Source organism: Panthera pardus, unplaced genomic scaffold, assembly GCF_024362965.1.
Source record: "Panthera pardus isolate Hobbes unplaced genomic scaffold, ASM2436296v1 HiC_scaffold_17, whole genome shotgun sequence".
Taxonomy (NCBI): Eukaryota; Metazoa; Chordata; class Mammalia; order Carnivora; family Felidae; genus Panthera; species Panthera pardus.
Window position 1 is genome coordinate 29,920,389 of NW_026526732.1, and position 72,089 is coordinate 29,992,477.

The following is a 72,089-nucleotide window of genomic DNA, read 5'->3' on the forward strand; positions in this document are numbered from 1 at the left end:
ATACTCTAAAACCATCAACGTGAGTGCTTAAAAAAAAAACCCAACCCCCCCCATCTCAACGTTAAAAATTTTAATAACCTGTCAAAAAGACAGTTTTGTAACTATAGGAGTAGGAGGCAGGAAATAGAAATCTTTTTCTTTTGTTGTAGTTTGGGGCTTAAGTATTGAAAGGAAACAGGCCCTTGTAGCTTTTCACAGCTGAGGAGGCCAAAGGGGGCATGGTTGTAAATCTGACATCTCTTCCGCCTGAAGGTGTCAGCTCAGAAACACTGCTGCCCATTGATCCCAGGGCAGAGCAGTGGTTTCTTGGGTTGTTGGAGGGGTTTTTTTGGCTGCCAGGATGACAGCAATGGAAAGCCTACAAATGACAACCGAACAATAGAAAAATTCCACCATGTTGTTATTAATCATTAAAAAGGAAAGCCTGTTCCCTGACACTCGTAGGAAAAACCAGCAGCCGGGAGTCAATCCTTTCGCTTTCCTCCCCTCTGACCAAACCCAGGAACCAAAGCAATCAGACAAGTGTAAGATGGATGTGAAGGGGGAGAAAGCCAGTCCAAAGGCCAGATCTTCCCATTTTCTCAGAAAAAGTATCTTTGTAACTAGGGAGGAGTACACCCCTAACAGATAGAGGCTAGTGGAGCAGAAGGTTCAATGGAGTGACCAATAAATAGTTTATTATTTGATGGTGGTGATTAATAACAACAAAGTGCCGATAAGTAACTCAATACTCAAACCCAATTCGGGAGATTTTATCAAGTGCTTTTTTTGAAGCTTGCGTGAAAATATGAACGATCATTTACCTGAATAGTCTTTCCTCGTGTGTATATGGAAAGTGGATGCTCTTGGGTATCCCCTGGCTTAAAATAAATAAGCAAATAAAGCAGTTTAGTTCACTTTCTCCTATTCTTTGCTTTGTTATTCCTATTCCAGAAACTTCCAGGGTCAATTCAAAGCTGCTCTATCCTCTGTATGAACAATGAAGAATGTGGCTACCTGCCAGCCTGGGCGCATTCATGACTGAAAGCATCACGTGTCTCCTGAGCATTAGCTATGCTTTATTATTAGTGTTAAGGACAGTAGGAACATGTGGGAGATGGAAACTAAATCCCAACTATTTTCACTTTTGAAATTTCTCTTCTAATCCTAATAGTGTACGTGCTCATTTTTGCTTGGTAACCCACTGTGTGCAAAAGGACACATCCTGCTTTCTTTTACTGAACATTAGTTACATAGCAAGTGTTTTCCTTGCTTTTTGTAGGGTACACTTTGTTTCAAATGGCTGCATTGTGCCATAATTTAATGAATGCCTTATTTTTTCTTCCTTCCTTTCTTCATTCCAATTTCTTAACTTCCTACCCACCTTCTTTCTTTCCTTTCTTATCATAAATCCTATGGCTTCTTATTTATTTTGGCTTTTCTTTTTTTTTTTTACCAAGTTATCCGATGTGGGATTACCGTCTCAAGGCAAACAATGCTTTTATTATTCTTTATATGTGATGCTAATTTGTTTTCCAAAATAGTTGCAGCCATTCACACTGTCAGCGAGGGTATAGGAGTACATCCAATCTCCTAAACCTTTTCTAACAGTGTGAGGGATGTCTGAATTGCCAAAAACATCCTTGTTGCTATTTTTACGTATATTTTTATTTTTAGCAAGGTTGCTAATTTTAAATTTTTGTTAACTATGTTTCCTGTTATTCAGCTAATTCATTTATCTACTGCATTTTTTAATGAATTCTTTAAAAAATAAAAAATTTGCTATATTTGGGGCACCTGGCTGGCTCAGTCAGTAGAGCATGCGACTCTTGATCTCAGGGTTATGAGTTTGGGCCCCATATTGGATGTGAAGACTGCTTAAAAAAAAAAAAAAAGAATTTGCTGTATTTATCATATTTGCTGTATACATCTTTTCACAGCCTTTGTATGACTTTCTACTTTAGTTGAAGAAGACTTTTTCTTTCTTTTTTTTTTCTTTTGCAGATGTAAATGTTTTCAAAGTCTCTTTACCTAAATCTGTTGACTTTTGGTTTTGTGAGTCAATCCTTTACTTCTAAGGTTAATAAAACAATCCAGAATTTAGATATTGGATATTCAATTCTTACTCTATAAAATAATTAGTTTTTTTAATTATATTATCTAGTGTGTGACACAGGTATAGATGGATTTTCTGCACCAATCTCTAACCACTAACCACTGTCCCTTTCCTTCCTGGTCATTTTATGAGACCTCCTTTGTGATAGATTAAGTTCTTATCACTATGAAGCTATCCCAACCCAGTGCTACATGATTATTGCTGGCTCTCCTTCCTATTCTTTTTCCTTTCCCGAATATTCCTTGATTTTTTTTTTTACTTATTCCTTCTTTGAAATAAAATTTAAAATGGTATTATCAGGTTTAAATACATCATGTTGGGATTTGACGGTATTTCTTTAAACCGGAGAAATTATTTCTTTTATCACTTGGGATAAGATGACATATGGTGACTGGGATATTTTAGCAACAGTTGTCTGGAGCCGAACTGGGTTACATGACTTTTTCTCAGAACAGCCTGCCAGCATAAATTATAGCCAAGGAAAGGATTCCAGATCCATATTTGGGGGAAATGTCAACAATCAGGTCCAAAGGGAGAGAGTTAGTCTTGAAAGACAGAAAGGATATTGAGACATCAAGAACCAGAGCGCCTGGGTGGCTCAATCAGTGGAGTCTGACTTTGGCTCAGGTCATGATCTCACGTTTCATGAGTTTGAGCCCTGAGTTGGGCTGTCTGCTGTCAGCACAGAGCCCACTTCAGATCCTCGGTGCCCCCCTCTCTCTGTCCCACCCCCACTCACTGTCTCTCTCTCTCTCTCTCAAATAAATAAACATTAAAAAAAGAAAAGAAAAGAAATCTAGAACCCAGGAAAGCAATAATAAAGCACAAAAGAAATCATTATATGGCCACTGATGTATAACCAAACTCTTGGTTTTCTATAAATGCATTGCATTTTCCTTTATGTTAGCAGGGTCATCTGTGTCTGGCCGTGCATTTTATAAACTAGAAAGAGGCTTTTATAACCCTGTGAAAACTATGTCAATGACATCCAAGCATCTGTCGGATTTGCATAGTGTCTGATGTGTTGTGCAGGAATCGGCCACAAATTGTCAGATTGCATCACAATTGCCTCATTACAGATTTTTGAATAAGCTGAGGAAACATTTACTTTGTGATATCCTGCAGTGTTTTGTTTTGGAAATGTGTATTCGTGGAATCAACTATAAGTCATAATATTTACCTTTAACTATTTTCCAACTTAAAAACATTTTTTAAATTTATTTTTTCTTTTAGAGAGAGAGCACAAGTGGGGGAAAGAGGCAGAGAGAGAGAGAGAGAGAGAGAGAGAGAGAATTTTAAGCAGACCCCATGCTCAGCATGGAGCCTGATGCAGGGCTTGATCTCATGGACCATGAGATCATGACCTGAGCTGAAATCAAGAGTCAGACAGTTAACCAACTGAGCCACCCAGGAATCCCTAAAATTGTTTTTAATCAGAAAGACCCGTGATTCTCTCTTAACTATAAACACCATTTTTCAGGAAATAAAATACTTCCAATAAGAAATTTCAGGTAGGGGTGCATGGGTGGCTCAGTGTGCTGAGCGTCCGACTTCAGCTCAGGTCATGATCTCACGGTTTGCGAGTTCAAGCCCTGTGTCAGACTCTGTGCTGATAGCTCACAGCCTCGAACCTTCTATGGATTCTGTGTCTCCCTCTCTCTTTACTGCTCCCCTGCTCACACTCTGTCTCTCTCTCAAAATAAACATTTAAAAAATTTAATAAAAATAAATTTAAAAAATAACAAATTTCAGGTAAAGTCTATTTTCTGAAATTTAGATGAAGATAACAGATAATAAGATGCCAGATCAGTTCCCCATAAATCTATCTTTATTCAGACATTGCTATGAGTTGAAATATATTTTGTTTACAAATGTTCTCTGAAATTTGAACAATAATAAATCAGAAAGGAAACATTATATGGCCATTGATGCATAACCAAACTCTTAGTTCTTCCTCCTGGTGGTTTTCTTGATTTCAGGTTGGGTCCTGATCTCGCAGTTCCTGGGTTCAGGCCCCACATCGGGTTCTGCCCTGACAGCGCTGAGCCTGCTTGGGATTCTCTCTCTCCCTCTCCCCCTCCCTCTCTGCCCTTCCCCAACTTGCTCTCTCTCTCTCTCTCTCAAAATAAATAACGTAAAAAAAAAAAAAAAAAAAAAAGCTGAATCTGCAGCTGTTGTTGGCCGGAGATGGAGAAAAAGCACCAGAAAGCTGAAGAGACCACCCAAAGTGTCGCGTTCCTACCTCCAGCTGTCAGGACCCCCACAAGGTGTGCAGGAGGTCCAAATGTGGGTTCTGATAGTTAAATTCAGTTCCTGTCATTTGCATCCAAACAACTCCCAACGAATATTGCTGAGACAGGAGCTTTCTCAAGCACTGAACACCCTCTCCATGGAAAACAGCACCGTTACTCAAAACTTTGTACTTAATTTCAGAGGTTCACATTCAGGGATCCTTTACGGTTTCTATGCTTATAATCTATTCATACACTTCTGATTGTATGAGGAGGACACGTTCACAGGCTACTACTCTTCCTGGCAAGAGTGTGGGCCTCGCTGAGGAATCTCTGGGTAATATTTGAGAAAAACAGTAGCTAGGACTTTTGTTTTGGACTTTTTCCACCAGATAAACACAGATACCAATATAGAAATCACAGCTGATCAAGTCAATAAATAAGGAAGTAAAAAAAAAATATGTGCCAAGCAGGGTACATACTCGGAGCTGTGCAAATGTCCGCATGGACAGAAAGTTCAGGAAAACAAGCAGACGGCACCGGGCAAGATGGTATCATTCAGCTTCCAACTTACCGTGAGAAACACCTAAGTGATGGTAGTATTTCCTTGACTGGGGAAAAATATTTATACTGTCGCAGGAGCAATAGAATCGTGACGTAGGTTCCACAACTCAGCTACCTGATTTTATGTATTTTTAGTCCTCTTCTGACTAAATGTGTGTCCAAATGAAAAAAAAAAAAAATTCTGTCCTGCACATACACTGTCCTCCCTACACACAGTACATTATGTCAAAAAGATGAAGTGGCCTAATCCCACCAGACCCATATTGGCAGCACTGTGTACAGAGCCCACATTTATTGCTTTAGTCCTAGATGTGTCCACTTTTCTCTGAGCCCTCTGACCCCCCCCCCCCCACACACACACACCATCGAGTTAGCACTGTGTGTGGGCGTCGGGCCAGCGTGAAGCAGGACCCGCTGAGAGGTGCTTATGGGACATGGCCTTCACATCCCTTCATCTCACAGCAAACACTCCAGAATGTTCTGGGACTGTGTTGCACCAGTTCCTTGCCCCTGGTAAACAAGCAGGAAGGCGGGGTTTCCGGTGTCAAGCAGGAGAGGGTGCCAGGAGGGAACAGAGGAGTTCTTCATGCCTGGCAGCATCCTTGCTCCAAGACGGCAGTAGCTTCCATGTTGTAGCTGTTTGTCCTTTGAGGAACTTTTGGGGGCCTAGGAAGCTTTACCTCCCCCTGACTGTGTTGTTATCTTTTGCTTTGTGAAAAGCTGTCTTTATGAAACGTAAACATATTTGCATATCCCTTGATTTTCTGAAAGAGAAGGAAAGAAAGAAAGAAAGAAAGAAAGAAAGAAAGAAGAAATAAGGAAAGAAGGAAGGATGGAAGGGAAGAAAGAAGGAAAGAGAAAGAAAAAAGAAAAGAAAGAAAGAGAAAGAAAAGAAACGAAGGAAGGAAGAAAAGGAAAGGAAAGAAGGAAGGAAAGGGAAGGAAGGAAGGAAGGAATAAAGGAAGGAAAGAAGGAAGGGAAGGAAGAAAAGGAAAGGAAGGAAGGAAAAGGAAGGAAGGAAGGAAGGAAGGAAGGAAGGAAGAGAAATAGCCCCTGCCTGGATATTTGTAATAGCCCCTGGTATTTGTCAGGATCTTTCTATTATTCCCATCATCTTCTCATTTTGACAGGCACATGATAAACTTGAATGCTGCTTCCATTTCAGTTAATGCCTTTATCTGAAACTCAATTTTGCCTGATGACAGTTTTCCTTCTAGCCAGTTCTCAAGAATAGATTGCTTATATTTCCTCCCTTCTTTAAAACGTCACACCTTTAAAACTGCATAGTCTTAATGCTGCTGTGTAACACACTACCACAAACATGGAAACTTCAAACAACTCCCATTTATTAGCTCACAGGTAGGCAGCCAGGAGTCCAGGAGGGCCTGACGGCATTCTCTGCTTAGGGCTCGGCAAGCCGAAGTCAAGTTGTCGGCTGGACTGAGCCCTTACCCGGAGAGTCTGGGGAAGAATCTGCTTTCAAGCTCACCTAAGCTGTAGGTAGAATTCAGATCCTTATAACTGGTTAGGACTGAGGTCCTCATTTCTTTGTTGGTTGTCAGATGGGGAAGATTCTCAGCTTCTAGAGGCTTCTCTCTGGTCCTTTTGTGAGCACCACCCCCCCCCCCCGGCATTTTCAAAGCCACCAATGGTCTGAATCCCTCTCACACTTTGAATCTCTCTGACTCCCTCTTCTGCTACTTTTTGGAGAAACTTCTCTGCTTTTAAAGGGTGTATGTACCCGGGTGAAGCCTGCAGTAGAATATTTATTAAGCCCGCTGACTTGGGACTTTACTTACATCTGGAAAATTCTTTCATGGCAGCACTTACATTAGTGATTGATTGAATACCCAGGGCACAGTAATCTTGGGGGTGGGGGCCATCTTTCGAGTTCTGCCTTTCACGACTACCAGGTTAGAAGCACTTGAGTCCCCTTCCGGGGGCCTTGGATTAATGTGGAAGCCTCCACATGTCACAGCCGATATGAGTATTTTTGCTAGGACAACTTCAACTTTTGGAATTATTTGCTGTTTATTGTTTGGATTTCATCTGCTATGCTTCCTCGTTGTCTTCCTTGAGTTGAGGTGGGGGCATGGGGATTCCTTCTACTTCTTTGCGAGGCTAAAACAGTCTTTAAAAAGCATATTTTGAGGGGCGCCCGTGTGGGCCAGTCAAGTGTCTGACTCTTGATTTTGGCTCAGGTCATGATCTGCTGCTTGTGAGTTCAAGCCCCACATCAGGCTCTGCGCTGATAGAGACTGGGATTCTTTTTCTTCCTCTCTCTGCCTCTCCCTTGCTCACACTCTCTTTCTCAAAATACATAAACTCTAGAAAAGCATGTTTTGAAATATACACAAAATCTAGTTACAATAGGAGAATATTTCAGAGTATATAATCCCCTATAATAATGGATTCAGTGTTCACCGATTCTTATGTGTGTTTACCAATGACACAGCATAGCTACTAAGCAATCAGAATGGACACCAACCATGAGGTACTTTATAACATGCTAACGGAGACACAAAAATGACTATAAAAGTAAGATGTGACGCACAAAAAAATCTTGTGAGGAAGATGAGCTATGTATGTAATGTAATGTTAAGACATTTATAGGTGTCAAAAGAGAGATAAAAATAGAATGCTTTGTGTGGTCAGAGGGGAGAAACCTGATTTCCAGCTAAGGAATCTGGAACATTCGATGGGAATACAGCTCAGGAGGTAAGCCTGTGGAGACCAACTATCCCAGGGCTTTCACACTTTCACCTAGAGAAAAGCCTTTTATCCAGATTCTGTTGGGGTGCCCTCTATACCCTGCATGTTAACGTGCGCAGAAACGGTAGAAAATGCTTTCGTGTTAATGGAGGCATAACTGTTTTCTGAGCTAGATCTATTTTTGATTAAAGATAAACCATGACATCAAGAGACTCAGAGACTAACCAACAGATTAACTATTGCTATTTTATCCTCTGTCCAAAATAAAATTATAAAATATTCAGATAGTATTGCATTTGTTTTCACAGCTCACAAGACCTCTTTGTTTCTGGCCTCTCACCTTTTAATGGGCATTCCTGAAACAGAGGATTTGGTCCACAACTACACATCTGCTTTAAAGGGGAAGATGTACTGACCCTTTTAGTAGCATCTTCCAGATTGCTTTGATAGACTGTTCTCAGACATGGCTACAATTATTCCTCTCCCTTTGCAATGTGACTTTGTAGCTCTTCCCATCAAGAGGCGGAGCCTATTTCCCTTCCCCTTGACTCTAGGCTGAGCTTGTAACTTGCTTTGACCAACAGAATGTGAAAGAGGTGACATCATGCCTGTTCTGAGCCCTGGTCTCCAGAGGCTGTGCCCACCTGCAGGCTCTTTTGGGACTCTGCTGAGCCACCATGTGAACAAGCCCAGCAGCCCGTGGGGCCAAATCCAGAAGCAGAGCTGGATTTCAGGTGTTTGAGGAAACCCAGCTGAGATCAGCAGAAGTGTAGGTTCACAAATAATTTACGGCTGTTACTTTAAGACACTGAGTTTTGTGTTGCTTTGTCGTATTATCCTAGTTCCATTTCTCTCTGAGGCAGGTTGGAAGGGCTGGTCCCACTCTGACCTTTGGTAGCAACATAAACAGTGACCTGGGACAAGAATTTCTCATAGGAATTTTGCAAGCATGACATATTTCATTTGTTTTGATAATGTGCAAATTATGTCTCTGTGGTGGGTACATACAGATTTTGTGTAATTTGCTTAAGAACTACAGGTAAAGGTCACAATATTTTTATTTCCATTTTTTTCCCCTCTAAGAGTGAAAAGTCTGAGTTTCAGGTGCTTCAGAAGAAAAATGGTGAGTTTAATTGAGAGTCTCCTGGACCTCCAACCTTTCAAAATGCTCCAGTGGTACTATTCCCATAACATTGGCCAAATTTGGGGCGGGGGGTGGAGGGGGCTTATCTGAAACATTGGGATAACATATTCTGTTTTAATTCTCATAGTTGGTTTCTTTTTATAAGTAGCATTTGCAGGGTACTTTATCCTTTACAGAGCAGTTAATTCTTTACAGAGCATTTGAACCTTGTAACTTTAAGATGTGTATATCCTCACCACCACCGCCACCCCTGGTCCATTTTATACTTGAGAAAACTAAGGCTCAAAGAGATTAAATAATCTGGTGTATGTTCCCATTATCATCTGACATCAAAACGCTTGCTTTTATCCATGGCTTAATAAATGATTAGTGGTTTGGAATTTGATAGCATGTTACATGTAAGGTATTCAAAGTGTTAATCCCTTCTTTCCTGTATGATATCTATGTCTTTAATTTGAAAAATATTGAGGATGGGATAATTAACTATCAATAAGTCATTTAATTAAAAAAAAAGTATACAAAGATCTACAGTCTTACTTGCAAGCTCAGGTTTCAAGCGTTTATAATCTACTACTAACCTCACTGCTCATGTTGTTGTATTCCTTTCCCCCATTTTATTTGTGAATATTGAAACAGCCAGGAAAGTTGAAAGAGTTTTAAAGTAATACCCATACACTTGCTGCCCAGATTCTATAGTTCACATCTTATAATACTTGCTCTATCATATCCATCTACCTATGCCTATCCATCCACAATCAATTCTTCTGTGTTCACTTTTAACAGGACAGTTTGGTAGCCCAGAGTAAAATGCTGTTAAGAATATTGCTTTGTGAGCAAAGTTTGTCACTTCACCTTGGCACCAGGGTCTACAGACAAAACCACTGATGATCTGAAAGTCAACTTCAAAGGAAGGATGCCAATAAAAGCACCAACTGCAATTAGTTTCAAAGTGACTCACACGGTCTGAATGGAGGCATTGCTTGCCTGCTGATAGGAAGGGTTGGCAAGAATGCAACTCCTGCCTGCTGGCCCAGAGAATGTTCCTTTACTGCAGCTCTAATTCTGAGTCATATTTTGAGCCTTCTTTCTTTATTTTTTTTTCCTCCTGAGACTTCCCTCTCAATAGTGATATAAACAAAAATAAAAGACATGGAAAGGAATCATGGAATCATGGGATATAGAAGGACAGGAGACCACCTTGTGCCTCTGCCAAAGAGCCCAGATGTCCAAGATGAAGGGTAAAGCCCCTTGAGCATAGAAAACTGAAAAATATGTGCAGTGATGGAAGGAAGAGACAAGGCAACTCCAAAGGAGTGATACAGCTAGATATTAGGAGTAAGAGAAGTCAATACGAGCTTTGGAGGACTGGAAAAGAGGCCCTGGAAATACTCTTCTATTGTTTTAAAACCATAATGTCCATGTAGGCCAATAACTGATTTTCTGTCCCCCGGGAACATAATACTTCATACCTTGTTCCACTCACTTGATACAAGTATTGAACCAAAGGGAAACATTCTTGCCAATGGATTGGGAATTTATGGTGTTGGGAACCCCACGAACTCCAATGTACACTGTTAGCTTTCGTAAATTGGGTGGGGGAAATTCTATGGCTGCTTGACTGGCTGCTGGGAGTTTCTCCAGTAAGTAAAACCCCAGTGACTCTTCCTCTCATTGCTAAAACCACAACCACTGTGTTTGGGGATCAGCAGATGTTTACACTATGTTACCACTTAACCAGAGAGCAGTAAAAGGGGAGAAATTAGAGGCGCGGAAAGAGGGAATTTTGGAGGAATTTAGGCAATTGTCTTGCTGTATGAAGAGCAAGGAAAAATTCTGCTCCACCCAAGTCTCTTATTGGCGTAGCACATTATTTTTTAAAAGTAAACTCTACCCCCCATGTGGGGCTCAAACTCACAACCCCGAAATCAAGAGCCAGGCGCACTGGTGTAGTCCATTATTCATGGATTTCGTTAAAAATGCAGCTTGAAAAATGCCGGACAGCTCCAAGTGTTACAGATTAACAGACAAAACAGTCATTGGATGCAGCGGATTTCATGGAGACTGTCTTACAAAGACTTTGTCTTACAAAGATTATTGAAGTAAGACTAAAGATGCATAAGCATTCCAATAACAAGACCATGACTACAGGGGCGATTGCTGCAATGCTGTCTACAATCCTCTATTCAAGTCGCTTCTTTCCATATTATGTTTACAACATCATCGGGGGACTGGATGAAGATGGGAAGGGAGCTGTGTACAGCTTTGACCCAGTAGGGTCCTACCAGAGGGACTCCTTCAAGGCTGGAGGCCTTGCTACAGCCCCTGTTTGACAACCAGGTTGGTTTTAAGAACACGCAGAATGTGGAGCATGTCCCACTGTCCTTGGACAGAGCCACGTGGCTTGTGAAAGATGTCTTCATTTCAGCGGCTGAGAGGGACATGTACACTGGGGACGCACTCAGAATCTACACTGCGACCAATGAGGGCACCAGGGAGGAGACTGTTCCCCTGAGGAAGGATTGATTTGTGTGCTGTTTTCATTCATAACTGGTTAATTTTGTATCTTGGAACTATTGGACTGATTTGTTTTACTAAATAAAACTTGAGGTAATTATTCTAAGCAAAAAAAAAAAAAAAAAGAAAGAAAGAAAGAAAGAAAAAAGAAAAGAAAAAAGGATTGTAGATGTAGGAAAGGATTAAAACATTAAGCCCAGGATGAAAACACTCGTGTCATCCTAACTGGTTATGGAGATGATATAAGGCTATAACCATTGTAGGAGAGGTGAACAAGGGGCTTGCAGGGAACCCATGTTGTGGGAAGCACTGTAGAACCAGAGTGGCTGGAGGAGAATAGCAACTGAGCCATTGGGATGGAAAACTACTTGGAGTAGTTGGGCCATCACAACTGCCATGATATTCCAGACAGATGTCTGGTCTTCCACGAGGCCCGAATCTAGATGCGCCCTTGGTGTTTGCAGCCTTCACAGCTCAAGTCACTGAAAATGGAGACCTGCCCTCATTCTGAGGTGTCCCAACATTCCAGAAGCTTCATGTGAGAGGAGAAGAATGAGCCACAAAATCTTCAATCACTCCTCCGTGTCCTTCCTGCTAGTGAACGTTAGGATCTTAGATATATTAGCAGCAATGTAATTTTTAGTTGATTAAATAAGCCTACGTTTATAAGCAGTGGTTTCTATGAACTGGATTATGTCCCCTCAAATTTCCTATATTGAAGCCCTAACCCCCAGTGTGACTGTATTTGGAGACAGGGGTTTTAGGAGGTAATGAAGGTTAAATGAGGTCATAAGGATGGGGTCCTAATCTGACAGAATTGGTGGCCTTATGAGAAGAGGCAGAGGTAGATGAATTTCTTGCCACCACAGAAAGGCCATGTAAGGACACAGTGAGAAGGTGGCCATTTACAGGCTAGGAAGAGAACATTCATTAGCTCCTGACCAAGGTGTCACCTTAATCTCAGACTTCTCATCTCCAGACTGAGAAAATAAATTTCTGTTAGGTTGTCTAGTCTGTGGTATTTTGTTATGGAAGCCCAAGCTGACTAATACAGGTGGTAATACGACCAAAGTAGGAACACAGTTCTGACTTCTGGTCAAACACACTTTTTGCTCTTCTATCTATCAACCAGCTTTCTTCTATTCTAATTCTTTCTCTATCTCTCTGTCTCTGTCTCTCTCTCCCTCTCTCCCCTCCCCTTCCCTGTCTCTCTCCGCCTTTTCCTTCACCCTTCTCTTTCTCTCCCTCCCTGCCTCCCTCTCTCTCTCCCCTCATCATCTATGTATTATCCAAAATGAGTATTCTATTCTTAGATTCCAGATAACCTAGTGATGATAAAATTTAGCAACATCGAATTTAAAAGGGGCTTCTCAGAGGATCAGGAACCATGAGAATAGGGGAATTCTATGTGCTGTAATAGTATTCTATGTTTTTCTTTTGTAATAGTTATATTTACCCTTGAAGCTGTTTTGTTGTGTTTTTTTTTTTTCAGGCATTTTTTCCCCACCTATTTCATTCATCGCACACCCACCTCCCCTCTGGTAACCATCAATTTGTTCTCTATATTTAAGAGTCTGTTTGTTTCATTTGTATCTTTTTTTTCTTTGTTCATTTGTTTTGTTTCTTAAATTCCACATATAAGTGAATAATACTATATATTGTATTTGTCTTTCTCTGACTGACTTATTTTGGTTAGCATTATACTCTCTAGATCCCTCCATGTTGTTGCAAATGGCAAGATTTCATTCTTTATATGGCTAAGTAATATTCCATTGTACATATAACAACATCTTTAGCCATTCGTCTGTCGATGGACACTCGAGTTGCTTCCACAATGTGGCTATTGTGAATAATACTGCAATAAACATAGGGCTGCAAATATCTTTTCAAATTACTGTTTTCATATTCTTTGTCATCCCTGAAGTGTTGTGTTTTTCCCTAGAACGTAAGTTCCATGAAGACAGAGGCTGCTTATCTCATTCACTACCGTATGGTTAGCTTCTAGCAAAAAGAAGTCACTAGGTTTCCCTTTTGCAACAATTCTCTCATTTCTGTTCAACAAACATTCATGAAAGCCTTACTCTGAGTGAGGCACTGTGCCCATGGAAGATACTAATAGAACAATGGTTCTCAAAGTGCAAATACTGAGCCAGTATCATCAACATCAACTGGGACCTTGTTAGAAATGCAAATTCTTGGGCCCTATCCCAGGCCTACAGAATCAGAAACTCTCGAGGTGAGCCCTTCCATCTGGGATTTCACAAGCTCTTCAGCTGACTGATGCAGACTTAAGTTTGCAGTAGTGGCTACGCCAATCATTTATTACAATTGCCCACATTCTTCTGTCTAGGTAGAAGGAGTCCATGACACCCAGCACTGAGATATTGTCAAAGCTCTTTGTAGCACAGGGATGCTCAAGCCTGACTGCTCATTAGAATTACCTGGGGCACATCCAAAATACCAAATGCTGGGCTCCTCCCCCAGAGTCTGCTTCAACTGGTTCGGTGTATGGCCTAGGCGTTAATGTTTTAAAAGCTCTCCAGGTGAATCGAGTGTGTAGCCAAGGTTGAGAACCATTGAGAGGGAGTTGGAAGTCTACAAAGGGAATGGGGAATGGAAAGTGAGAATGCTGAAGGAGGCTGAAGTCTTGGGCTGAGTCACAAGAAGCTGCCATATCTGTAGGTCAAAATCTGTCAAATGTTGCCAGTTGTATATGGTTTAACCTACTAGATGTTCTCAACTCCCAAACAAAAGCAGTCATGGCATGTAGCCAACAAAAGGGCCCAGGAAATGGAGAAATCAGAAATTCAATTAGTCTAACTAAAGCACAATCCATTATCTTCACCACTAGAAATAGAACTGCTATTGTGATTTTCGGTTACTTTTCCTCAAGGACTAGGGTCACAGACTTTTCCTGTAAAGGGCCTGGTAATAAATATTTTAGATTTTGCAGGCCATGTGGCCTCCCTTGCCACTGTTCAACTCTGCCATGGTAGTGGGAAATCAGCCACAATGTGCAAACGAAAAGGCGTGGCTATGTTCTTGTAGGTATTAAAACAGGCAGTGGGCCAGATTTGGCCAGGGGTCATAATTTGCCACCCCTGCTCTATGATATGGATTTTTAGTAAGAGTGCTAGAGAGTAGATTTAAGATTTTTGCATGATGATACAGCTGGTTAGCTGACTCTAGTAAAGTTATACAAATTAGCTATAAAACACACAGAGGGCTTCCCTATATCAAAAGGCTTTTAGGTGACACAACAGAGTATTGCTGAGTTCCTTGGAATAGAAGGACTCCCATTTAAGCAGCAGTTGGGAGGTTTGGGAACAGAGATGGGAGAAGCCCCAAACTGTAGAAATTTTTTTCTCTTCTTGTACAACTGGTGATTAGCCAATGTTATTGTACAGTTTGCTAAGGCTATCATATCAAAGTACCATACTGGGTGTCTTAACCAACAGCAATTTATTTTCTCATAATTTTGGAGGCTAGAAGCCTGAGATCCAGCTGTTGGCAGCATTTGTTTCTTTTAAGATGTCTGTCCTTGATTTGTAGATGGCCATCTTCTTCCTATGTCTTCACATGGTCACTCTGTGCGTCTGAGTCCTAATCTCCCTTTCTTAGAAGGATATAAGGACATCACAGTTATATATATGACCCCATTTTTACCTTATTACCCCCATTTTTACCTTATGCCCCCATTTATAGGTCCTTATTCCACATATAGTCACATTCTGAAGCGTTGAGGGTTAGGACTTCAACATATGCGTTAGGAGGAGACATAATCCAGACAGCAGTTATCAAGTACATTGCTTTCATGAACAATATACACTTGTCAAATAAATCCTCTAAAACCACTGTAGTTTCCCATGTGCAGCAGCTTAATGACTTCACTTACTTGGAGATGGGTAGAGCAGGAAGGAGTGTGTCCATAGCTGAGCTTATCCAAACTCATTTTATTTTTTTAAGCTTTTTAAAAATTTTATTTTAGAGACAGAGTGTGTGTAAGTTGGTAGAGGGGGTAATGGGAGAGAGAGAGCGAGAGAGGGAGAGAGCGAGAGGGAGAGAAAGAATCTTAAGCAGGCTCCACACTGAGTGTGGAGCCCAATGTGGGGCTTGATCCCACAATCCTGAGATCATGACAGGAGCTGAAATCAAGAGTCGGATGTTTAACCAACTGAGCCACCTGGGCACCCCATCCAAACTCACTTTATAGCTAAGCAAACACAGACCTAGAGAGATGAAGTGTTCGATCACTGTCACAGGTAGGTCATGAATAATGATGCAGGGATGCTAACTCATATTCTTTCATGGACTTTCCAAATATGTATTAAACACCTTCCACACATTGGATATTGGGTTAGAGACTGAAAGTAAAAGAACATTCCCACCCTGGAATGGTTTAGACATGCATCAACCCATGAGCCATGGTTAAGCATGTGGCTCTGATCTGCCTGGGAAAAGTGGTCAAAATTTGTGAAGGTTGAACCCCTGTGGGTTTCAGAAAAAATTCATAAGTAAAAAGTTACGGAGTCTTTTTTTTTTTTAAAGTAAACTCTATGTCCAACATGGTGCTTGAATTCATGACCCACAAGATCAAAAGTCACATGCTCCACTGACTGAAGCAGCCAAGTGCCCCTAAAACATTAGGGAGTCTTTTCAGATATTCTGATTTTAAGTTTCAAGCTCTTCCTTTATTTTATGGTGTCATCAAGTACAGGGCTCTATGGACTTAATACCAATTTTCAAAGAAAGAAAAATCAAACTATGTTAAAGACACACCTGATGTCAGAAATGTTAAAACATGAATAAAGACATTTAGTCTTAAAGAAATATGGCTAATAAAATAGGAAATCTGAAACAGACCATTCTCTTGGTATTTTTGGGGGGCATCCAAGACAATATTGCTCTGTGAGTAATTTGAAAATTACATATATCAGATTTGTAGAATTTTGAATTCTGCCTGGCATGGGAAGTGCTCAATAAATATTTGTAGAATACGTGAATAATTTAGGTTCTTGCCAAAAAAGTAATAGTACCTGGTCTTTTCTATTCTCTTTGACTTTTATATTTGTGCTCCTTACTTCCCCCTTCATTGTCATTTGGTACAATTTCCCGATGGAGTGGCATTAATTCATGTCCTCCATTCACTACGTTTAACCAGGATACATGTTTCTAATGTCTTCTCATTGGGGCAGATTTGCAACTGGGAAGGGGAATGGATTTGGTATGATCCACGTGAAGTCATGTGGCTACTGCCCAAGCCAACGTGTACCATCCCAGTGTGTGGCAGGCTATATACTTGGTCACTGCTTCACTGACTTGGAAACTAACCAAAGAAGGGAAGGTGAGGAGTCTGTCCATAATTAGGTATCTGGGACCACTAAATTATAGGTGGATGGATTTACATTCTTTAGCGAAGTGACTGAAAACCAACACCAGCTCTGTCCTTTACATCTGCCCCCAAACACAGTCAAGGATAACTTGTCAATTTACAAATTCATTTCAGAGGATGCTTTCCAGCAGGAAAACCTCACTATTCTGTCCTTAGGATTTCAATGTCTTTGAGCTACTGAAGCTTTCTTTGAATTTTATTTGTCTTTGATCTGAGAACCTCTGTGTGCTTTGTAACTATATACAAGATTAAACACTTCCTCCATTTAAATAGAAATTCCAAAGTAGAGAGGTGTAAAGTGACTTGAACAAGCATTTGGCAAGTTGATTAAAGACTGGTTTAGAACAAGGGACTTCTGGATGGGAATGGTATTTTTGTATTTTGTAAATGAACTAAACTTTTTGAGCTATTAATTCCGTTTTGATAGGTCATATGCAATAGAGCCATATGTTTAAAGAGATTTGGACATACTGTGAGTAAAATTATGCTTTGCCACATACTGTAAAACTTAAACAAAAGATGGATCTGACAGCCAAGTTCAGCCTTAATTACCAATATCTGTAATAGAATGATTCCCTGGATTTAAGAAACTCTATTTATAGTTATGGGCTTAATATTTTTCTAATATTCTATAGACCAATGTACATTTTAATGAAGAATTATGTGCTCCACAGGAATTGAAATCCATGGGGATTGTAATAAAGAAGGCACAGGGTTTGGGAGACTAAAAAAGTTTGTCCTAAGACAGGGTTTCTAGTGTGGTCCCCTCAGACCACCTGCATTAGAATTACCTGGAAGCTTGTGAAGATATTCCTAGGTCAACACCTGACTTATGAATCAGAATCCCCAAGAGTAAGGTCAAGAATCACACAAGTTCACAGTGTGTTTCTGATGCCCAAAAAAGTGTGAAAATCACTGGACTACATGAATGTATTCTAGATTACAGAGTAAAATACAATAACTATAAAGTAAGCCGAGAACACCTTCCAGAACAAATATTGTCAGGGTTCCTTATTGGGCAAGAATTACACCATATGTTAAAAATTCAATGGAAGATTTGGCTTTTGAAGATGACAAGGAAAATGACAATAATTTAGATAAATTATTGATTATTGGTTGAAAAGATACTGCTCTTAAAGGAAAAAAGTGTTTTATGTAAATTTTCCTGTACTAGTTTCTTTATATACTATAAAATGTGAAAATAGCCTTTATGAAAATAAAAAAAAAAAAGAAATTAGTCTTTGTTAACTTCAGAGCAAAAGGTATTTCTCAATAGGATTTTCTGGGATTAAAGCACATTCCTTTGAAATTAAGACACAGTAGGAAATGTACTATGTAAAACCCAACTGGCTGAGTATAAAATTTAGTCCCTGCAATCATTTGGCTCTGCTAAACTGAAGTTTCATTTTATCCTATCTGTAAAAAAGGGATTTGAACAGAATTATTTATGTAAGTCAGGTATAAATTAATCATCTTATTTCCCTGTCTAAAGCCACTCAACATGCAATGATTCCCTTTATCTCTAAGGACACAACTCAAACTCTTGTAGAGTGGTTATAGGCTTCTTTCTCTGGCCACATATCTTTCCTGGTCCCCCAGGTTTCCCTTTCATTTTTTCCTCACTCTGACCTCTCAGACATCACTATTTTTCCCTCTGCTAGGACCCTTCCCTCCCTCTCCCTTCTACCATGAGCACTTAATATGCATTGTGGCATTACTAACAATGTCATTACTGACAATGAAGAAATGTGGCACATTTAAGGTGGCATAATTTCAAGGTATAGAACTCAGGTCACTGTGAGCAATTGGGTGTAAGGAGGGGTGATAAGGTAAAGGGAGAAGTCAAGGATGACGCTCAAATTTTTAGCCTGAGGCATGCCTGGATGGCTTAGTCGGTTAAGCGTCCAACTCTTGATTTTGGCCCAGGTTATGATCTCACGGTTTGTGAGTTTGAGCCCCATGTTGGGCCTTGCAAGGTGGAGCCTGCTTGGGATTTTCTTTCTCTGTCCCTCCCCTGCTTGCATTCTCTCTTGCTGTCTCTCAAAAAAAAATAAACATTTAAAAACGTTCTTTTGGCTTGAGAAATGGAAGAAATGAGGGCTAATTACTACAAATGAGAATGATTTCAAATGAGAAAAATAGAAGAAATGAGTGATTATGAGCCTCATTTTGTTCATACTAAACTTAAGAAGTTTATATGGGGAGGATGTTATGGAATAGAATACAGGAATCTGGAATTCTGGAAGGGGGTCAGGGCTAAAGATAAAGATGATACTTAGAGCAACAGAGGTAACAAAGTCCCTTGGGAAGAATGATGGAGAGGAAGGAGGAAAGGACCACTTGGAGGCCAAGAGGAGGAAAGTATCAAACTGTGTTAAAAAGAAACGGGCTTGGGGCGCCTGGGTGGCTCAGTTGGTTAAGCATCCGACTTCGGCTCAGGTCATGATCTCACTGTTTGTGAGTTCGAGCCTTGCGTCCTCAGGCTCTGTACTGACAGCTCAGAGCCTGAAGCCTGCCTCACATTCTGTGTCTCCCTCTCTCTCTGCTCCTCCCCTGCTTGTGCTCTGTCTCTCTGTCTCTCTCTCAAAAATAAAAAATAAAATAAAAAAATAAAAAAAAGAAAAGAAACAATAGGCCTAAAATGAGTCACTTATGCTAAGCCCGATCAAGACTTAATAACCTAATTGCTGTTTCAACCTCTCCCAGGAGTGGAATTTTAAACCATTTAGTCTGGGATTTCTTGATCAACACCAGTAAGGTCATCTGCATTATCTGTCTGAGGAGACCTCCTGCCTCTCCCCCTGAGGGAAGATGACCTTGCCTGAAACGTTTGCTAATAACTTCTTTGTCTTGCAGCTGCCAGACACCCCCCCCCCCACCCCCGTACCCATTTCTGCCTATAGAAGCTTTCTACTTTCCACAACTCCTTGGAGCTCCCTTCTATTTGTTTGAATAAAGCCAATTAGGTTTTTAAGCTTACTCAGTTGACTTTTTGGTCTTTAGAGGAAACCAGTGAGGAAGGAGGGAAACCGGGAGAGTGGTACCCTAGAGCCAAGAAAGGAAAGTGGCTCAAGAAAGCGGGAGTGTCAATTCTGTAGAAGGCTGCCAATAGCTGAAGTAAAATGAGGCCTGTAAATGACCAAAGGCTTTGGAAACATGGAGGCCATCAGTGACACTGACAAGGGCAAACATGGTGGAATAGGGGCAAAGTTCATACCGTGTGGACCACTGGAGAAGACAACATGAGGAAGTGGTGCCCATGACCATAGAAGATCCCTGAAGTAGTTTTGCTGAGATGAAGAACAGATAAATGGGGCTGTATCATGGTGATATTACTGCTGGGAGATGTAGACCATGTTAATGTGATAAGAGTGATTCAGGAGAGAGGAAGACATTATGATATAGGAGAAAGATCCTATCTGCAGGATGAGGCCCTGGAGGGGACAAAGTAGAAGAATACAAGCTTGCAGAGGCCAAATGGAAGGGCTGGCCCCTGATTGCAGCTGGGAGTGCTCATCCATGTTAAGGCGGAAGGAAAGGACTTTGGCATGTGCTGGTCTGTGGACGGCTTTGATGTGGGGAGATGGGATGCTTCTCTTTTCTCGCGGATGTTCTGAGCTGAGAAAAAGACTTTACCAGAGAATATCCTCAGGTAGTAGAATTGCCTGAGTCCCCTTTTGCAGTTTGCCATCATGAATTTAAAGTAAGACAAGTCATTTTATTTGGGTCTTTTTCCTCCAGGAAATTTCAGATGCTACCTTCACCTTGACGCCCCAATTCCTACCCTGCTTTATCTCGGTGTTATCAGTCCTGCTCGATGGCAGTTCTGTGGGAAGCTGTGCTGCTCCTCCAAGTCTAGATTTGGTGCTCTCTTGTCTCTTTTACTCTTGTTACAACCCCACCGTAATTATCCACTGACTCCTGTCTCCCTCCAGAATGTAAGCTCCCATTGTCCAGGGATTTTCAGCTATGTTCTGAACTCTAACCCCAACTCAAATACGCAATAGGTACTAACTGAATAAATATGGTCTATACGGCAAATATCAATCTCCCCAATTTCCACGTCAGCAGCAAGAATATTTACATTAAATGTCAATTAAAAAGAATTCTTGCCTATTTATTACCAAAGTACAGTTTCCTTAAAATGTATAGTTCAGTTTCATCTTGCTGCAGTTCCCAAAGTCACTACATATAATTATATATAAGGCAACTTTATTTTTAAAAAGGGATTTGCATTTTATTTTTTTAAAGATTTTATTTTGGGGGCGCCTGGGTGGCTCAGTCAGTTAAGGGTCTGACTTCAGCTTGGGTCATGATCTCACGGCTCATGAGTTAGAGCCCTGTATTGGGCTCTGTGCTGACAGCTCGGAGCCTGGAGCCTGCTTCATATTCTGTCTCTCCCTCTCTCCCTCTCTCTCTGTCCCTCCCCAGCTCATGCTCAGTCGCTCTCTGTCTCTCAAAAATAAATAAACATTAAAAAAATTTGAAAAAATGCCTTTATTTTTAAGTAATCCATATACCCAACATGGGGCTTGAACTCACAACCCTGAGATCAAGAGTTGCATGCTCTACTGACTGAGCCAGCCAGGTGCCCCTAAAAAGAGCTTTGCATTTAGCTGACTTCCTTTTAACTCTGCTCTCTAAAAAATGGAGAATAAGGGGGAAAATTATAATGGCAAAGGTTAGAGAAAAAAAAAACAAGCAACAAACGTGTATTTTAAGTGCAGTGTAAGAGACCTACACATCATATTTTATCTATTGGTTTTCTTTTTCAGATTAGAAACAAACAAGTTTGAGGAAAAATATGCCCCCATATTTCCCACAAACATTTGTACAGGAAGGGGAAACATATCTTTAGTGGCATCTCAGAATGGTTAGGAATATTTTGAGAGGATATAACTTAGATTTAAAGTTAGTTTTAATATGAAGACTAGATTTAACACAATCAGAGACATGGGCCTCAGTGGTTTTCCCTTCTCCGTTGCTAGGTAATCGACATGTTTTTTTCTCTGATTGATCATAAGTCATCACAGTGACTTCCCCAATCAGGCACTGCAACATTTTACAAAGATGCAAGAACGCATTTACTCTGTCATGCAATAATCTTCGTAATACCTAACAACATTGAGATGTATCAGTTGGTGCACTAATTATTAACACAAGAAAGTCCTATATAAGTAAAACATACAATGAATAATATGAAGCTTGGGGTGATAAAGTAAAACTTACATAAAGTCATAGAGCTGATAAAAGGCAGAGTCTGAATTCAATTCTGATCAGTTGGTTGGCCTCTAAGTGTGACAAACAGGGGAAGCCCCTTAGGATGTCTAAGGTCCCTTCCAGTTCTAGTATTTTACAATTTCTAAAGAAACAAAGAAAATTTTCCCTGCACTTCTGTCTCATCTTGAACGATTAATCCCATTATCAGCTGGGAGACAATCAGAATTTTCTCAGCATCTCTCCTGTTCTCCAGATGTACACATGTGGACACAAGCTTTACACACAAGAACTCAAAAGAACAACCTTTCCTTTGAGTAGTAAGAAATGTTATTTCCATATATTTTACTGCCTGAATCTCTGCTTTAGAAAGGAGAATGATTAAAAACAAAAAGCCAGGACAAATGTCTTAGAGATGCTGATGAAATGGGTGTTATACGAGCGTGAGTATTTGTACATAAAACCTAAATCTGCACTATTTTTCGTTAGTTCAAGTTTTTAGTTTCTAGTTACTAGGTCATGTACTTGTCGGAAAGGTAAAATTTTTTTTTTTTAATGTTTATTTATTTTAGAGACAGACGGAGCACAAGCAGGGGAAGGGCAGAGAGAGAGAGAGGGAGACGGAACCTGAAACAGGCTCCAGGCTCTGAGCTGTCAGCACAGAGCTCGACACAGGGCTCGAACCCACGAATCATGAGATCAGGACCTGAGCCAAGGTTGAACCGACTGAGCTACCCAGGTGCCCCTCAGAATGGTAAATATTTGTTTCAGTTCTGCATAATGCTGATTTCACTCTTGCCATTAATTTAATAGTTACAATATGACCTCTGCATTTAACTCTGTAATCAGCAATGCACATCACCAGTCAGATGAACATTTGACACACTAGATGGCATGCATTACTTAATTACAGAAAGCATATGTAACAACAAATATTTGTATAGCGTGTTACTCAACAAGACTTCATTGTAGGAATGAACTCATCTCACAGGTGAATCAAAGAGTCTCAGAAAGGTCAGTGACCTGTCCAACTTTGAACTGCCAGTAAGGGGCAGAGTAGCACTCGGAACATACTGGGAGAGTTCATGAATATAAAAACACTGTGTTAGGGATGATGTGTTATTACCTCTCGGAAAGACAAAGGGGGCGCCTGGCTGGGTCAGTTAAGCCTAAGCACCTGATTTCAAGTCAGGTCAGGATCTCATGTTCTTTTTTTTTTTTTTTTTTTTTTTAATTTTTTTTTTTTTTTAACGTTTTTATTTTTGAGACAGAGAGAGACAAAGCATGAACGGGGGAGGGTCAGAGAGAGGAGGACACAGAATCCGAAACAGGCTCCAGGCTCTGAGCTGTCAGCACAGAGCCCGACGCGGGGCTTGAACTCACGGACCGCGAGATCATGACCTGAGCCGAAGTCGGCCGCTTAACTGACTGAGCCACCCAGGCGCCCCGGGATCTCATGTTCTTGAGTTCGAGCCCCGCGTCCGGCTTGCTGCTGTCAGTGCAGAGCCCACTTTGGCTCCTCTGTCCCTCGCTCTCTGCCCCTCCCCCGCTTGCATGCCCTTTCTCTCAAAAATATTTACTTTTTTAATTTTTTAAATTAAAAAATGTTTTTTAAATGTTTATTCGTTTAAACATTTAAACCGAGAGAGAGCGCGTGCATGAATGGGGGAGGGGCAGAGAAAGAGGGAAATACAGAATCTGAAGCAGGCTCCCCAGAATCTGAAGCAGCACAGAGCCTGATGCAGGACTTGAACTCATGGACCACAAGATCATGACCTGAGCCGAAGTCGGATGTTCCACTGACTTAGCCACCCAGGCGCCTTCCCAAAAAATAAACATTAAAAAAAAAAGACAATTGGAGAATACTAAACAGTCTTTTTACTCTTTCTTTCTTTTTTTTCCTAAATAGTCCTAAAGACTGGTATTGGGATAATAAATCCTTGGCTCTAGAACACCAAGTGCATCGTGCAGGTGAGAATGCAAAGTCTAAGTTGGACAAGAGTGACTAGAGGAAATTGTAAGACGTCCAGGTGAGAGGGCTATTGTAGCACAGGAAAAAGAAGGGTGAGCAGAGAGGGAGGCCAGCAGAGGTTCATCTGTAACACAGGGAGGTGAAACGAATGGGTGACTCGGCTGGAATGCCCTACCCTTGCCCCAGCAGGTCAATGTTCTCGGGCTCTGTCCTCAGAGGCTGACTGACCTTACATCCAAGTGCTCCCTTGCCTTCTAGCTTCTGGCTGGTTCTGTGAACGAGGACCCTTGACAGAGATGGAAGGGATGGAAGGAAAGTCAAGCATTGCCCTCGGCGCTCTCCCTGTGAGGTCTTCAAAGGTCATGACTCTTCTCTAGGGCTCCTGCCTTCCATGACTGCCCCTCTCCAGGTGACAGTGTCCTTCAGGCCTCTACCCACCCAGGTGCATGCACCAACCCCGTGGTCGTCCTATCCCCACCCACATCTGTGGTATCAGTCCTCATTATCCCAGTGCACATGCTGCTGGAACCCTAATACATTCTGCAAGACTCCTCCCAGCTGCCACTCTGCACGTGATGATTTTCTAAACTACTGAACTTGGTTTGCTTGTTCTTCTTTCTTGGCTTCTTCACATGAGGTTCAGATGGTGCACAAATTATTAACCTAAGAAAGTGCTTCGGGTTCACTCCATTTCCTTAAAAGTATAACTGTCGTCCACAATCACGAGAGAGAAGCCAGAAGTAAGTAAAATAAGGGCACAGCTTTATTTCTCTACAAGGCAGTAAGTACACTGTCATATCAAAGTTCAGTGCCGGCCATCTTGCACCAAATGTTCTTAAGGCAGCAACTGGCTATAGACCCCAGGCTCTCGACCCCAGCTGCGAACACAGGTTCTGTGTGGCAGTTCTGAGACCTTACACTTGGAAACCATCGGGGACGCTGATCAAACACATAACCCCTGAATTAAAGAACAGTTAGGCTGAACTCAAAACAAAACACAGAACATCAACAACACAGATCTCCCAAAAAAGAAGTAAAGAAGTGCAATGCGAGTTCTTCTAAACCAACAATAACCAAAAAAATAAAAAATAAAAAAAAACAAAAAACCAAAAAAAAAAAAAAAACCAATGACATCAACAAATGCAAAATCTCCCAAACCAGTTTTCCAAGGTATTACAAAAGGAAAAAAAAGTACATATATATATATAAAAAATTAACAAGTCTGAAATACTAGTGCATAGTCAATTACCTAACACCAGGTTTCTTTTCTTTCCGTCCAAAGCTCTACTGCCCCTCTGATACTAGCAGCACGTCTACAGGCTAAGACCATAGCAGCAAAACACATTTTTCATTTGGCATTTACAAAATTAAATTACTGAATAAAAATATAATTTTTTATAAAACTATTTCACACAGTAATAATTTTTAAAGCAAGCTGACAACAACAACAACAAGAACTCATAAAATGGTTTAGTACAATAAATGTACCTCCAATGTTATTAACCATAAATGAGCATTTACAATCTTGATTAATAATCCCATGGTATTAAGTCAACATTTATAGTAATGCATTGTGTTTAGTGATTGAGAAAAGTGAAATATTGGAGTACCTTTTTTTTTGTGTAAAAATTTCAACAACCCCATCACAGGAAAAAAATACTGGTCTGTGGGATCCTCTAAAATACAGATAAATCATTTTATGTTTAAAAAAATCTGCATTAAGATATTAACAACTGACTACAATTCATTACCTAATAATTTAGGTAAGACTGTTATTTATTTATTTATTTATTTATTTATTTATTTATTTATTTAAAAAATTCCTTTTAGTCGGGTGAAATCCCATAAGATTTCATCCACCTAAATGCACTTGGTGCTGCTCTCAACTGTTGTACCACAACAAAAATAGGTTCTTCTCCCATTCATGAAAAGTTTCATGTGAAGGAATGATATATCATCCCAAGTCAACTTTTGAAGTGTTCTGAAAACCATAATGCTTGTCTGGAAACGTCTCACATGACCAGAGTCCGGGTTGAGAAGGCATTCACATATTTACGAGCTTGACCAGAAGCCGTCATCTGATCTTCTGTCTTTCCACAGGATGCGGTCTCCCAGGCACCGCTACAAGGCTAATGGGGGAAAAAGAGGGCAATGGCAAGGTCAGACAGGAAACCCATACTTGAGCCCACAAAGGATTCCCGATCCCAGCAGAACCAGCGTAGAGAATTCTGACCTCGGGATGGCAAGAGCAGTTACCAGGGAGCCTTTGTCAGATAAAATCTTAACCCTCTGCCCCCCAGCATTCGGACGTGCTATTAAGGGCCAGATATCATTTATTGCTAAGAGAAAACCCCACTTCAAACGATACCATAATCTACGGCTGCACACTTCCCACTTTTGTCTCTTGGGCGATTTTACAACGCTGGAGACAGAAAGGAGCATAATTCCCCCAGGTACCTAATGTGTCTCATGAAGCAAACTGGTGAGTGCTTCAGTCCTCTGAGTGAAGAAGCTCCTGGAGGTGCTGGAATCAATTAACACCTACTAAACATGGTATCTATTTTGTAGATACCAATTAAGTATCAATTAATTTAGAAATATCTGTTCACCAGGATAGACACACTGGAAGACACAGATGGAACTAGTATCTAATAGGCAGCCAGTGTTTGGCACTTCACGGTCATGATCTCATTTACACGGCACCACCCCCCTGAGGGGGAGGTACGTTCTGTCTTCAGTCAGGCAGGAAATGGAAACCCAGGGTGGAGATAACCCTCCAAAGCCTCACTGAGGGTGAGGAGTGGAGAGGCTCTGCACCCAGGTTTGTCTTCTGCACAGCCCTGGCTCTTGCCTTCCCTCCATACTGCTTCCCACTGAAATATGTGCTATTTATGCTCTACGTAGTTCCCAAAAGGATTTAGAATAATTACAATATAAATATAAGATAACAGGGTTTAAACAGTGGGCAAGGCAGGGTCACAGGGAAACGGGGAAAAAATAAATAACACGATGATCTGGGTGAGATTTGTACGTAAAACACTTGTCATGAGGTACAGCGCACCAGCTGGGTGTAAGCCTCAAGCTGGTCTCTGAGCTGTCCAGCCGTCAACGCAGAGGTAAACAGAAACTCAAGCAGATGTAAGATTTGGGGTCCCTAAGCTCAAAACTAAACCAGCGGTTTAGTCAAAGCGCAACTATTCCCGGAATTGACATCTAAGAGCGATTCTTCCATGGGACAAAAGAAGACAGGAAAGGCCTCTCTGCTCTCTAGAGTGTCCTTTAGGGGACAGAGTGAACAGATGTGGAACAGGAGGAGTAGTAATGGGCAGGGTAAGACGTTGGTGGTGCCCCTCCCAGGTGAAGAGAGGGTGGCACCATGAGGAATTGCCTGGGAAATGGCAAGAAAAGGCAGATTCATTTATTCATGTTTTAAAGTTTATTTATTTATTTTGAGCGAGCGAGAGAGAGAATGCCAGCTGGGGAAGGACAGAGAGAGAGGGAAAGAGAGAATCCTAAGCAGGCTCCGTGCTGTCAGCGCAGAGCCCGACGTGGGGCTCGATCCCAGGAACCTCGAGATCACGACCTGAGCTCAGATCAAGAGTTGGATGCTTAACCGACTGAGTCACCCAGGCGCCCCGAGAAAAGGCGGATTTATATGGAGCAGTGAGAAAGAAGGAGTGTACCTGGGTGGAGAGAGAGCACAAAAGAACCAGGAAGCTGCAATTTGTACATTGCTTGTGGGAGGGACCGCGAGACAGAAAGAGATATAGTGGGTCAAGTGCAACATTTAGCAAGTGCCACCCATGCTGCCCAGTGTCTCACAGGTTTCATCTCCTTTAATTCTTACACAAAATACCTGGGGCACAGGTGGGAGTCAGTGCACCTGTTCTACACACCGGCCAATTTTAAAGGAAGAGAGAATTTAGGCAACATCCTCAAGGACACCCAGCTAAGAAGTGATGAAGCAGGTCCCTACTGAGGGTAAGATGCTGCTTCCATTAGCATCCTCCACAGTGGAAAACAGTGGGGGCGGCTCAGTGGACTTGGGATTGCAGGAAGAAGCATTTAGATGGGCAGGGGGAGTCGAAGTCATCAGACTTTGTAGCAAACAGGAGTAATTCTGAATGAATGTGGTATTTGTCTGGTGATGGGGTTTCCCAGCCTAGTGGCTGGAACAAAGTTGCAGTGACATAAGGCTTACGGTGCCACGTTTCTAAATTGTGAGCTTTCAGAGGACGCAAACCGGCTTTCCCGGCTTCTGCCCAGTCTGCCATGCTGTCTCACCACCAAGGCAAAGTTGTCCAAGTTTACATATGTTTGCTCTGAAGGCTCAGAGGTTCAACACATAACTTGAAATACTACATAGCAAGACGGATTATTATAATATTTTCCTGGAGCTGTGTATCACAAAGATGACAGGTGTTTTTTTGGAGCAGACTTCTGCCACTAGGTCACATTTAATCTTTTCCTAGACAAAATCACCAGGGTCTTTGAAATAGTTCTGAATAAATGATGTTTCTCTAGGTTCAAGCAAGTGGACTAAAGGTCCATATTTCTCTAGTGTATATCTGCCCATACAGAGTTCATATTTCAGTTGAGTTGGCTGCCTACGTGTTTTTGCTAAATTTTCGGTGCAGCACTGAAACACCCATTGACACATGACACCCAATTAAAAAAAGGAAAACGCTGATGCTACCGTTTCAATTACTGAGCTTGCATCTGGAGTCACTGTCGCAGTGTGACATATCACTACTCAAGAGTGAACAGGTAAACATGGCAGATGTCTCCATGAAGTACTGTGCAGTGCTCAGAACCGATGATGCACACAGAACAAAGTGCATGGATCTAAAAAATCAGGTGAGTAAAGGGGCGCCTGGGTGGCTCAGTCGGTTGAGCATCCAACTCTTGATTTCAGCTCGGGTCATGATCCCAGGGTTGGGAGATCAAGCTCTGTGTTGGGCCCCGTACTGAGCGTGGAGCCTGCTTGGGATTCTCTCTCTCCCTCTGCCCCTACCCCCCCCTCACCTCAAGTAAAAAAAATAAATTAATTAAAAAACAAGTAAAGAAACAGAAGGAAGTATCTTCATATACTAATATCTTATATGCAAATCCAAATTACATAAAGATACATACAAAACCCAAAAATACATATTTTGAGAGAACACATGCGAATGAATGGAGTGGAAAGGAGAATGTAAGTTGAGGTTGGAGATAAAAATGAGAAGAAAGGACAAACGTTTCTATTTTCCTCTGGTTAAGAATTCTTCTACTTTAGTGGTGCTTCAATTAATGCAAACTTAATTTTCGAAATGTGTAAATCAAGTTATCTTAAAATACTATGTGAAAACAATCTCGTGTGAATACAATACCATGTCTCTTGGTAAAAGTCAAATTCTGATCCTTGGCCATACAGTACTTAAGTTAATGCAGGATTCCCAGAATCTGTTCAGGAGAACTGAATACTGAGTATTATCAGTTTCATATATTCTCAACTTGAAATTTGACTGTGTTCTTACTGGATGGCCCACATGGCCCACCACTTTATTCATGTTTGCCTCTTTCTCCAGGGCCAGATATTCAACACAAGATCAGTATTTTTTTTTAAATCACACATTTTTAATTAGTCTTTTGAGGAAACTTTTCAAACAGTCAACTTTTCCTAAGCCAAGAATGGATTTTTCCAAGAAACAAATCGAATTCCAGAAAATGGACCATCCCGGGGGCATATGCGCCTTGGAGCTCAGAGTCTCAGGAGGGCAAGCCCCTTGGAAGACCTGAACCTCCCAGCGTGGACAAATGCCAGGACCCAGTAGTCATTGTGTGCCAGCTCCTTTTCTGCACTCTCTGAGTACTCCTTGCAACAGTGAAGAAAAATCCAGTCAGAACAGACACAGACCTATACGGTGAGAGTTGAAGCAGAGCAGAAGGTCAAGGACTCAGGTATGAAAAGAAGTGTTCAGGTCCAACAGCTGAAATGACAGTGGCCTCCTCTTTTGCTATTTCCTTCTCTCTCTTTACCTTGAAACCCTGGGGCCATTGGCCAACTTTTCAAGCAGACAGAATAGTTTTGACAAAGGGGGATTAAATGTCTTTGTGCTAGAAGAATATTTTTTAATACTGTCATCTGTTATCTTTGTGCGTCTCTATTCCTTCCTAAATTTTAGCTTCATTTACACTAAAGAACTGATAAGAATTAAGGATTTCTGTCCATGAATTCTTATGTGAATGCAGACCTGTCACTCTACCCTAATTCATTTCAACATTAATAATCCTAGGGAACATTCTCCTCCTCTCACCTGACAGTCACCTTGTTTATCCTGTAATGTGCCTTTAATTGCTCCCGGGCAGAAGTGAACTGCAAACAGACTGTCAAAGCTTTAAAGGGGATATCCTGCTAGGGCACTTTAAACAAATACTGGGATCCTTTGTGGAAAACAGAAGAAATAAAATGAGTCAAGACCATGTCCACAGGTGGTGTTCTGTCAGAATTAGATTATCTTCACATTTTCATTTGGAATATAGTTTTTTTTTTTAATCATGCTGAACAACTGCTGTTATTATTATATTATATTGCAGCTTCACACAATAGCTGCTCATGTCAAAAACCTTGGCAAGGTATGCATTTTACAATTTGCAGACCTAATAAAAAATTTGCATAAGTCATAAAAAATGATTTTGTCAAACCAAAGCAACTCGTGAGATGGCATTGGATTTTTCTTTTGGTCTGTTTTTAAATAATAAACAGATATGAATGGTGTCCTAAAGAATAAAGACAAAAATTATCTGATTATTCTATTTAACTCACCTGAAGAAAATGCTTACTCTGGACTAAAATTCTAAAAGTCAGAATTCATTCCCCAAAGAGCATCTTCTAAAGATGTATCAATTATAAGAGATAATGTAAAAATCTTGAAAGCTGCTGTATCTTAAAAGTCAGAGATAAACCTGAGAAGAAATGTAAGGCAAGGTCTATGGCTACCCAACTTTTCTCATGCACGACTGCTTCCCTATGTCTGCACAAAACAGTGGAATGCCCCCAATTTCGGGATTTTTAACTTGTCATAGAAAAGAGCCTTAAAAACTAGAGAATTAAAGGTCCAGACAGTGATTGGAGGTTACCCTATCCACCAGTGCCTCTACTGCCCACCCAAGCCTAAGTTAACTATTGCTAATGTGGACGGACTTTTCCCCAGTCCGGAGTTTGTCCTAGATGTCTCCGAGGGTCTCTTCATCTCACATGTTTACAGACTTTACACACAGCTTATGTCGCATAACCTAGGGTGTCACAATTTTTGGAGAAAATAGTTCTTTCCTTAGTGATACATTAGTTCAGACTATTAAGATTAAGACGAGTGCCAAATTTCTCTAAAGCAATTCTATCTTTGCTGTCCCATGGAAGAGTCAGTATCATAGCGTTTTCCAAGGCGAACCAAACAAAAAATCTACATCTTGTAATGTCTGGGGCAGGGCACTCTGAATTTGACCTTGATATATTTTCTTCCCTCATTTGGCCTTTCCTATTACGACCCAAAAGCTGTACACAGCAAACTTGCTTAATTTATAACATATATTGAAAGCAGGTCGCTGAAATACTACCAACAGCTACGTGAATTCTTGCTGGGGCAGGTGGAAAAAAGTGGCCCAAAGGGAGAATCAAATGAGTCCAGGGGTATCCAGGAAAGCAGGTCAACAACAGCACACTACATTAAGAAATGCCCAGAAAGACAGATGTCACATGTAGACAGATGGTTTCCATGTCTGTTGACATGCCAACACAAGTAGCAGAAAAATAGAGAAAACCAATCAACCAGATGTTTCATCCCCATCAGAGATCTGACTACCTTTATTTCAGGCATCAGTTGAGTCAGCTATCTCTTTGGGTGACCCACTGACACACTTCTGTGAGAGTGGAACAAGGAATGAGAAAGAACGTGCTAGAGGAAATAGCACACCACAGGGCAAGAAGACTTGGCCAAAGATGAGGCCTCCTTTCTGAGAGACTGCGCACAGCTTTTGCCTAATAATAGATACCACCAATGTACATGGACAGCTGTGCTGCCATTTTGGAACCAATATTATATCCATTTCCACTTCCTACCAGCCTTGTATGATGAGAGGAGGACATACTATACTACAGTCCTCAATTTATAGATGAGAACATGTTGTCCTGAAGAGGTCAATGAATTAAGATCATGCAATCTGAAAATGGTGGACTCTAGAGTAGAACCCAGATTTCTCTTGCCTGCGTGTTAGTTTATTGTGCTCTTCAGCAATGTGATCATACCAAAAGGGTTTGCCCTATTTAAAAAATTTTTTTCATTAACAATTCATATAAAGATAGGAGCAATCAAAACCACATGGAATTGAAAAAGTGAGTTTCGTTTGCTTGCAATATTTTAAGATTCTTTGATGTTGTGCAAATGTGTTTAAATAATAATAGCTTAAGAAATTCACTTAAATTAAACTCACTGTTTTACAAAAGTAAGGCCATGACAAGCCAAGTCAGGAAATTAAAATTTAAGGCTGTCATTCTGTGGTTACAAAAAAGAGGAAAGTGAGTGAGTAAAGAGAGCATATGAATACATCTTTTACACTCGGGTCTTAAATAGGAATAAAAGGAAATTATAATTTAAGAGAAAAATACAGAAGTTCAGTAGGCTTATAACTTAAGTACAGTTTCGAATCTGCCAATGGAAATGTCTACCTCAAGAAATGTTTATCAGCATAATGTATTTATTTCAAAATGGAAAGCAAATGGAAAGCATGCTGAAGAAAATAGGCAGCGCTTTTCTCCTTGCAGAGGAGGGAGCTTTGTGTGGGTGTGTGTGGATGTGTGCGTCTGCCTCAGGCTCTCTCAGGGTAACTTCAGAATCGTGTTCCACCATGAATCTCTTTCCTGTCCCAAACTGCAAGTTTTCTAAGCTGGATTTTATTTCCCTAAACTTGATAATCTGATAATTTTCTAGACTCCATCCTCTACCCCTACACAACATAGGAAAAATGGTACAATGGCCCAATGTGAAAATCTCAACATATTTTGAGCTACATGAAAGACACAAATATCAAAAATGGCTCAGAACATTTTTATTATAAGAATCCCTGTTTACTGTTACAATTTAAAATTAAAGCACCTTTGAAACAAGAAGACATCCAACAATTATAAGATTGTGCAGCTGCTACAAATTCCTTTTGGAAAGAAATTAGCATAAATCATTTTAAAAACAAATAGAACATTATTTGTGCATAATGGCTAATATAGCCTCTATGTAAGCCTTATAATTTAACTGTAACTCAGAGTTCTGAGTTACTAAAATTCATTATTTCTCAAAGAAAACCCACATAACACATGGATATATTTAGCACCCTGATTTTGGTCTCTATGTACCGTTTCCCACGGAAAGGATCAGAACTCTTTGGGGAAATGGTTAATTCCAGGAAAAGAGGAAGGAAATGTGCCTATTAAGTAGAAACAGAATAAATTAAATAAAATGGAAAATTCTGGCTATCACATTGGACAGGAGCATACTGGGCATTTAAATCACTGCAGAAGTTCTATTGGACAGCATTGGTCTGAGATTAAAAGAGATTTAAGAGACAAAAAGCAATGTGAATGGGGCGCCTGGGTGGGGTCAGTTATTAAGTGTCCAAGTCTTGATTTTGGCTCAGGTCATGATCTCACGGTTTGGGAGACTGAGCTGACAGCATGCAGTCTGCTTGGGATTCTCTCTTCCTCTCTCTCTCTGCCCTCTCTCCCCCCAGAATAAATAGACATTTTTTAAAAATGCAATATGTGAAATTGTTTCAATCTGACCAAATAATAAAAGGATTCTTTTTTGAATTAATGGGGAAACTTAAATACAGACTGAGAATTAGAATATTAAAGAATTATTATAAATAACAATGTGTGATGACAGTTATCTATGAAAACAACCTTATTTTTGGAGATACATCTGGAAGTACATATGTGAATAAATGTCATACTGTCTGGAATTTTAACATGCCTCATAAAAATAGATGAAGTAAATATGGCAAAATGTAAATAATTGTTAAATCTAAATCACAGAATATTTTCTATACTTCCATGTATGTTTGAAATTTGTCAAAATAAAATGCCAATTCATAGCTTCTTACATTTGTAGTTTTAAAATATTAAATGTAATTTACACATATTTATGTATAAGCATGTGCATTTCTATGTACATCAGAAGCTAGAATTGTGCAGCTCCAGTATATTGGCCTCAAAAATAGTAATTGCTCTGTCTAAAGCGTGATTGTCATAATTAAGCCAGGGATGATTAACACTGAAATGACAGAACACAGAATTACTAGTCTTCAATAAACTGTTCTTATACCTAAGTTATTTAGACTATTGGATGGATAGACAATCCAACTGCCCTGTACAAGTGGCAGATATTTTATATTTTAGAAGTATCAAATTTTGGGTGCACCTGAGTGGCTCAGTCAGTTAAGTGTTCAACTCCTGATTTCAGCTCAGGTCGTGATCTCATAGTTCATGAGTTTGAGCCCCAGGTTGGGCTCTGTGCTGACAGTGCAGAGCCTGCTTGGGATTTTCTCTTTCTCTCTCTCTCTCTCTCTCTCTCTCTGCCCTGTCCCGTCCCTACTCTCTAAATAAATAAATAAATAAACATTAAAAAAAAGAAGTATCAAAATTTAAAAATATTTTATGACTCATATTTAGTTGTTTTAATTAAAAGCACTATGATAAAAATATCTAGAATGGCTAAAATCCCATTCAACATTTGATTTAAGTACGAAGTACAAAAGTGATAGGTTACTTAAGTACTCTTAAATTGAATAGCCAGATCATGTAAGAAATGCATCTGTTCAATAATACTGTTCATGAGAGTATGAGAAATTTCATGAGAAATGAGAAATCTGCCTGATTAGGTCAAATTGAATTACCAATGGAAATATATGATAAAGCAAAACTTCTAAACAAAACAAATCACATAAAAACCTATGTAAATATTGTTGAATCAGGATTATATGAAATATAAACAGCATCTGTTTAAATATTTAGATTCACTTGATCAATTTTCCAATATTTATCACAGAATTTAAAACATTTTAGAAATCACATACTTCTATGACCTAAGAAGCTAGATCTCCATGACACAAAACAATGGAAATATGTGGTGTGTGTGTACTATTAACTCATTTAATGAGGATTTCTTAAAATGAATTAGTTATCTATTGTAGCAGATTAGTAAGATATATTTAAGCAGTGTAAATCAATAAGCCCTATAGTACAGACAGAAGCACTGACTCTAAAATTAATTTTTGGATCTCAATTATTCCATTTAATGGAATTGACGAGTCTTGCCTTCACAGCATGATGTATGTGAATGGCTTAATCCCAATATATAGATATTAGCAATCTGTAGAGTACCAAATATGACTCCTTTATATGGTAGAAAATATAGATTAATAAAACAGGGCTACTACTTAATTTTGAGTTTCAAAGATAACTACTATTTCCATTAAGTAATATATAAATATGCTGAGAATAAAGTTCCATACTGATCATTTTTATGAAATGCAATAGCACTAAGAACTTTAAGATAAAAAATTAGACAACTTACATAGGTTGAATCCCAAACTAGGTTATAAAATATATGTAAGGTTTACTCTAGCTTACTGTACTAACAGCAATAATCAAATTCTGTGTTCTGGAAACCAAGGGCCAAGTTTTTAGGAAAGGAAGAAGGAAAGAAAAACAAAGAAAGCATGGCCTTTTTGGAGCCAGGATCAATGCAAGGTAAAATTTTGAAGGAGCTGACCCTTGCCTTGACATGCTTCTAATCTGCTTTCTGTGTCTCCCTTCGACCTTGGTGGAATTCATTCTCTTCCTCCTGTCCCAATTCTTGGTGATACTCTGAGTCTTTCCACAGGTGGCCTACCCAACCCTGACTAACTCAAGAGCACTCCAGAATCCCCCACCTTAGACACTGGCTTTCCCTCTTCTGTGTCCTACACTCCAGTCAACCATCACCTCTCACCAAAGTAGCTGGACCAGATAGAAGCAACAGGAAAGCAACCTCATTGAATTAAGAAACAAGATGTGCCTGCCTATAGCCCTTCCAGCTACATTTGCATTAGTTAAAAACTATAATGCCAGATATCAAAAATACTTAAAATGGGGAAGTTTTAAGATTCTCACAATTTGCAGAGAGAAAGCCTGCCACAATGATGGGGAAGCCCTTAAAAAAGAAAAGAAAAAGAAAAAAACAGAAAAAAAAAGAGAGCAAGTTCTCAAAGCAAGCCAACCTAGTTCAGTGCCTTTAACTCTTAGTACAAACAGCACTTTCCCCTTCAGACTCCAGGTTCTCTTTATGCTCCAGGGTTTATGAAGTTTCTCTGGGTGTAGCTCAAAGGGGTGGTGGGGGAAGTGAGCTCTGCAGGTGGCTGGATATCGGGCTATTTAATGTTGGGAACCGCTTTAAATAATTTAGGGGAGTAAATTTGCATTCTTATTTACATTTGGCTCAGGATTAATCTGGAATTTGCTGTATTTCATCAACATACACATACTTCAGAGTTACAAGGGAAATCTCTTTTGATATTAAAACCCAGCAGCAGATGGTCAACTGCAGATTAGCCACACAACACTGGCAGCTGACTTTCTTATTCTGATAGTCAAATATATTGTAATTCTTTTCCAACCAGCTAATTTCAAACTTCATCCAAAATTCGAACAGTGCCTGAGTTTTGATGGCTTACTAATTGAGTGTAAAAAATAAAAAGTTGGAAATAAAAAGAAAACTATACCAATAAACTTTGTATAAACTATTTAAGAGAGAAGAGAGAAATATTGACCGACATGTAACCCATGATCTCGCCCTCAGTCACAGTAAGAAATGTGTCACTTCATCATGTTTTGGAAACCTGCTCTAATAAAATGTTCTAGTATGTCTCAGATGACTGGCAACAGGGAATTTTAGGAGATTTTTAGACATCAAGAGTTGTTTAAAAGCTATATCTATATCTGTATCTAAAGTCTTAAAAAAAAAAAAAACCCTCAAGATGACAGTGTTTCAGTGAATGGCTTTTAAGACACCAATGTTGGAATAGTAATTACCTGCAAGGGACTCGCCAGGGACCTGTTTTTAGGTACTGTAAATGCTTTGAGAACATTGTCTTCGTCTTCTGATACTGGCGTCATTAAAACGGAACTTGTAAGAATATTCTAAAGGGAAAGAACAATTTGAAATTTAAATGAGAGTGGAGAATATGAGAGGCGACACATTCCGACACCATAGACAGGAGATTATTATGAAGTGATACGTATGAGCAGGAACAAAGGCAGGGATCTGCCAGAAATTCTCTTCTCACCGAGCTCCGAGAAGGCCTTAGCTAGTACTCACCCTAATCCCATCGTGGCACACACCACTACAACAAAAAGCTTTGGGTCCTAATATAGTTCTAGGTGGGAGATGGGCACTCAGAAAATACCTGCTAAAGGAATCAGTAAATCCATACTTTTGAAAATGAAAGATCTACTAAGCTCTAGTTAGCTATTTATTTTATACATTGGTATGGAAATATTTTAGAGTTATCAATTAATGGCAGTATAGTATGATGGTTAAAAGTGTGGAGTTTAGGGGTGCCTGGGTGGCTCAGTCAGTTAAGCATCTGACTCTTGGTTTCAGGTCGGGTCACAATCTCACAGTTTGTGAGTTTTACCCCTGCATTCCGCTCCTCCCTGGCAGTGCGCGGCCTACATTGGATCCTCTCTCCCCCTCTCTCTTCCCCTCCCCCACTCATGCACCTGCTCTCTTTTTTTCAAATAATTTTTTTTAAACTATGCAATTTAGAACTAGACTTTCTGAGTTCTAACTCTGAACCATCACTTATTAGCTATGTAGTCTTAAGTAAGTGACTAAGCCTTCCCGTGCCTGTTTCCCAGTTGGTATAATGGTAATGATAATGTTACCGACTTTGCAGGGCTGTTGTGGGGCTTAAATGAAGTAATGCATCTAAAGCGTTTAGAAGAGTACCTACCACTTAGTATATTCTGAATAAATATCAGCAATTGTTATTAGCTCTGATTCTCCATGAAGGACAGCCGTGCATTATTTAAAAATTTTTAAAAAGATTAACACACACAAAAAAATTACTTAGTGGTAACTAAGTGCTAAAAAGAAAGGAGCTCTCAAGCCACGACAAGACATGGAGGAAACTGCGTATTACTAAATGAAAGAAGCCAATGTGAAAAGGCTCCACACTGTTTGATTTTAACTATATGAAGTCTTGGAAAAGGCAAGACTATAGAGATAGTAAGAAGATCAGTGGTTTCCAGGGGTTGGCGAGGGAGTGGGGGAGTGATGGAGGGATGAATATGTGGACCAGAGAAATTTTAGGCAGTGAAGCTACTCTGTACGAAACTATAATGGTGGATACATGGCATAAATTTGTCCGAACCCACAGAATGTACAGCACCAACAGCAAACCCTAATATAAACTATGAACTTTGGGAGATAAAGGGTCAGCAGTGCTGGTTCATCAAGTGTAACGAACGTACCACTCTAGCGGAGAATGTTGATAATGGAGAAGGTTATGCACGTGTGGGGACAGGGGTATGTGGAAAATCTCTGTATCTTCTGCTCAACTTTGCCATGAACCCAAAACTGTTCTAAAAAATAAAGTTTATCTTAAAAATGGTGGCAACCAAAGTAATGCAATAATAGGAACAATAAAGGGCATCTACTATAGATGCTGACGGGCATTATGTTAGATGCTGCACAAAACCAAACAGGAGACTACGTAACAAGGAGAAAATACTACATTTGGGAGACAGATAAACAAAGGAGAAGAAAATGCAAAGATTAACATTCTGTTTTCACGGAAATACATATCTTCACGCCACGGATTTTTTTAAGTGGCAAAGACTCTCAAATCATAAGAAAATAAATAATGAAAACAATCTGCGATGAAAAAGAATTTCCAACACAGAAACAAAATTTCTACATTCAACATTAATGATCATGAGGAATCATAAGGAAATAAACATGTAATGGAGAATATTCAGAAATATGATGCATTAAATAGTGCTAAAACCACAGTAGCCTCACATGCCACATGGAGAATTCTGCGAGGCACCAACATCTCATAACGTGGGCGTGTACTTACTGGCACATCCACCACAGGCGATGCCTGTGTGAACAGCTGAGTGTTCAGACTCTCCCCTTCCCAGTGGTTGGAGCAGAAGAAGTTTCCTGCTTTATCCGTTGGAGATTCCACCTGAAAGCAAACAGGAAGTGCTTTGTTGTTTCTAGAACTAGAACTTCCCATGGAACGTTGGCACTCGTTGGTAAATTTCTGTAAGATGAGCAATATCTGAGGATCTAATGTGTAACATGGGAACTGTCATGGCTAATATTGTACCGTAGAACTGAAATTTGCTAAGAGAGCAGAAGTTAAAGATAAACTTGAGGTGATGGATATGTCCATTGACTCAGTGATCCTTCCACAATGTATACATATATCAAATCATCATGTTGTATACTTTAAATGTCTTACAATTTTGTCAATTATATCTCAATAAAGCTAAAAAAAAAAAAGAGTAAATTTCTGGCCAGTCTCTTAAATATTAATCCTAATATGAAAATAAATTCAAGAGGCACGGTATCTACCTGCTGGAAATGCTTCTTGCCACCAAGCTAAGACTTGGATCCCTGCAAGTTACAGCGTTTTTCTTTTATGCTGGAAGTTAGATACTACTGTTTTAATATAAATTTCAATTCTCCATGACATCTGAAAATTAAAAGTCGGTGTATTATTTATCTATCCATCTGTGTATCAGTGATAAAACAGTACAGTAAAAAGCTGCTTCCCTCTCTCTCCTTTATCCTCTCTAACATGTTTTCTGCTCACACATGAAGTAGATAGAAGTGGCTTGGCTTCCCAAATGAAAGGTTAGATGCCCACAGTCTAGCAGTACCTCTTAACCGCATCTTGCAGGCAAACCTTGTATGGAAAGCAGTGCTGCTACCCAGTACTGATGCCAGACGTATAAAGGAACGTTCCGTGCCCACAAGGAACAGACGGAGCAGGATTCGCATCTTGTTCCTTCTTGATCCCAAGGATCTCATGTTTACCTCTTGTTTGATCTTCTTCAGTAAAGGTGGCCCATTTTCTTGAAACTCAGCAACAATTCCAGATTCATCAGATTCCTGCTTGATCACATCCTGTAGGTCTTCTACTAGATGAGATGGTGTCTGAGGCTGCAAGGAAGAGCGGGTATGTTTGCATCAGAGGCAAATTTCTGTCTGTAATTAATACACCAGCTAACCTCAAGAACTTGGCTAAAACTTACTAGCATCTTCAGAGGACCATATTTAATTTCTTGAGCTGCAAGTGCATGTTTGAACGGTGTAGGAGTTCTTGGAGAGCTTTCTAGGATTGACCTTTTGATAGCTGGAGTTCTAAAACTTTAAAGGGAAAACAAGGGTTGGTTCAGTATGAAAGAACATATGCCCTTTTACATCATTCTACCTATTAAATATAATATTTTTATACTGAATAAGCCCTATAATTGATACGCAATTGGATATGTGACTTAATCATATGTGTACTGTTAACAAAAAGATAACATATACATCACATATTTCCAAATATTTAAAAGTATTATATTCCCAAGACTAAGAGCATTAAAATATTCTTCATCTTTCTTTAGTGGTTCTGAAGATACACAGAGTGCCTCCAGGTCTTTCTAATGGCCATAAACATGGTAAAGGTTTGATGTCATTTACAAATAAATTTTATCTATTCATTAAAACAGGCTCATCACAGAAGACATAGGAAACCACCTTTTAAAATGTACTTATTGTAACAGGAAATAGTAAGAATGAATTTTTTTATTGATGTTCTCTGCCATTTCTTTGAATTGGTTAAGCCCTTTATTGAATATGTGGGAGGCATCACTCCTTGGCTTCTGATCATATAATATCCGTGGGGATTTTAGAAGCAGTCCTACCAACAGATAAATTTCAAAAAGGAAACATAAGATTAAAAAAATATGAACTAAGTACAGAACCATACCACTGTTATTCTGAATTTTGTAATCAGAGAGCAAAGGAGGAAATCTTGTCTTCGGTGAAGAAAGAAAAGCCTTACTGAGCAAACAGAAAAACTGAACAGAAAAATTATATAAGGACTACCTCTGTATGTATAGAACATTTTGAAGTGAGCTACAAAAAGTAATCTAGTTTATCCTCTGACTCGCCACCTCTAGGTAGTTGTCACATGTCCAAGACAGATATATTCAATGTGGGAATATACATGATTATGTACATTACAGGTAGATCAGTAAAATTATGTACATGTAAATGGATCAGACATTGGGGACTGTATTCCATTAATTAAATATAGGTAACTAAGGGGAAATAATTTTATTCTTGAACCAAGGACTTACATAGTATTTTCCTTTTGAGTTTTCACAGTCTGGTCTCTATGAAATGGTGTTGTAACAGTCAATTTGTGACCATTGAGAGGGGTAGAAGTTAAAGAAGGCATTTCCAAGTCTAAGTTTTCATGGTTACCAGAAGTGTTTAAGAACTAAATATGGGAAGAAAGGGAAAAAAATTACTTAGATTAAACAGTGATTCTTTATTCAGCCCAACTTAAAAACCACACCATGAAAACTAGCAAGTATGTTTTACTGACCCACTATGTAAGATAATAAAGATGTTAACAAGCACATAGCATTGGACAGGGTATTGTTTTATTTCATTTGAGCACCCGAGGTTCAGAATGTAATTTCCAAGAAATAAAATCTAGAGTCGTTGCTGAAAAACTTGCAAAATCCTAAGAAAAAATTTTCAATAAATGCCACTTGCCATTAAAGAGAATGAGATGCACTCTTTATTAAGATTATAAGCATTAAGGTGATTTTTTGGAAAGTAATTCTTGTTTTTCTTTCATGCTATTTTTTCTCTTTAATGATCCATGAATTATGATAGAAGATTTGCATTATGTGGAAAATTCTTGGATAGTAAGCTGTGTTTCTCAGAACACCATCATTCTGGGAAAATAGCAGGTGTTCCTCAAAAAGTTCCAAGATACAATAAATTTGGGATACATACATATATCATAATCTCCTCCTGAAATTCATAATGCACACCAATTCATTAAAAATTCTGATTGGTCCTGTAGTAAAGAGACCAATTTTAACTCTGACTTAGTGTTTCCCAAACTTATATATTTCAATTTTTTCTGGACCATCTATTAAAGTCTTGTAGAACTAATATTCTTCAGAACACAATTTGGAAGATACAAGCAAAAAACAAGATAATTATTTTGGTGGGTGCTTCATTTGTTCATATTTAGAGCTCTCCTTAAAATAAATTCAACAGACATAACTGGAAAAATGTTTGAAAGTGCCAAATTAACTATTAACTTCAATTATTCTCATAATTAAGGAATACAAGTCTCTGATAAGAATTATAATTTCCATGCCTTAAAAAAAATTCTATGAAAGGATATTTATGGCAAATACTGGGTTGATAACATATTATGGCACAACTCAAAAAGCCAATGTTGAGAAATTAAAATTAAAATGAAAGTTGCTTTCCTTAAGCATTTGTTCCTTATGCTTTTCCAAAACTTTTCCACATAAGGATGGATTGGAACCTTTAAAGTTTCGGGTTGCAACTCAAACAAATGCTCTCCAAATATAGTTTGGTTCCCTCCTCCCCTGGGTCAGTGAATCACAAAGTAATAAGTGAACAAATAGGAAGAAAATCTACTAAAGTTTTTAAGGAGAGGGAAGGGAGGGGAGAAAAGGAAGGGACCGAAATGTTAAACTCTAGTGTTGAAGGAAATAAAAACGCGTCCCATGCAGCTAACCATGTTTCAAACCACCAAAAGAAAGAGCGAGAATTATGACAAAATGATCAGTCAGCCTACAGACAGCTCAAACTTTGGGAAGCAGTATGACTTAGCAACAGCTAGATTCAACGATGGAACGAGATCAGTGAGGGCAACAGTAATTAGTCATTTGTTCCAAAGGATTAGTTTCTAGATTATTAAGGCTTGAGTATCTGCTGAAAATTAGTAATAGCTGTGTAGAAATCATGCTCTACCTGTGAAGGGGAGAAGGGTAGGCTTTTGACAGGGGAACGCTTGGGAGTTGAGCTGCTGACGCCAGCAAATAGGAAGGAGCTAGAGCCTCCAGTGGCTAAGGGGCTTGCCTGGCCGTGCTTTTTTCGAAGGATGACCAGTGGAACTGTGCCGTGCCTCGAAGGAGGTAAGGGCTTGAGCGGGTCAAGTGAACCCTCACTCAACTTGAGAGCGTTCACCCTTGTGCTAGGCTCTCCTGCAGGTCTATTCAGACTGCCCTCTCTTTGCTGAAGCTTTAGGGCTCTGCCTGCATGATGTTGGCTAGGTGAAAACTCTGCTTCTTCAAAGAATTCAAAACTGCTGAGATCACACCATGATGAAGAATCCTGAAACAATGTGGGAGGCACAGAACTCTGAGACAGTGTGTGCATGATATGTGCCATCACCTGAAACACAGCACTGAGAAAGAACACCGAATGCAGAGAAGACACCTGGCCCTCTTGAGAAATAGCGTCGGGATTGACAACTGCTCCAGCACACCGCACGGCAGGTCTACCATGCGGCCTCCAGGCTGGTCCTACGTGTGTGCGGCGGGGACCTCCAGGTATTGTCATTTGCATGCAATCCGAAGCAAAGAGAAAACCTCTTCTAGATGGCACATTTTGGCAACGTTCATCCCGTTTGATAGATATGCAGGTAAGTGCTTTTTAACCAACTGGGCAACAAAGGAAATGAACTGAACATCTGCTTTTTAGGTGCTAACCTCACGTTTGTTTCACTGAAGATGGTTGATCTCAGTGAACCAGTTGGGGCTGGTAATCAATCATCAATGTTTTGTGAAGAGAGCCACGTACCGCCGATGAACTCGCTACCACTCAAATACACGGAACGACTGCTTAAAGGTCTAAATAAACATAATTCTTAATGTGCGATCCAAAAGCAAAGCACGATTCTAGGGGCGCCTGGGTGGCTCATTCGGTTAAGCATCCGACTCTTGGTTTTGGCTCAGGTCATGATCTCATGGTTCGTGAGTTCAAGCCCTGCATCGGGTTCTGTGCTGACAGCATGGAGTCTGCTTGGGACTCTCTCTCTTCCTCTCACTCTCTGCCCCTCCTCTGCTCTCTCTCTCTCTCTCAAAATAAACAAATCAACTTAAAAAAATTAGAAAACAAAACTTAAAAACAAAAGCAAAGCACAATTCTAAAGAAACACAAAAAAGTAACAAAGTAAATACGTTAAAAATAACTCAAACAGTACTCCATAACCCAAGATCTACTTATAGGTCATCAACTTTACTATTTTAAAAAGTATGCATTTTGAAGGAAATGCGTGAAAAGCCACCTTTTATCTGCATAGCCTATGAAATCAGATCTTTGAAAAAACAGACACAAAGGCTAAAATCATACTTTTACATTCATACATGCTAATAACATGTTATTTGCCATAGAAAATGGTAATAATTTGAGAACTGGGTTTCCTAATTCACCATCAAAAACATGCACTTGCCTTAACAATTCTACTTACAGAATCTATAAATTGAAGTGTTTCTGCAAATTCTAAGAGGTTCTTAACATTATCCAGAATGGTGCCTTGGTGGACGATCATGCACCTTGCTGGAGAGGCACTTTCTTCAGGTAGGGAGCCAGGATCCACAGGCAGAGAGGGAGTGGAGTGGTGTTCTTCCAAACAGGAAACAGGTGCACTGTCTCCATGAGGTCTGGTGTGGTCAGCGATGGTGGTGCTGTGCCACCCGGGGTAGCTGCATGTGTGGTTCTGCGTCTAAGGAGTGGGGGGGTGAGGGGTGGGGGAATAAAGAAAGAGTAGGGAGAAGAAAGGGAGAAGGAACTTAGCAATGAAGTTGCACAAGGTATCAGATGCTGTTGGAGGAAAGATAAAAGTAGTTGCATCATCCAAAACTTGCGCCTATGAAACAGTCGTCAAGATGTTTCCTTTTATCGATGCAAGACCCTGCTTTTTAATAGTGGCATAGTCTGTCACCTATATGAACACCCTCACTGTCATCATTTTGCTAAAACTGCCAACAGAGAGACTGTGTCCTCAAGTGCCACTCTCCCATGGTCCATCTTAAAAGTCTAACATCATCTCCAAAAGGACCACACATGGTTGCTATGAACTAAGAATTGTCCTGTTCTCATTCTAACCTACAAAAAGGTCAGAGGACTCAAGAGTTAGAGTTGCTTCTCTCTGCATACGTTCTCATTGCTTCTATCCCTTTTTAATGTTACGGATTGCACTGATGCAGTGAAGGGCTGTCAAATCAACGTGGTTAGGAAAGCAGAAGGGCAAATTAACAGAAGTCTCCTTTCGGCATGACCATGCAACAAGAGAAATTGCAAAACATGAACTAGAGTTAAAAAGTGGTCGAACTAACATATGCACATAATCATCTTCTGATTTAACCCCAAAGACATGTATTCCTAAGAATACCCACTGGGTATCACATCTCTTTTATTCTCTTTGTTGCTGAACTAAATCTGTCACAAAGTACACGCTGATTTCTCAGTTTGCAGCCAATCACCAAAAAGATGTCAAAATTCAGTAATGGTCCACACGGCTTTCATGCATGCAAACAGAAGAGAGCAGCCGTGTTATTCACAGAGAGAGGATGTGTATCTTTTTCACAGGTATATACTGAACATGCTTCAAATCATATGTGAAATTAGAAAGTATGAAAATGTAGGTTAAGAAAAATAATAAAAGAAAAAAATCAAATGAGTAGGTATCATACAGATACATAACTTTGTAAATAAAAGCAGATTTTCATTCATTTATATCTGTTAGTCGGTCTTTGAATTAGTAACAGTCCTGGAAAAACAGGAAGATTGATGGTGATAATCATAAGTGGATATTGTGTTTCTATTGCCACTCAAAAGGGCTACTTTTAATTTAGTCAACACACATGGTGATACATTTTATCATGACTGCATTTTATTACAAGCAACTTCTGTTCAAACAGTGTTAATGAATGGGCATCTAGGCAGCTCAGTGGTTAATCTCCGACTTCAGCTCAGGTCATGATCTAGTGGTTCGTGAGTTCCAGCCCCATGTTGGGTTCTGTGTTGACAACTCAGAACCTGGAGCCTGCTTCAGGTTCTGTGTCTCTTTCTTTCTCCCTGCCCCTCCTCCACTCACTCTGTCTCTCTCTCAAAAATAAATAAACATTAAAAATTTTTTTTGAAACACTATTAATGGATCTACAGTCTTGATTAGTGTAACACTCAGAAGAGAAGGGAAAAGAGACAGGAGGGCACCGGGGTGAAGCTCTCCCCACATTCAAGCACCTGGTTGCATTCTTACCGGTAGCGCCTGCTGTCCTTTGAGCTCATTCTCAGTCGACATTAGGAGCAATTCTAATTCTTTTATTCGCTTTTCTTTCTCAGGGTCTTCATCATTATAGTGTCTCTGAAATTAAAAGTAAAGGAAGAAAAACAGAGAAGGGCCTGATTGAAGCTACTGCAGATACAATGGCTGTGGCCCGCAGTCATGAGGGGCCATACAGCCCAATGAGCCTCAGCGTGAGACTGGCACCAACGAAACGTGGCACAAAGCTCTGTGAGTGTCATTCCACACCTAAGGGAGCGATGTGAAATCTGAGGCTCGAGTGGGTGCTGACTGATGAGCTGGTTCAACTTATGACATCAGAGAATCAGAGAATTCCTGAGCAGGTTTAACTCTAGAAGCGAAGATTGGTAGCTTGCTGGCCAGAACTCTACCCACCCCTCTGCTACTCCCTTTTTTTTTTTTTTTTTTTTTTACATCAGTCAGTCAAGCGAAAATAAGTATTTACATGAAAGAAATAAAGCATGTCTTGAAAAAGTTGCTTTGAACAGCCAAAGGGTTTCTTTACGAAATGGTCTTCACATGATCTTACCTGAATGGCTGCAGCAGCTGGCTGAGGGACATTGACTATATTTACATGTAACGCTACAGGATATGGGACATGACTGGAGACCTAGATCAAAAAGGCAGACAAACAAAGGCCGAGTCATTCATGGTCACATACGCTTTAGGGGAATTGGCTTCCTCTAGGATTGAGAAAAAAAATACCGTACTAATAAAATTCACACATGCACAGAGGAAAAAAGAAACACAACAAAAAACCCTCTAGTTTGAAATTTTAGCCGGGCCTTTAAAAATAGCCAAATAAATAGCTTAAGCAACGTAAAGAGATTTGGAGTGCTCGTTGATCTTGACAAAAAAGTATCCCTTAATTAGAGAATAACACAATGAAAAATATAACCTAAAATATATTCATGAATGTATGAAAGAAGCTGTAATGGGAAAAACTGATGACTTAGTTGTTTATAATAGAAATATTTTTCTTGGAATAACTATTAGTTATAGTAAAGAGCACAGAACTGCCTATGATGGTTCACTCATCTGAGACTTCTCTGGAAAGTCTGTAGTCAAATGAATGATAGAACAGACAGAGAAGAATAAAAACTATTCAGGAATATGATTTGAATGTAACTTGCACACGGGCTCCATATTCTTGGCTAAGTTTCACCATCTATTACCGTTAGTTGTAAGATTCAAGTTCACTGATTTTATTCTTTATGCTTCGTATTTTTCTTTCCCCACCCATTCTGGACATTTCTTTCCCTAAATATAAATGTCTGGCAATCAGGAAGGCGTCACACTGATCCAAAGGAGGAGGAAAGAAGACATCAGAGAGTAGTGTCACAGAACTGCACCTGACTCGGAGTGAGAAGGTAAACACACGTGGAAGGAGCAAATTAAGACTTTTCTGCTAGATAGATCACTACCAGAATAGAAACTTTACAGAATCAAACTTGCTGCATTTCAGTGTCAAAGGATCTCTGCTTTAAATTTAATATGACATTCACTTTTCATTTTGGAAGAGAAAAACAAAAGCCCACAAATGCATCTTCATGACCCCATTCTTCTCCGGCGGGAACTTGTTAAGTGGATTTACATTCAAAAGCTAATCTGATCTGAAGCACTTCAGTTGGAATCCAAAAGCCTGGACTGCAGTCTGCCCTACGAGCTGTGAGCCTCTGCAGATTACTTAACATCCTGGCTTCCCAGCATACACCAGGGGTAACGATACCTCCCCCTATCTACCTCGAGGCTCTGAAGCGGGGTGATCACCTTTGTGGAAGCTCTTTGAAAAGTCAGCGACTGCGAGGTATTACTGTTACCTGGGGCTAACATAACCATCTCTTTCAGTAAACTAAATTCTCAGGAACGGCTTACGTTTTGCGCTTCAGAAATGTGGTAATAGGAATAATCATTGTTAACTGAAGTCTGGCCAGCTGGAGGGAGATGAGCTGAAGGTGGGGCATGAGCAAAACCCATCAAATGACTGTTCTTCTGAAAACTTGTGGCCACTGTTGGCGGGCTGGCTTTAGAAGACTCTTGCAGATAACCTTCCTGCTCGACCTTCCGACGCATTGTAGAATTCCAGTGGTTCTTGATAGCATTATCAGTTCTGCACAGAAATATATCATGTAAGAATTTTACAAAAAAACATTTTAATTCAGATTAGAGTTAATTGACAGAAAACTGTTTCCCACAGAGACCTCTTCTTTGGGTCTTTTGTTTTTTGTGTTTTCTTTTAAATTGTTTTAGTCTTCCCGACCTCTGAAAGTCATGCTGCCTCTATTATCTAATTGAAAATCCATAGATTTTCCTTCATTACACAAGATGGAATAAATGTGGATTTCGAGAAATCTTTAAATTTTGTAACTATTTTGTTTCCTTGATAAAAGAGAATTTTCGATACAAACCCTTCCTGTTTATTCTGAGTGTTCATGGTACAAGACTCTAATACAACTTAAAGATCCAACTATTCTGGAAAATTACTGGCTTAGTAGGGCCTACACACCCCAACAGGCACACAGTAAAGTTTGGTGAATGATAATGATGTCGCCACTGTCTCACTGTCCACTCTTTGTCTCGAATAGCACTAGCCAGAAATTTTGAGTAAAAAAAAAAAAAAAAAAAAGGGAAAAAGAAAAAAAGAAACTCCTCCCACCTTTTGACAGCCATCTCAAATTGTTCTATAACCAGAGGTGACAATGGAAAATGGGATCCAGAAGGGGAAAGATGCTACGTCCCCATATCAGTTCAAACTGAAAAGCATTTTCACTAAAGTCTTACAGTTCTCAGGAAAAGTTTCTCAATTCAAAAAAAAAAAAAAACGTTTTAGGCCTCCCTTTTACTATTTTGATGGGGGTGGGGGCATGTATGCTAAAGAAAGAGGAAGTTCAGTTGCCCCTTAAATTTTTACAAGAATCAACAGCATATTCTCAGGCCAGATGGGAGAAAAGGCCTTCTTTCCTCAATGTCTTGGATCCTGTAAGCTGATAGGGAGCCATGAGGGAGGCGGTGCTCTGGACCATCACCCAAGAACGCTACATAAACCATCAGAGCCATGGCCTTCTTTGAAGGTCCCTTTCTCCAATTCTGCTGCGTAAGAATATAATTTATTAAATATTTTCTTACATTGTTTATATAAGATTTATAATGAAGAGTATCTTCCAAATTAAAGAAAATGTGTCATAAACTGTTCAAGTGGGGAGAGTGCGACAAAAATGAGCTTCTAGAGATATCCTTCACGATGAGCTCATTTTTTGTGCCTTGTTCATTAACAAGAAAGCATAACACTGACATTATTTAAAAACCTGGAAGCAGTAGGATAATTCTAGAAATACTCTTATTTCTTTCTTTAAAAGAAAAAAACTAAGCCAAGTGGTATAATGAAATGAATGCTGGTATCAGGAAAATGATAGCTGAGATCCTTCTGGTCACTTAACCAGCTGTATGAACTCAGACCAGAGACAAATTGTCTATCCTCAGTTTGCTTCTCTGTGTTTAGAGTTCTACAGTTTACAAAGTGCTTTGACAATCATTTTATTCGATACAAACATTGGCCCTGTGAAGTAGGCTATTATTTATTTTGCAAATGGGGCAACTGAAGCTGAGGAGAGTTCAATGACTCGGCCCATAGCTCACTGTTGGATGGATTCTGGAAGTCCCCAACCAGATAAACTCTAAGAGCTCCTCCAGTTTTAAAACCTATGGATCTGGCATATCTAATGAAACACTTACAGTCATGGGAATGTAATTCACTCGCTATACATTTAAAACAAGATGTTCAATACCCACTCCCTCATTCTTCCCAATCAATATATTTTTTGACATATTATTACCGTCCAGGCAGTAGCTTTGCGATTTCTGCCCATCTGTTCCCCAGTCTCTTGTGTGCCTGGTAAATAATTCTGTCTTCCTCTTCTGTCCAGGAGGTTTTCTTAACTTCTGGATTCAAATGGTTATGCCACCTCTCCCTACATTGTTTTCCAATTCTCCCTTTTAAGTGCTTGGCAATAACAGACCAACGTTTCGGACCGTATTTCTGTACAAGCTCTATCACCTTCAGATAAACACACAAAAATAACCTATGTTTTAATGTTATGTAATGACTCAGTGTAATCATTCTTCAGTGTTACAAGATCTTTAGAAAGGGTCTAAAACTCTGCTTTCATTCATTGGAAATACGGGAATAGAGTCCTCTGCTTCCTGTTTGTACACTTTACCTGTTTCTTCAAGTTGGGAAACATTTAATTAAGATGTCTGGGGAATATTCTTAACTGTGATTCGCACACCAATGAGGAAAGAACTTACTCTCTGATCTTCTTCTTTGGTCCAAGGCCCCTTGATGAGCTCAGGGTTTAGTACTTTCTGCCATCGGTGCTGGCACTGCACATCTGTTCGATTCTAGACAAATAATAAAGTATGCACTGTCATATAGATATGATGCGATAAGCACATGAAGACTTGGTTATTATATGAATCATACACAGACAATATACAGGAAACACGTTCAGGAACATTTTAGGGCATGTTTGGAGAGCCTACCTATCCCTCATTGCTTACAGCTAACAAACATACAAAGAATATATCAAAATTGGATCTAAAATTAGAAGCTCTACCTGTTAAGTGAAATAATCCTGCCATGCGAACTGAAGGACCATCATATCGTACACATGGCTGTCGATTTAACTCAACCTTAACTTCAGCATGTGGAAGTGCCTCTATGAACTAAGACTTGTTAGCGATTCCACATGAAGGTTGGGCTTCCATGGAAACCTACTCTAAATGGTTAAAGTTTGCCTCCCATTCAACCTAAGAGATGCACTTCAGTTTAGGGCCTCAAGTATTAATACTGCAGAACAAAAATCAATAAAGATAGGATGAGAGAGTATAATCTTATAAGAGAGTATAATCTTATAAGAAAAAAAAAAGACAGATATGTAACTAACTAATAGAAGGCAGAATTTGATTCATATGCAAGAAGAAACCAAAGCAAGATTATATTGGGCTGAGAGCAGAAGCTTTTCCTCGGGAGCAGAAATTATGTTTCCTTAGGAGGTGTCTGCAAAAGCTCTTGATAGGGACTTTGAAGGATGGATGGAACATTCTAGGAGGTGGCATCACCAAGGACAAAAGCCCAAAGGAGGTAAAGCAGAAATTAATTCAACCAAACCTGCTGACAGAGAGGAAGTAGGAAAGTGAACCGGAGCTGTATGCTGGAGCCGTGTGGAAGGGTCCCTATGTGCCAGGTGTAGGCAGTGTACTTAATTTGTGAGACTATATATGTTACTGCTGTTGATTTTGAAAGGATACAGCTGCATCTTAGGAGGCTCCATCTGCCAACAGTGGTTGGGGTGGATGACAAAAGTGGAAAGCTACAAATAGAAAAGCCAGTGAGGAAGCCACCATAATTGTCCAGAGAAGAGGGAAGGGGGCAATTCTGTAGAGCAACAAGGAGGATGGAGACAAGGGACTGACTGACAAAGGAATTTCAGATTCCTCAGTCACTGCTTAGACGTAGGGGATGGGAAGTGGAATAAATCAAAACGGAGTCCAAAATTTTCAGCCAGGATACCAAAAGTATGGCTACTGAAATAAACAGGAAATTCAAAAAAGCTAACTTGGAAATACCATGAGTTCAGTCATCCTAATGTACACAAGTCATCAAAATGCTAATTTATATCACCCAAATAAATAAAAAGATTAAAATATAAACCATAAGTTATGGTTGAGGCAGTTCTCCCCCTGATTCTTGTATATGAGCAAATGTGTAATGTCTTAATACCCTCTCTCCGAATATCTTATTTAAATCATGGGGAGAAGATTTCCTTTCATAGAAGAAAAAATTACGAACTCACCGGGAGATAATTGGCAATAACTTTCCAGTCATCCGTTCCATTCTGCTCCACCAGCTTCTTCAGTTTTTCATCCTAAGACATTTAAAGTTAATCCTAGGATATCATTCATTTACTGTATAACTTTGCTCTAATGAGAGTAAAAGGGAACCAATCCAATAATCCAATCCAGGAAAAAAAAAAACACCTCAAAAATATCCAAATACAACAGATATTAATCTAATATACTGGTTTAGAGCATAGATTTATTTAGAGTCAAACAGACCAGAGTTTAAAACTTGACTTTAAGCTACTGACTAGTTACATACACTTGGGGATATCATTTGACTTTTTTGGGCCTCAATACCGTCATCTACGCAGTAGCAATGCTGATGTCGAGGTAGTTATTTGGGGATTACGTGAAGTAGCTACGCGAAACATTTAGTACAATGCCTGGCTCACTGAATGTCTAGTATATGATAACTGTTCAAAGTTTTACTTGATAGGAAAAAGTTATGAACCCAAATGTTAGAGTCAATAGATATTCAACTATGGCAACAAACAGGATCTTGAGTAAGAACCAGTTCAATTTCTTATTTTAACATCTCCTTAGTTCAACCTCTTTCATGCAAACAACAGAAGATCACTTTTTAATTACATTTGAAGGCATTTATAATGTAAGAAAGTAATTGCATTTTTGTATCAACATAGTCATAATTTAAATGAGGCCAAACTTGTTAGAACACAGAAGCCACCACACGTCAGGGAGAAATCTTTCAGTTCACAAGTGTCTTCCTAAGCATGTTCCTTCAAGTAAAAAAGAACCCCCACCTTTCTGCAAAGGTAACTTTCACACACACTGTGAGTCCCAAGAAGGACACAGACACAGGGATTAGGAAACCAGTGTTAACAACAGAACTTCTATAGCTCTCAGGATCATCTGAGAGCACAACCTCCATAGGTAAACTATGCATTTCCTAGGGACCTCCCTAGCAATCCTACCAGAGCCTCTCAACAGGAACTCTGGTAAGTGAAGTGGGGTGGAATGAAACTGAAGAAGAATCAATACCATTTAATCTAACATAAAATCCTCTGCAATCAGTCGCAAAAGTTTTTGAAAACTTTGAAGAAAAAGTAACTTTCCCCGTACATTAATAATTTTGCTCCTTAAGTGTTTTCCCATTTCTACAAAGATCAAGCTTTTGATAAGCTAGCAGAAAGAGAAAGGTGGAAGGAAGACACATCTCCATCCATCATTGCACACTGTTAGAACAGACATTCATGCATAATCCATTATGACAAGACAGGAGTATTATGTTTCATACTTTTGTTTTGTTTTTGGACATAGCAATTCATTCACTTGTACAGAGAATACTTACTACCATCCCACTTTGTATCAAGCAATTCTGGGCTCAGGGAACACGGAAACGAACAGACGTTTAGCCCTGCCCTCGGTAGGTTTGTAGTCAGCCTACTGGGGGAGGCACACGTCACAGCAGCAGTGAGGACGAATGTGTAGCCAATGCCTGGAGGATGCATCTAACCTGCCTGGGGAAGCCAGGGATGGCCTCACTGAAGAGGTGATGTCTTCACAGGTGATGAAGAAGGAGTAAGAAGTTGTGCAGAAGGGCAAGAGCAGAAAAGGTAGAGAGAAACACAGATGAAACATACACTGAGGACGGGAAATTCAAAGAACTACAAAGAGTTTGGAAGAGGATTGTATGGCGTACGCGTGGGGAGTGCTGCGAGTTCAGCATGGTGCATAGGCTCATGCTAATGAGTTTGAGCACCTGTAGTTTAGCTGTAACATTTTCTTCATAAATTGACACACTCTAGGTTTGTCCCATGTTTTGATAACATGATTATTTACCTCTTCCCTGGTCCACCTAGTTTTCCCCAAGTGACGCTTTCCAGACTTGGGAAGCAGTCCATCATAGTCATGATCACACATCTCAATGTCTTCGTCATCCTCGTCACTGCTGTATATGCTGCAGAAATAAAAAATGGGCAGACGGGGACTGAAACCAGAAGACTTAAAACTATTGGATTACAAAACTTACACGAAAACTCAATCTTTTCAAAGGTTACGAAGATAAAAGTTTGAAAACTCGCACAACAAGATTGCTTTCTTCATTCTGTTGCTCTAGTATTGTAAACTGGTTCTGCTGTTATTGGTATCCACAGATACGGCAAAGGACCTGGAACTTTCTTATTGCTCTGCATGTTTAAACCTGCTGTGACTGTCAGCCCAGTGACAAGTTACACATTTGGCAACCTTCCAACCAATGGAGGTTTAAGTTTAAAACTTAATGTTAAGGACAATCAGAGAAACAAGAGCCTATGTCCTTTACATAAGTACACACTCAAAATCTTTGGCATGTACCACATCATTTAAATAATATTTCTCCAATAAAATAAACAACTCAATTATGCTACTCCAGTGGTGCTGGTGTTTTATTGGGAGAAAAAAAAATTCAAGAAGTAATACACCCAACAATACAATTATAGTCATCCCTTAAAGATTAGAAGATTAAGAGAATGTAAGAGGAAAGGATTTAAAAAACCTGAGGAAGGATAAGGCCATCAAGTGATCAGACGGCTTCATACCCAGCATTAAAATATCCAACAGCCCCAAACTCCAGCACAGTTGATCCAACCTGTGGCTGTGATTACAATACTGTTTCCTAAGTAACTAAATGAATAATTAGGCCACTTGGTAGTCAGACTCTTACTGACTTTTTTGTTTTGTTTTGTTTTTTTTCTATTTCTGACTGAACGGTATTTGAAACCTCTTAAGATGTACCTGATTCAAAACTGAGGGATTCCCCCAGATGGCTTTAAAAAGAATGCATTAGTGTTTTGAAGAGAGCTTTTGTTTTACCTAGTAGACAAAATTATGAATTTTGATGACTTTTGAAATAATTCTACACTTCAGGTTTATTAATCACATACTAAATAGATGGCAGTAATGTTACAGCCAGTAAAAGTTACAGTTTACTTTTACCTATAATTTCACTTATACAACGTATGACGTGCTATCTTAAATTGTATCTTACTTAAGAAATGAATGTAACACAAACATATCCTAAATATCTTAAATTATACTATCCTAGAAACTTCAGTAAAATTTTCCATTGTAATATTGAGAAATCCACCAAACTGAGAACGATAAAAATGTTGCTATAAAGCAGCATCATGATGCAAATTATTATTTTTAAAAAGGAAATTTATATTTATATCAGGTTTTGTCCTCGCAAACTAACTTACAAGTATAGATATAACACAAGTGCACGATATATACACAATATGTATAATTCATACATATAGAATACAGGTATATAATATATACAAATATATATACCCTTACAAGTCAAGCAAAAGTGCTTTCCAAAAATCCTGAATGTGAGGTTCTCATAATTTAAAACTATCATTTTGAGAAACAATCTGAAAGTCTAGGATGCATGGTGACAAGTAGGCTGTGATCCAAACTCCAAATGCCACTACAAAAGAGAGCTGTGTTTATAATCTATAGTCAATTTTTGTTTAGTGTCTATTCTTTTAAACAAGAGTCTACTCCTGTTCCCCACTGTCAACAAGAGGCTCTAAACAGTCTCTGATTAATAAATGCAACAGTTTCCCTTTAAAAAATCCCACAAGCAGCAGAAGATGAAAAAAAAAATATTTTCCCAGAGCTGTAGGTCAGCATCTTTCAAAAGGGTCATAGGGAACTCCTTGAAAAGCTCCCAAATGAAGTGGCCCCCTTATAAAATATCAGGAATACCAGGAAAACCAGGGTAGTCTGAACAAGGAGTCACAGATTCCATCTACTTTAAAGTGTTAGGTTTGGTTAAATCTGGAGATCACATTTTCAGAGGTGAGAACTACATTTTCCAAATAGTAATTGGGCATCTTTCTCTTGGAAACAGCTCACCTCTCGGGAACAAGCAACAAATACCGCCGCCCATAGGGGGCAGCCAATGTCAGGTGAGAGCGGGTAGGCACCAAACAGGACCAGGGGTCTGGAGGCAACGGTGCCAGTCCCAGTTCTGCCTCCACCTCCCTGCATGACTCGGACAAATCACTTCCTCTCTCTCAGGACCTCAGTTCCTCGCCTATACCTAAGGACTTGGATTCTATTAGGAAGGTACTTTCCAGTGCTAATAAATGCTGATTTCAGATATTCCCTGCTTCTTACAAATTCAGCACAGAGGCAGAGATGTGCAAAACCGAAGTCCTGAGGGGAAATGTGGTGTGGAACTTCCGTAGGTCCTGAAGAGGCCACAAGGGCAGCAGGGAGAACCCAGGGCGGCCCACAGTCCGCTCCTGGGTCCATCAGCAGGTTGGGAACCCGGGCTGGCTTTTAAGCTCTGCATGCGATGTCCTTGCTCTAAGTTGTCCTGGTAGGCTAAGTAGCACGGTTAATTTCTACTAAGGACTTGAAATAACTTTTCCTTTATCTGCTCAGACCCAACAGTCAGAGGACTTTCAAAGGCTGATTTCAGGCTTGATGCACTTGACTCCCCACCTGCTAGACCTGGTGTGGTTACAAGAGTACAACTATGAATATTACATTCTGTCAAGGAAACAAACCGTGCAAAGAAACGAAAAAGAAAAGAGGTGCTGGGGGTTGGGAAGAGGGAGGGGAGTGGGAGGAAGTGCCTTGTGGCCGCTACTGTGATTCTAGAAAAGGGGTTCAGACTCATTTCGCTGACCTGGTTAATAATCCCTGCCGAGTTGACTCTCGCCCTGCAAGAAACGGCTTCGAGCCCGCAGCCGGGTTTCTCTTCCCCCTGAGGCAGGTTCAAGGCTCCCGCCCCTCCAGGCCGCCACCCTTCTCCGCTACCTGGGAGCTGCAAGGAACCTGCGCGGCCCCGCCCCACCCGCCCAGCGGAGATCGCGGGGCGCGGAGCCTCCACCGCGCCGCCTCCTCCCAGCACCCCTTCCCAGCTTCCTTCTTCTCCTACTCCTAGTTTCTGCTCTCAGAAAGAAAAAAAGAAAAGAAAAAATATAGGTGCCTTGGCTGTTCTGCTGTTAAGTCCCAAAGGCGAAGGTGAAACCACTTCAAGGGCAGTACCCCCGCCCCGCGTGGCGGGGCCTTAGGCGAGGCGTAGGGAGCCCAGGGGCCCTCCAGGTGGCCTCCCATTTTCTCCCGCGCCCAGCCATGCCTAGGCGCTGCTTCCCGCCTGGCCAGACTCGACCCGAGGGTGCTGGGGCAGGGCCCACACCCACGCTGTTTGCAACTTCCCAGGCGCTGCGCGGGGACGAGCGACAGCCGGTTCAAAAACAAATAAGTACCAGAAAAACAAACAACCCGAAGGAAAAGAGGTTGGATTTGCTTTGCCCCCACGAGCTAACACCAAGAAGCTCAGAGCGAGGGTCTGCCCATCACCCCTCGTCTGCCCGGGAGACCTAAGACCGCGGGAGCAGGGCGTGGGGAGGCGCGGCAACCTCAGCCGCGTCCACGTGTGCGCGCCGCGCCCGGACCTCTAGCCCCAACGAAGAGGCCGCGGGGATTGCGTCCCGGTTGCGCGGCAGCGGCCTTGGGTGCTGCCCGCCTCTGTCCTTCCCCGTTGAGTGGCAACCGCGACGGCCGCTGAGCTTGTCCCCGCACCCGGCGGCTCGCTGGGAGCTCCGGCGCGTCCAGTCCCCCTAGAGACCAGGGGAAGCGGGAGTGCCGGCGACTGACAGTTCGGACGAGTATTTCCCTCCTCCTCCTCCTCTCCCTCTTCCCCTCCGCGCGGCCGCACTGTTAGCGGACTTCACCCATCGTCCCGGCGAGCCTCCCCAAGTGCGGGGACATGTGCGGCGCGGACTCGTGTGCGTGTAAAGTGTTTGCATAAGAAGTAAAAGCCTGCCAGAGTACAATGATTAGAGCCTTCAAAACCTTGGCTTAAAGCAGTTTGCAAATGTAGCGACCCTTTTCCTCCCCAAAATCTTTCCAGCCGCCTGTCAGCTGCCGCTCTGCTTCGCCTCCATAAAGAATGAATGAAATTTAAAGGAACTACCTGCAGCTACTAAACAATCCGGCATTTTCCCTATATCTGCCATATGCTCTGCACTTCCAAGTCCAAACATAACGCAATGCATCAAGCAATTACGCAGCGACTCTCTCGCCGACGCCCGCGGCATCAAGCCAGGGACCTAGTGGGCTCCCCGGGGTTGGGTGGGCACCGCTCTGCCCCAGGCTGGAACGTGCTGCTTTTTTGCCCCCTAAAGAGAAATGGGTCCCCGTGCAACTTGCAAAATGAGCCTCAGGGCATGCTTCCTGACGCCCTGACATATTTCCCGAATAGGTTCTCCCATTCATCAGTTGCACGAGCGGCTTCTGCCCAGGCAGAGGTTCTAGGTCCTCGCAGGATCTGACAGCCCCGCAGGAGATCCGGGAACTCATTCCCACCTGCTCTCCGAGCAACCGGTGCGCCGCGCGCCCCCGCCCGCGGCCGCCCGCCCGGGCTCCCCGTTACCTGTGTCGGGGTCTCCGGGCCATGGCGCGGCGGGCGCGGGGCGCAGCTGGGAGCCGCGGGAACCGCACGGGGCTGCCGCCTCCCGCTGCCCGCCGCCTGCCTGCGTCCCTCCCCGGCTGCGCAGCGGCGTTCCGCACCGCCGGGGCGAAGTTTCTCAGGAGAGAGAGGAGGAGGAGGAGGAGGAGGTCGCGGAGGAGGAGGAGGAGAAGGAGGAGGAGGAAACAGGTTGATATTAAAATGTAAACTCTGTAAACAGAGATGCCATCAAACAAAGAGCTTTGGACACTCCCCCTCCCGCCAAATCTGGCGCCCCTGCAGTGCGCACGCGCCCTGCCCGCCGCCTCCGCGGTCGCCTTGGCTGCCGCCCGCCGGGCTGCTGGGCCGGCGGGGCTGCCGCTTCCCCTCGGCTCTCGCGCCGTCGCGCTGCGCCTGGCGCGCCGCGAGGCCGGGGAGGCGCGCGGGCGGGGAGCCCGGGGCCGGGGAGGGGCGGCCGGGGGCCGCCGAGGCGCCTTTTCTTGCGCAAACCCCGCTCCCGGGCCCCGGCCGCGCGGGCCAGAGCTACGTCCCGCTCCTGCCGCCTTCCCTCCTCGGCTGCCGCGCCACCGTCGCCCCACTCGGCGTGCTCCGGGCGCCAGCGCCCGAGCTCGCCGGGCTCTGACTCACTGCCGTGGGGGCGGCGAGGGCCGGGGGGAGGGAGACGCTCCCGCATTCGGGATTGGATTTGGGGCAGGGTGTAAAACTCAGTTCTTTGCAGATGGGGGAATGGGGGGGGGTGTAGTAGGGGACACGAGCATGTATTTTCATAGGACGTTTGGCTGTGTGCGTGTGTGTGGTTTTTAAGATAACATCTCTAATTTAACTTGTTAGTGACAAAGGACACTTAAATACGAGCCGGGCTGCGGCTATCACCCCTCCATATGGGGCATCCGGGCGGAGCTTTTACTTCTTTCCCAGCTCTGGAGCCCACACGCCACCTCCGTATTGTCACTAGCACTTCACTCTCACCCGGGCACACGCCCGGCCCCACCCACCCTGCCCGGCCCAGGCGGCGCCCACCACACACCTCTGCCCGCCCCCCCCCCCCCCGCACCACCTGTACAGCGCGCCCTGGATTACACACCTGCAAAATCCACGGGGTTCCAAACCGCCCAACCCTAGCAGAACTCAGGAAGCCCCACGTGTGCTTGCGTGGTTTTAAAAGTTAAGCGGTTTGGGACACGGAGGTCGGCAGCCATGCTTAGCGTAGTTTGGGGACTCTGTTTTCCGAGATCAAAATCACTGAGGACTTTTGTGTGCATTTCACTAGGGACTCCTGAAGAAATCAAGGGAGAAGATGAGTGCTGAATTTATAAGGATTGATGGTTGGGGGATTTTAGGGGAGTTTTAGTTTTACTTCCGTTTATAGACTCGTACCATTGGGGATTTTTTTTTTTCATTCTCTGTACACACTAATTTATTTTTCCTTTAATCTTATAGAAGTTTGAGACTTCTGCTGACTGGGTTTGTGGGTGTCCCATGTGCCCCGGCAGTTTAAACTTAGCTCAGAAAGCATTTTTCTTACTAAAAAAGCAGTTTTTTACAGAAATGAGTCATAATTTTATTAAATGGTGAAGCATGCTAGGTTTCAATACTTTATCTGGTGTTTTAAACTTTGTTTCTTAAAAATTGTAATATAGTTTAAATCCTTATCAGAAAATGTTAGTTCCTAGCAAGGTTTTAACATTACTTTCTTCGTGAGAAAAATAAATAACAATGAAACAGTATTGTGAGATAGCTCACAATTCTGAAAGACAAGTCAGGTGCAAGTTAATATATTTTTAAAGCGAATATTTATTTGTAGATTCTATAGTAAAGTTTCTTTCTACACATCAAAAATAAAAATAAAAAATTAGAACAAACATATGGAAATCATTCGGAAAGGAATTGTCTGTGTCTTTGGGATTACTTTATGAATCTGATTCCCAAAAGCTGAGCCTCTTTGGCACAGAGTAAAAGAACACTTCTCCAAATGAGTTCACAACCTGTTTCCCAAGATTCTGAGGAGGTGCAATTGCTCTGTGATTCTTAAACTCCTTTTAGGAGAAAGGTATCAAATTCAATTTTATTCCATTTGTTCGCTTTGTGCATCATTTTCCTTTTTAAAAATTTTTTATTTATGTATTTATTTATTTTAACATTTACTTCTTTTCGAGAGACAGAGAAAGACAGAGCATGAGCTGGGGAGGGGCAGAGGGAGAAAGTCGCAGAATCCAAAGCAGGCTCCAGGCTCTGAGCTGTCAGCACAGAGCCAGAAAGGAGGGGGTGGGGCTCGAACCCAGGAACTGTGAGATCGTGACCTGACCCCAAGTGGGACACTTAACCAACTGAGCCACCCAGACGCCCCTGTGCATCATTTTTCTATGTGTTTTGAGAGTTTATTATATTTTCATTCCCTAGACATTTGGGGACGTACATTTTTTTACTCATAGGTGTACCATAAGACAAGCGTAGGCCAGTAAAGAGTATACCTGCAGTGATTCTTAATAGGCTGATTTGGCATATTTTGCCACCTGGTAAGTATATGGAAGGCGAGAGTCAAATAGAGTTATCATAAACTCTCATATAGATGAAAATATATTTTCAGAGCCATTATGGAATGTTCACTGCAAGTAAACATTTCCCCCCTCTACTTATAATGATTACAAATGCAGTTTTAGATGAGAACTTTATATATTTCATCACTCTTAAAAAAAAAAATTAAGATCTGCTACATCAGTTGTTTTAGCTGTGGCTGAGCTGGGATAGGGCTAAATTCATTTACAGCCTTGTATTTGCATTGCGTTAGACCGAGCTCAGCAAACTTTTCTGCAAAAGACCAGAAAGTAAATATTTTAGACTTTGTGGGCTATGTTGTGTGTTCTTCTTTTCTTTCCCCCTCCTCCTCTTCTTCCTCCTCCTCTTTCTTTTACAATTTTTTGAAAATGTAAAATCGTGTTTAGCTTGAAGGCCATATCCAGCCTGCAGGCCATTCTTGGCCAACACTAGAACAGTGATCTTTAATCTTTAGTGTGTATCAGAAACATTCAGTGTTCCCATGAAAAATATTCAGTCCTAGGCAGTGCCCCTAGAGGCTAGGTCTGAGGGAGGGCCTAGGAATCTGCACTTTAAACAAGTACCCAAGTGGTTATGAAACCCAAGTGGTTTTCATAAGAGTGGTTTCTTTCTTTTTTATTTTTTTTTAAATTTTTAATGTTTCCTTATTTTGAGAGAGAGAGAGAGAGAGAACAAGCAGGGGAGGGACAGAGAGAGAAGGGGACAGAGGATCCGAAGCAGGCTCTGGGATGACAGCTGATTTGGGGCCCAAACTCACAAACCGTGAGATCATGACCTGAGCTGAAGTCTGACACTTAATGGACTGAGCCACCCAGCACCCCCAGAAGTGGTTTCTAGACTACTCATTGACAGTCTTGGATCAAAATCCAGAGAGAGGACAGGAGGTTCAATACACCTTTACCTTTGCCAGATGTTTCTCACCACCTTCTTCCACCTCATTCTCTTTCACCTCTCCTGGGCTAAGGATTCGGTCCCTCTCTAATCCAGAATAATTTAAGTCCATGAGAAAGTTGGTGCCAGTGACCGCAGGGCTGTGGCAGCCTATTCTTTCTTCCTTTACTGCTAAACTTCAGCTTCAGATCTGAAACTTGAAAGAATCATTTATCACTTGCTGACCATGATTAGGATTCTCCTCCTCGAGAAAGCAAGCATTTAAAGCATTTTGTTTTACACTAAACATCTGGGAATGGCTGAAGGAAGAAAGATGGGTAATAGGTATACATTTCAGCTTTTTTTTTTTTGCTTCTGACTGCTGAGAAATCCTGAGCCTGTGGTGGATCTTTAGCAGCTGTGGTCAGTGTCCCAAAGAGGAATGAGGCTTATCAATGGTGGTGACAAACCAGGCTTCTGGGGCTCCATGTCTCCACCTCCCCCCTTTCCTCACGGTCTCAACACGTTTTCCTTTAGAGCACTAAGAGGGAGAGAATTACAGCAAACACCAAATGGTTAAAATGCAGACAATTCTTGATCATTTCACTTAATGAATGACAGCTGCAGCATGTATAATTGAAATCCACAGGTTTGAGGAAAAAACCTCACGTCTGCTCACAGCAAAGCTTCTAGTAATAACAACAGGGGGGTGCTACTTTAGTGCAATTTGTTTCATAGGGCATCTATATTAAATAGTGCCCAAATACACTTTTATCTTTAAATGATTTCTGGGTTTGGCACTTCCCTGGGCGTTTCCACCCTCCAGATTCTCATAAACTTATATATTTCTCTGACAAACAACCTGCGTACTTTCATTGCCATCTGAACTGAGTCTTGAATAAAAGATACAAGCTTTTCGATGATGAGGGAAGGGCATTCCAGAGGAAGAGAAAACTGAGCGAAAGCACACAATCAGGAATCACAAGGCATATTCCAAGTACAGGGAACAAGGAGCTGTCCAGATCACCTGGGGCACTGAGAGCTTTGAAGGTCAGATTAGAGCATGCATGCTTTGAATGGAAGAGCTACATTTTCAGAGCTGTGTCATTGGAGGATTAATCTAGTACTATGATCAGATAGACTGTAGTCAGAAGAAGATGAAGGGGAAGAGTTCAGTTAATTGGTCCGGACTAGGACAGGAACCCTAACTGGAAAGAAAAGGAGGGGGCAGATCAGAAGATCATTGCACAGGCAGAACCTTCAAAACTTAGCAACTGATTGGGTGGCTATTGGAGGCAGCATTCACAGAAATAGGGAAGTCGAGAGGGGAAGAGAAGTGTGCATTATGGAGATTCAAAGAGGAAAGTGAGTTTAGATTTCAGTATGTTAAGTTTGAGGTTTCTCATGGAAGAGATTCAGCTATAATTGTTCAGCAGGTGGCAGAGACTGTGGGACCAGGGCCTGCCGGCGAGCTCAGGCAAAATTCTGTGAGCCAGCTCTTAGACACAGACATGATTACTAATTAAATTTTATAAACCTACAATTAAATATACTGTATTTCTTTTTTAATTTTTATGTATTCGTTTTGAAAGAGAGAGAGAGAGAAAGCATGAGAAGGAAAAGAGAAGAGAGAGAGAGAAAGCATGAGAAGGAAAAGAGTAGAAAGAGAGAAAGAGAGAGAGAGAGAGAGAGAGAGAGAGAGAGAGAAAATCCCAAGGAGGATCCACGCTGTGGACTCATAATCTCCTAATTATTTTCCTACAGTCACTAGCGTGTATGCTCTGGAGGTTATTTTCTCTGTTACATACGCAGGATGGAAATACTATGTAACGTATACTAATGTGCATATCTTCCCAATTTTGTGTTCGGCAAAGTCACATGGGAGCTGGGATTGGCTATGGTTGGAGTATTTATACCACAAAAAGAAAATGCTACAAGTAAGGGCTCCTCAACCCCCAGAAAACCTGTTGTTAAACATTTACCAGGGCGACACTGGATACATCCTACATTTAAGAGCTATCTGCATGAAGGCAATAGTTGCACTGTATCATGGATTTGCTAATGTGAATTTGTATAGAGAGATGGCCAAGGGAAAGTCTTTGGAGAAGTTAAAAAATGAGGTTGAGACTGAGTGTAGGGGACTAGATGCAGAGACCTGTTGGAAAATTCCTTATTTTTAGACATGCATCAATAAATGTTTTTGTCTTTTCTTCTTTTGATAGAATTCTGTATTTTGTCAACCGATTATAGAAGGTTTTCGTTTACTTTGAGAAAAAATATTTATTGGGCAGTGGCTTTCAAACATTTTTGACTTCGACTCACAGAAACCCATTTAACATCCCAACACACACACACACACACACACACACACACACACACACACACGCATTGCCACTTAGAACGAAAAAATTTCCTAAAACAATATTCACCTCATTCTACCAACCATGCAATCTGATCTATTCTATTCTATTCTATTCTATTCTATTCCATCTCATCCCATCCCATCCCATCCTATCCAATTCTAAATACATTTTGGTCATGGACCCTGCCTTGTTTTTTTGCCCTGCTTATGGGAAGTGAACCCGAGTTTGAAAAATGCGGATGAGAGGGATGAAGGCCTTACCTCCTTCTGCTTTAGGAAATTGGTAACTTTTTCCCCAAGTGATAGTCCTATCTGTTCCAAGCTTTGAGGAAAAGTCCTAAAAACCAGTTTAAAGAAGTCATTTTTCTCCCGTATCTTCTCACAACTGTTTTAGCCAATTCCTCCTCCTTCTCTACACTTCCCCCACATATGTTATAAAAGTAAAACAGCAGATTTCAAAGTCAGTCAACAAAATAGCAAGCTTTTATTAATAGAAATCTTAACAAAAACACCAACAAAACAGTGTAACACCTACAGGCTTGCTGGAGTAACTAAGTAACAACGTATCCAAGCCAGGTTCATTGGATGTACAGGCAGAACACAACCTTTCTGGGCCTCCTATTCCAAACTTCCCAAATGTGGAGATTGAAGTAGCAAGCTTTAAACTATTTCCAGGGGCGCCTGGGTGGCTTAGTTGGTTGAGCCACGGACCCTTGATTTCAGCTCCGGTCATGATCCGAGGGTGGCGGGGTCGGTCCCCAAGTGGGCTCTGTGCTGAGTGTGGAACCTGCTTAATATTTTATCTCTCCCTCTGCCCCTCTCCCCAGCTCACGCTCTTTCTGTCTCTGAAATTAAAAAAGAAAGTACTTCCAGTCCTTAATACTCTGTTTCTCCCTAAAATACTTGGGCCTCCCATTTTACCTCTATATACTTTACAGTGTTTCCACAGTTCTTTTCTTTTCTTTTGGTAAACACATGGAGAGTATTTACTTGGTGTTGGGCACTGCGCTAGGCATGGGCTTGCAGACAGAAGAGGGCCTTTGCTCAAGAAATCTTGCACATTCAGGGCCTCATTTCCATGCTGGTTGTCACCACCCCCTTCTAGATTATCATGACTTCAGCATAAACTAGCACGGACACCCTTTCACTAATGTTCTCCTCTCTGAGCTCCTTCTCCCCAACAGACCTACTCTCACCTCACTCCCCACAAGCTCACTGTAACCCCTTTTGGCGATTTAGTCATATATTTAAAAATCCTTCACTGGCCCCTGATGTTGGAAAGATAAGATCTGAACTCCTTAACTTGGCATTTTCTGTCTTGAGCTTGCTTTGGCTTCTGTGCCTACACAGCCTCACCCCCAGGGCTGATGGTGTTTAATAATTGGGATGGCTCACAGACCAACCAATCACAATGCTCGTAGCCACAGGCAATCTGTATAGCTTGACTGGGGCGCACTGGCTGAATGTCTTTCTGCTTTACAACACAAGCTACCTTCCAGCCTTATCTTCTACCATGCTCTCTGTTCACTCTGCTTCCTCCCCAAAAAGCCATTGGCAATCTCAGGGCCTTTGCTTACACCATGCCTCCTGACTGCAACGCTTTCCTTCCTCCTCTTTGCTTACTTAAGTGCCCCCCATCCTTCAGGCCCCGCTGAAGCCCGGCCTTCCTTCTGAACTTCTCCTAGGCTTCACTGCTCCACAATCACTGCTCCCACCTGTGAGTTGTGTTGATGCCCACCTTTCCTGCCTTGTAGTGAGCATATGGCCTATATTACCTTCCTTTGTTATTTATTTGCTTTATTTATCTGTCTTTAATTTCTATAATGTGACTCATCTCATCTTGAGTCTTGATTATAAACAAGACCAGACGGGAGAGACAGTACCTTCTATCTTTCTACATGTTCAGTTCCTACAGCAGGGTCTTGAGCACATGTATGCATATAAATGTTTGTGATGCTCATAACAATTGATGAGGAATTAGTAGGAGCTGGTGTGTGTGTGTGTGTGTGTGTGTGTGTGTGTGTGTGTGTCTAAAATACACTTAATGCCTTGCATTTGGGTTTTAGAGTTTGTAACAAGCTTTGCCATACATTACCTCATTTAATTTTTTTGGCAGTTCTTGTCTTTCTGCATGTGTTTTTTTTTTTCGGTTCCCCCCCCTAGATATTATTTTTTTCCAGTTTTGGGTGAGGGTAGCTGAAGTTGAGACAGGTGAGATGATTGACCCAAGGCCACACAGATAATACATTGAAGAGCTGGGATTGTTTAAACCCAGATTTTTATTCTAAATCCTGAGTGCTTTCCCTAACTCTATGGTAGCCTCTGACTTTTCATTCTCACACTTTGATGTTCTTGTAAGTTTTCTCAAGTTGCGAATCCCTCACATGGATTCAATTCTGTCCTCAGGCAAAGGTTGATAACCTTACAAATTATATCAACACCAACATTTTAATCTTAATGGTAGTGCTTTATTTCTTCTTTTAATTTTTTCTAATGTTTATTTTTGAGAGAGACAGATAGACAGAGTGTGAGCAGGGGAGGGGCAGAGAGAGAGGGAGACACAGAATCTGAAGCAGGCTCCAGGCTCTGAGCCATCAGCACAGAGCCCCACGCGGGGCTCGAACCCACGAGCCGTGAGATCATGATCTGAGCTGGAGTCGGACGCTTAACCAACTGAGCCACCCAGGAGCCCTAGTAGTGCTTTATTTCTAATATTTATGAACATTATTGTCCTTTTGGCAACTTGCCTCTGGAGCTGTTTTCTTTCAAAGTCTGTTTTTCTTTTTTTTCCCATATATCATTTTTCTGGATCTTGTTCCTTCTTCTCCTACTCTATCATTGTAAGTTTATCTCTATTTATTTACTTTAAATAATTTTTTTACAATATTAAATTCTATTTCTTTACCTCAAGTAGCCATCCATTTTGAAACTAGTCATAAAATTAATGAGAGCTCAATTCCAGCAAATATGAAAAGCTTTCTTAATCTTTGTAAAAACCATTTGGCAAGAACTGGCATCTTTTCTAATCACTGGTATATCTTTCCTATTTCTTTCTCCCTTTACTTCCTCCTTCCCTCCTCTCTTCCTCACTCCCATCCTCCCTCCCTCTCTCTCTTCCTTTCTTCCCCCCTCCCTCTTCCTTTCTTTCTTTCCTTTCCTCCTTCCTTCCTTCCTTCCTTCCTTCCTTCCTTCCTTCCTTCCTTCCTTCTTCCCTCCCTCTTTTTTCTTTCTTTCTTTCTTTCTTTCTTTCTTTCTTTCTTTCTTTCTTTCTTTCTTTCTTTCCCTGTCTTTCTCTCTCTCTGTCATCTGAACCCGCATTCTAAGGAAATGAAGTTCTTACCTCTACCAGAGAAGGAAGAAAGAAATAGCTTTAGGGTAGTTATTACTTTTCTTTGGCCCTTCACAGCAAGTGGACTACATAATTTAAAATGTCCACCTGTTAGGATGAAATATACCGCGACTCTTCTCTTTCCATTTAAATGTATTGGTAGAAATATAAAAAAGTTTGTAAAAGTGTAAAACCAGTATGACGATGTTGTGACATCTGTAAAGATTACAAATTTTCATTTACTTTTCAGTGTTAGTAATAGTTCTAGGAAGCAAACAAAAATAGTTAATTGACTTGTGAAAAAATCAGTTCCCAGAATTATTTTACTTTGGTTTAAATATTTGCATTAAGCAAAACATTTTACTTTTTTGTAAAGAAAAGATCCTTTAGAAAAACCATGTCAAATTATTTATAATCGTTTGGATTAAAATTTTGAAAAACTGGGTGGTTCAGTCAGTTGAGAGTCCAACTTCAGCTCAGGTCATAATCTCAAGGTTCATGGGTTCGAGCCCCACGTCAGGGTCTGTGCTGACAGCTCAGAGCCTGGAGTCTGCATCAGAATCTGTCTCCCCCTCTCTGTCTGCCCCTCTGCCTCAAAAATAAAATAAACATTAAAAAATAATTTTTAAAACCTTCAAAGTGATAGTTCTGTGGGAGCCCCAGGAGGCCTATCTGGTCCTGTTCTAGGGTAGAGCCTGACCGAGAGAACTTTTGTAACTGAAAAGCAGTATTTTGTTTGAAAAATATCAGGTACGTCAAAATTCTCCCATAAAAGTTTTAATTTCTGTTTTAGTCTAGATTACATACAGTTTCATTTCTGAAAGCCCTGTTGGCGCTTTTTCTTTCTGTTAAATAACAGAGAGTTAATGATATCCTAATAGAACAATTAAAAGGCAATACATATGCAAACTGCTTTGAGAACGAAGATGCTTTTTTATCTTTAGATTATTATACTTTCTAATTAGCAATGTGATTATGAATATATAAGAAGTAGGTGTTACTAAGGTTTAAAATTTTTAAAAAATCTCATTGCAATGTTCTTAGAGATACCTTTAAGTATGTGAATAGCAGAACTTTGGTGATGATAATGTGCATTCAAATCCCCAAAGCATTTCATAGTCAATAGGTTTCTTTGAAAATGTAACACGGGAACAGATTTTTATTGATGCCAAAACCCGATACGGTTCCCGTGTGCTGGTGTATACAGTCTTGTGCCATGTTATGGATTTATTGGATCCTTTTGAAGCCTGTCAACAGGTTTTGCATAGACTGACTCATTCAGAAGAACATGCCAGGCAAAGTTTTGAAATTAGAGAAGTTCGGATGGGTGGTGTTCTCTCTCAGTGAATGGCAGAGCTGTCCTTTCAGTGGGTCAAACCAGGGATTTGGTAGTCACCCTAAATTTCCTGTGCCCCGAGATCCAATCAAACAATTTTGAGTTTGTGCTGCTAAGTTTACTCTTTGATATTTATCCAAATAATTTCTCTTTTTTAATCCCTCCTACCACCACTTCAGTTCAGACATTTATCAACTCCCTGATGTTGAGTGAACTTCCTTCAAAGCCATTCTCCTCTCAGTTCTCAGGCAGAAAACTTTGTAAACGCAGACCTGGCCATCGTGATCCTTGGCTTAAGATCCTGCTTTGAGCAGCGGCTCTGGACCAGACTATGAGGGTCATCTGCAAACTGTTTTCAGACTACACATGCCTCCCCTACAGCCTCTGCTGATGTCTCCTTTACCCTAAAAACAACCCACCTCCAGGTTAATAATCAAAACCCTTAGCATTATAGGGGCACTTGTACCCCAATGTTTATAGCAGCACTATAGTCAAATTATGGAAAGAGCCTAAATGTCCATCAAATTAGTCAAATTATGGAAAGAGCCTAAATGTCCATCAACTGATGAATGGATAAAGAAATTGTGGTTTATATACACAATGGAGTACTACGTGGCAATGAGAAAGAACGAAATATGGCCCTTTGTAACAACGTGGATGGAACTGGAGAGTGTGATGCTAAGTGAAATAAGCCATACAGAGAAAGACAGATACCATATGTTTTCACTCTTATGTGGATCCTGAGAAACTTAACAGAAACCCACGGGGGAGGGGAAGGAAAAAAAAAAAAGAGGTTAGAGTGGGAGAGAGCCAAAGCATAAGAGACTCTTAAAAACTGAGAACAAACTGAGGGTTGATGGGGGGTGGGAGGGAGGGGAGGGTGGGTGATGGGTATTGAGGAGGGCACCTTTTGGGATGAGCACTGGGTGTTGTATGGAAACCAATTTGACAATAAATTTCATATATTGAAAACAAAACAAAACAAAACAAAACAAAACAAAACAAAACAAAACAAAACCCTTAGCGTTGCTTTGAGACTCTTGGGAGCCTCCTACCATGTTTAAGGCCTAGTAGGAGTCCACGGCTCAGATGCTACCCCACGTGCCATGAGGCTCTGTTCTCAAGTACCTTTTGCTCATTCTGGTCCTCTCCTTGCTGCTCTCCCTATTTCCTTCTTTAGTGACTAATTCCTGTTTGTCATTCTAGCCCCAGTTTAGACACCTTCTGCTTGAGAGAATCTTCCGTGGCACACTGCGGATGTCCCAGTGCCTCTAGCCGAGCGCATCCACTGTGTCCAAACTCGCTTCCTGTCTGTCCCGCTCCCCAGAACAGTGGCTCTCATATTTGAGAGGGATAAGAATGCCATTCGATACGCAGACTTCTAAGTCACCATTGTTCAGAGTCTAACTCCGTAGGCCTCGCTGGGATCCAGGAATCCGCATTTTTAATAGACAGAATCAGGTGATGCTTGGTTTACGATGGTTTACGATGAAGCGCCCGAGACACCAGAATTTTGGGTTCTATTAACCATCGTGTAACAAGCCCTTTTCATTTCACAGATATTCCATAAGTGTGTGAGGCCCTGATTTAGAGTGAACATGGCTTGTAATTCAATAGTTATGTCAATTTCAGGACGTTTTAGGCCTGTGCTTGCCTCTCTACCAAAACCAAACCATTCTCGCCTTCTGTCTGGCTGTCTCAGAGAAAGTAGCATCCTGAAAGATCTTAGCAGTGAAGAAACAGAGATGCAGGCCAGCCAAAAGTTAAAATTTGTCAGTAAAATGAAATGTGATATTTATCTGTGATTTTCCCCAGTTACACAGATAATTGGGTTTCCTGTAGAACAGGGCCTCCAAATGAAATCTAATGCCAGTCATATATCGACCTTAAAAATTTTTTGTGGCCATGTTTTAAAAAGGTAAACAGAAACTGATATTCCTAATTGTAATAATGTGTCTCATCTAACCTAATATATCCAAAATATTATCATTTCAATGCATAATCAGTATTAGAAATTATTAAAAAGATATTTTGCCTTCTGTTTTGATACTAAGTCTTTGAAATCTGGTTTGCATACTATGCTTACAGCACATCTCAACTCAGATGCTACATTTTCATCAGAAATATTCGTTCTGTGTGCAGAATTCATAAAATGTACTATTGAAAAAGTAAACTTATGTATCTAAGCTGTTTCAAACATACTTAAAGGTTTTTTAGTAACTGAATTTAATATTAAATTAATTAAAAACAACTAAAATATAAAGTTCAGTTCCTTGGTCACACAGGCCACAGTTCAATTATTCAATGGCCACATGTAGCTGATGGCCTACTATAGTAGTCAGTGTAGGTACACAGTATGACATTGTTCGAGGTCAGCTACTTATCAACGAGCTATCTTCAAGATCCTCATACTCACCCTCACCATTTTCATTAAGGGTCAGATTTGCAGAATTTTGAATAATGAAAATAAGAACATTTTCCCCGATAGGTTCCATCTAATTTTTCAACATTTGGATTTTACATAGTCAACATGTTACCTTGAGTGAATGAACATTTGGACTGGGTTGGTGATAGTAGGCAGAGTAGCAGGAGGGCAGAAATATATATCTGATGTAGAGTCAGAGGCCCGGAGTTGTCCCCACGCTCCCAAACAAACTGTGCAACTTCAGGCAATATGCTTAATGTTTAAGCACCAAAGTGAGAATCGAGTGGATAATATAGTTCAAAGTATTTCATAAACTGTGGATAACTTGCTGTGAGAACACAAATATGGTTTACAACTATTAAATTGAAACACTAAACTAAGAACTACCATTTATTGAGCATTTGCGGTATGGCAGGCACTTTGCGGACTAACTCTTAATTCTCAGAGCATCTTTGCCAGGTAGGTGATACGCTCTCCATTTGACTGAGAAAGAAACAGAGCAAATGAGAGTTTAAGTACACGTGCAAAGTTACGTGACCTTTAAAGTTCAGAGCCAGAATTTTAACACAGGCCTTTTTGATCCCAAAGCCTATGGGCTTT

The 72,089-nt window shown here is 40.8% G+C and overlaps 1 protein-coding gene and 1 pseudogene across 2 annotated transcripts; one reads left to right on the plus strand and one right to left on the minus strand.

Annotated features, from left to right (window-relative positions):
* Positions 1-10,401: 10,401 nt before the first annotated feature.
* Positions 10,402-11,308, plus strand: LOC109249893 (proteasome subunit beta type-1-like; annotated as a pseudogene).
* Positions 11,309-24,582: 13,274 nt separating this feature from the next.
* MYB (MYB proto-oncogene, transcription factor) lies at positions 24,583-58,725 on the minus strand. Of its 2 annotated transcripts, XM_019420505.2 has the most exons (16): positions 58,577-58,725; positions 53,983-54,100; positions 52,137-52,208; positions 50,590-50,682; positions 50,118-50,338; positions 48,160-48,394; positions 46,814-46,894; positions 46,240-46,344; positions 44,446-44,700; positions 42,945-43,307; positions 41,276-41,418; positions 40,178-40,292; positions 39,960-40,085; positions 38,992-39,102; positions 36,941-37,048; positions 24,583-25,970 (listed from the first exon to the last, which is right to left on the minus strand). In XM_019420505.2, exons 1-16 carry the CDS (start codon positions 58,597-58,599, stop codon positions 25,854-25,856), a joined length of 2,286 nt encoding a protein of 761 aa, XP_019276050.2. In that variant the 5' UTR covers positions 58,600-58,725; the 3' UTR covers positions 24,583-25,853. The 2 variants fall into 2 exon arrangements, with proteins under 2 accessions (XP_019276050.2, XP_019276051.1); XM_019420506.2 differs by lacking the exon at positions 42,945-43,307.
* Positions 58,726-72,089: the final 13,364 nt, after the last annotated feature.

Coding starts and splice junctions, on each gene's coding strand:
- MYB (XM_019420505.2), bottom strand. CDS start 58,599: ATGGCCCGGAGACCCCGACACAG. Junction 50,339..50,589: donor CCAAAGAAGAAGATCAGAGA/GTAAGTTCTTTC, acceptor GTTTATCTGAAG/GTGATAGAGCTTGTACAGAA. Junction 39,103..39,959: donor TGAAGAAGATCAAACAAGAG/GTAAACATGAGA, acceptor GTTTGCTTTCAG/GTGGAATCTCCAACGGATAA.